This window comes from Oryzias latipes, chromosome 23 (genome assembly GCF_053564925.1).
Source record: "Oryzias latipes strain Hd-rR chromosome 23, Olatipes_Hd-rR_3.1".
NCBI lineage: Eukaryota > Metazoa > Chordata > Actinopteri > Beloniformes > Adrianichthyidae > Oryzias > Oryzias latipes.
The window spans coordinates 1991599-2063687 of NC_136259.1; the positions used below are offsets into that span (position 1 = coordinate 1991599).

General features: G+C 42.5%; 1 protein-coding gene across 1 annotated transcript; it reads left to right on the top strand.

The window, feature by feature from the left end:
• The first annotated feature begins 12416 nt into the window (after positions 1–12416).
• On the top strand, positions 12417–51160 carry LOC101155977 (monocarboxylate transporter 2). The gene is made up of 5 exons (XM_004082850.5): positions 12417–12585; positions 30371–30616; positions 41410–41553; positions 42549–43352; positions 44905–51160. Exons 2-5 carry the CDS (start codon positions 30400–30402, stop codon positions 45183–45185), a joined length of 1446 nt encoding a protein of 481 aa, XP_004082898.1. The 5' UTR covers positions 12417–12585; positions 30371–30399; the 3' UTR covers positions 45186–51160.
• The last annotated feature ends 20929 nt before the right edge of the window (positions 51161–72089 follow it).

Here is a 72089-nt window from a genome sequence, read left to right on the forward strand (position 1 = left end):
GACATGCGTGTAAAGCTACACACAGAGGATGTGTGGCTGTCCAAGAATGTGTTTAATTGGCGTTCTTGAAGGAGCTTTTAGCATACGGTGTTCACACTGGACTGACGCTAGCCGATACTAGCCCATGCTGGAAGAGGCTTGTCGGAGCGGTGCAACTTTGATGAATCTTCCACCAGTCTTTTGCTTTTCCAGCTCCATTTAGAAAAATAAAAGACTTGGTGTCATATCATTTAAGCAGAGCACAAACTGCAATATCATTTTTACTTCATGATCAATATTTACTTTTGTGTTTTGAAAAGGACGCCACCAATAAGTCACTACCAAATCTGATTGGTCAAAGGTCAAGTGGTGTCACTTTCCACGGGCGTTCATTGGCCGTGCGTTTTGTATGTAGAGCCCCAAAAACAGCCTTAAAAACACATGTGAACACGATAGTTTCAAATGTGAAAGCCTACACGTATGTGGCATATTGTCAATTCTTTTGATTAAAGAACCTATGTTCGTTATAGATAGATGGATAGATAGATGGATGGATGGATGGATGGAAGCTGCTTCAACATAAATATGCCCGAGTTATTGGTACAGCAGCTAAATTTCCTCTGTTGTCCTAAGGTGGGATAAAAGGTATTTCATTATTTTTGTAATCATTTTATCAAATCATATTGCCCTGACATTGACACAGTAATAAATTTAGAGAAATATGAACAAATAAATGCTGTCTCAGTATAAAATGTATGTGAATTACGATTGCAATTTAAAGGTCTTCTGTTTTCTTTATTCATATTTGGGATTGTTGGCTATTTTTTACCTGTCTTGGATCTTTTCTTTCCATAAATGATAAAATAATAAAAGTTTTTGCCCTCTGAAAATGATTTTTGTTTTCCAATCAGATAGATTTCCACCACATATTCAGAATGTGTTCCTTTGGGTTGAGGATCACAGCAGTGTAGTTTCTGCTCTTGTGCAGATGTTTATCTGAGGAGATTTCCTGGAGTACAGATGATAAAATCTTTATATGCTGGAGGATATTTTCCGTCTCAGAGTCCCAGAGAGCTAGCACTTCTCATTTTCTTAGTGACTAAACATCTCAGGCTGCTTCAGTGAATTCAAATTGCAAGTCATGCTGATGAGTCGGAAGCTGTTATCTGCATAGTCGTCTCAATGGGCTTCATATCAGTAATTGTATAATAAACATTACATCATTAAGAACATGAAGTCATAGAAATCAATAGGTAATGACTAAACTAAACAGACTGCCGCATTTTCACGAACATAGGGCGCACCGGGTTATAGGGCGCGGTCTCAGTTACGGGGGATTTTTCAGTCTTTGACACATACTAAAGGCGCACCGGGTGTTAAGGCGCGGGCATGTTAATGCACCGTTCGGACCCTCAGAGCCTCCAGAGTGGGTTAATAAAAAAAACAATCTCTGTTCTTTTAGATCAGGGGTGTCAAACATTTTCACTGAGGGCCACATCAGCATAGTGTCTGTCCTCAAAGGGCCAGATATAACTCATACATGTAACTAAATGTAATGAAAAATAAATCTAACTACTCCTTAATGTTAAATAAATCATTATTTATTCTAACTTTTTAAAGTGAAAATTACAGTTGCATAGAACACACGTTTGCTTGTTACTCTAGCATGAATCCTTTTAAATTTGATTCTGTCAGGTTAGGTAATATGGACAGTGTTTAAGTCATAATGTATAGTTGCCCAATTCGATATCTCAAGTCCGATTCCCCCTAGATATGAATAAATACACAACAATTTTTATCTTAAGAAATTAAAAACTTTGCTCTCGCGGGCCCCATGAAATGTCATGGAGGGCCACATTTGGCCCTCGGGCCTTGAGTTTGACACATGTGTTTTAGAGGAAACCTTTTTTTTTTTTACTGTTCTCTCTAAATGGGCAGCATAAACTGAAAGCTTGCTCACAGACTCACCTGCGCTCAGCGCCTGACCCCCCTCTTTGTTCCTCACGCGCCGGAGCGTCTCCTTCCTACGCTAGCGAAGAGACGGCTTAAGCACACACACAAACACTCAGTGTGTGTTTCATAAATGCAGCAGGAGCAAATCTGAGTAAGTTTTTTTTTTATTTTTTCAGTCACAAAACAGCATCTAAAAATCCATCAATCCACGAAGCTGATATCTGCAGTTTCACCCTTGGGCTATCCTAGGGACTTTACCATTGGAAGTTGGGTCATCTAGACCCACTAGACAGTGCTCTGAACCTTTTTTCTTCAATGATTTGTGATCTTCACTGGTGTCCATGGGTTACATGAAATCTTTCCACCTTTATCCACCTTTGTCATGGTAGGGAGAACACATAAATGGAAGGGGGGGGGGGGTCATCTAAGATAGCACAAGGGTTAAACAGGGCTTCAGCCATTTTGTAAACAATATTGTGGGGACCCGGGCCTTAGCCCCACCCATGGCCACTAAGAATCATGGGAAGTGTTGATTCCCACACCATGAGTTATGGAGCTGTGAAAAGAAGTGGCCCTCATGTTGTCACAGTTTTTGAGTGTGTTCAAACCAAGTGGACAGCAATGCAACAATCAAGTGTGAGCAGACCCCCCCCCCCCCCCCCCCGCCTTACTGAACCTATTAGGAGTTGTGACATGTGCGGGACACAAACAGCTTTCTATTACAGTCAGTTAAATTGCAGCTTTACTCTCACCACCACGCTCAAGCCACCTAAATTACGCCGTACAACTACACATTAGCAACGGTTGGATGTGAGTAAGCTGACAGAAGCTCAAAGATGTACAATGAAAAAGCAAGTACCTAAGAGACACAGCCAGACGCCCATACCTGAAGCACTGGAAACTGCCAAATAAAAGGCCCCTAGCCTTGAGCAGCCGCCTAAAGAGGTACACAAGAGATAATGAAGCCAGACAGATGAACAGGCTGATGGCAACTCTGCCTGCAAAAGTGTACACTCAGTGGCAGGGTCAAAACAGCCAAGCAGACCCACCAAGGCTAGAAACTGGACAGTACTGGAAAAGTATATGGGAGAAAGAGACAGCACATAATAGCAAATAGCCCAGTGGCTGGTCTCTCCATAAAAATAACCCAGAAGCGAGGTTCAAGAAGAGTCAAGCACCAACTCTTGGACGACAGAACAGGAGCCTGACATTGACTCCCTGATCCACACCACCAGGATCTACAGTACTGACATTGGGATGTCATTCGGGCTCGAGAAATGCAGCCGGATGGTGACAAAGAGAGGCAAGGTAGTCCACACAGGAGGGGTCTCACTCCCAGAAGGAACAATAACAGACATCGAGGACAGTTACAAGTACCTTGGAATTCCACAGGCAAATGGCAACCTGGAGCAGGCAACAAGGAAAGCTGCAACAGCTAAATACCTCCAACGAGTAAGGCAAGTCCTGAGAAGCCAGCTCAATGGCAACAAGACCCGGGCAATAAACAGCTATGCACTGCCATTTATCAGATACTCTGCAGGAATAATAAGATGGCCAAAGGAAGAGATACAGACCACGGATGTTAAAACACGAAAGATTCTCACCATGCATGGAGGGTTCCATCCCAAATCCAGCACCCTGAGACTGTATGCTAGCCGCAAGGAAGGAGGCCGAGGACTAGTGAGCGTGGAAGCCACTGTCCAGGATGAAACATCCAAGATGCATGAGTACATCAAGCTCAAGGCCCCAACTGACAGTGTGCTCAGTGAATGTCTCAGGCAATGGAGAGCAGAGGATACAGTGCTGGAGGACAGATCCTCATGGGAGGACAAACCCCTGCATGGGATGTACCACCGGACTATAACTGAAGTGGCTGATATCAAGAAGTCCTACCAATGGCTAGAAAGGGCTGGCCTACAGGACAGCACTGAGCACCAGAGCGATAGAGGCTCAGATCTACCACACCAGACAAGACCCAAGGTGTAGATCTACCACACCAGACAAGACCCAAGGTGTAGGTTGTGCAAAGAGGCGTCTGAAACAATCCAGCACATAACTGCAGGGTGTAAGATGCTGGCAGGTAAAGCATACATGGAGCGCCACAATCAAGTGGCTGATATAATATACAGGAACATGTGTGCAGAATATGGACTTGAAACCCCAAAATCAAAATGGGAAACACCTCCGAAGGTGGTAGAAAATGAGAGGGCAAAGATCCTGTGGGACTTCCAGATCCAGACTGGTAGGATGGTGATGGAGAACCAACCAGACATTGTAGTGGTGGAAAAAGAACAGAGGAAAGCCGTTGTGGTGGATGTGGCAGTGCGAGGTGACAGTGTTACCTGTGGTAATTGGAGCACTCGGGGCAGTGACCCCCAAGCTGGAGGAGTGGCTACAAGAGATACCCGTAAAGGCCTCAGACCTCTCAGTCCAGAAGAGCGCAGTGCAAGGAACAGCTAAGATACTGCAGGACCCTCAAGCTCCCAGGCCTCTGGTAGAGGACCCAGCTTGGAGGAGAAACCACCCTTGGAAGGGTGAAAGGGGCATTTTTTTAAAATATAATAATATAAAATGTTTGTTTGATTTTAATGTTTTTTTTTCTTGTGATTGCTAGACAGAAACAATTTCCAAAATTTTAATGTGTTTTGGAGTTCATATGTTTTAACTACTCTTTTAGGCGGGCGTTGTCACTGTGGTATATCACTTTGTAATGCACACCCAGCAGCCAATCAGAATCAAGTATTTATCCAGACCATGGTATAAGTGGGAAAACTGACATACATGTGAAGACATGTACATTAATATTATCATCACTCTATTATCATCACTAAAAGCTGCTACAAATTCAGGTAATACTTTTTAACATTTTGCCTACATTTTTTGGATCTTTAGTTTAAAAAACGGTGCATTGATTTGTGTGGAGACTACAAATTAATATAATGCCACATTTAATATTTGTATCTGGGTAACAAAGCAGATAATGTTTCTACCCTAAAAGTTGTAGTTTTTTTTATATCACTGAGATCAACATTTTGCGTTTCAACAGATTGTGTGGGAAAAGGTCATAATATTTTTTTAAATTATTATTCCTCCTGACTTCTCATGTGAACTGCGCTGAACTCATGCTGCCTTAACAGTACGAGTCCAGCTCCGCTGTCTGTTTAGACGTTCTGAGAACCATGCTGTCAAAATGTGAGATCCCTGGTTTGTGTTTATGGCTGTGAACAAAAGAATGTATTCATATGTTTTATGAAAATAATCAAAAAGATGTGAATTTCCATGTGGCTCTGGTGAATGTAAAGACATCTTTTTAGAGTCAACACCTTTTTGAATGACTATCCACGGTTGTTTTCGCCAACCTCCTTGGAAATGAGGTGGTCTGGTTTTGTCATGTTTTTTTTTCATGGAACACATTCCCAACCTGATTTTAACCCTTGTTATCCAAAGTACTTTAACATTGGGAGTGGGGTCATCTGGACCCCACTAGACAGCACAAGGGATTTATGGTGATGACAGTTTCTTATCACATAATATTAATAAATATAGAAAAACTTTATATATCCAATGATTTAGTACCTTGATAATAAACAATTACATAAACCTTTTAATACTTGAGATCCTGCCGACAACAAAACAATCTATAAACTACAGTAACTGTATGGTTAATACAGACACCATGAACTTTATTGAAGTAATTAAATCCACTTATGATGTCGTGATCAAGAAGAGAAAAAGCAAAAAATCTAGAAAAATCCAAAAGCGGTCAACATAAAATGCGGTGACCCAGCTCCCCTCCCCCTTCCATCTTAGACGGGGAAAAAACCACAGGTGAGTCAAAATCCTTAATGTCTCCGCCCACAAACATGTGACCCACCAGCTGGTTACTGACAAATGGCCGAAAATAATACTACAACCAAAACACTCAAAAAAACATATTCATTCAAAATAAAAGCCACAGTTAAATCGTGGCACCTAAAGGGTTAACCAACCAGAAACTGATATTCTTAAGGCCTGAAATGACAAAACAGCAGAGAATTTCCTCCAACAAAATAGAAAAAAGGTTCAGCGCACTGTCTAGTGGGGTCCAGATGACCCCACTCCCAAGGCTAATATGCCTTAGAGGTACGTTAACATTGGGAGTTGGGTCATCTAGACCCACTAGACAGTGCGCTGAACCTTTTTTCTTCAACGATTTGTGAAATCTTACCACCTTTGTCACGGTCTGTCTGATATTTAAGGGTTAATCAATGAGCTACCTAAAAAAAATGTAGTCGAAACAAGACTTTGAAAACGTTTCTTTTAATGTTTTTTCTAATGAATTATAACTTTAGTAAAGTTGAAGTACTTTTACTGAGTGTTCTAGGTTTTCTGTTTATTCGTTATTTTGTGCCGTGTACAGCGTGTTGCAGCGTTCAGACATCTGGAACAGTTTTTGATGTATTTTTGGTGTTTACCATGTTTTAGTCTACCCCTGTGCCGGTTCCAAGCCCGGTTTGAGAAGGTTGCGTCAGGAAGGGCATCCGGCGTAAAACATTGCCAAGTTTACCATGCGACTCGTTACGCTGTGGCGACCCCTGATGGGAGAAGCCGAAAGAGGAAGAAGACCATGTTCTAGTCTTTGTTCAGATGATGTAGGACCTTTATAAAGAAAATTAAGCTCAAAATTGAATTTCCGCGTATTTATTTAAATCATGGTGAATCTTGACCAGACAAAAGAAAGCCGTTTGAAAAAGATTTGTGTTTTTTTATTTTTGCCCCAGAACTTTCTCTTCTCCTTCCTCATGTAATCCCCCCCCCCCCCCCCCCCCTGGCCTCCTTGCTGTGACTATTGCGTTGTTCTTTTATCTTCCCACACCGCAGTTGTTCATCTTTGATCTAAAAAAGACAAGGGGGTTGAAAGAGTAACTGGTTTGTTATTTTAGTTACTAGAAACTATTGTTCACAAGTCAGATAGACGAGCACCTGTCTGTTCACATCTATGACATAGTATAGAATCTGTTCAAGACTGTCTCTGCTGTGAAACATGCGGACGCCAAAAAAGTCAACCAACGACAGAGGGGGGAACCGGGAGGCCAAATTAAGGGGGTAACAGAGTCCATGGAGGCCGGGCCAGGGGTCGGGCACACCAGCGAGTCAGAGACCAGGGGCCTCATTTATAAAACTTTGCGTAGGATTTGCGTCAGAAGTGGCGTACGGATGAAACATAGGACGTGCGTACGCACAGAAATATTCGGATTTATAAAACCGTGCGCACGCACATCCTACGCATCTTTCCCTTCATAAATCACAATCAGTTCTAAATGCTGCGCAGCTTTTGCGGCTTCATGACACGCCCATAGTTGCCCATAAATAGTCCGTGAAACGCCCACAAATGAATATTCATGGATGGCGAAACCATGCCAAACACGGAGAGAAAATCAAAAAAACGGAACTTCACTCAATGTGAAGTAGAAGTCATCGTTGGCGAGGTGGAAAAGAGGAGACAAATGTTGTTTGGCGGGCACAGTGTGGGCATTACTAATGCCAAAAAGCCACGTGAGTGGCAGACTGTAACAGACGCCGTGAATGCCGTAGCCTCACAGCCTCGGACCGTGGCCGAAGTAAAAAAGAAATGGTCGGACATCAAAGTCGAGGCAAAAAAACGTCTGGCGCTGCATCGCCAGAGTGTGTCTGCCACGGGTGGGGGACAGGGGACACCGGAGCTGACCCCTCTTGATGAGAGACTGGCGGCAATAATTGGGGAATCCCTATTAAGTGGAGTGGTGGCTGAGGCGGAGGGGGACACCGACGCGCCAGATGCAGCGGGTGACACAGGTAAGAGAAATAATTAAAATGAATGGAGTCAAGTCACATTTATGCAGGCTTCACAATTCCAGTTTATTAATATAGAAATATTTTATTTTAGTTGCTGGGTGTTCCAGCGGGGCCAGTGGTTACGATGCTGCAGCTGAGCAGCCGTCTGGACCCAGCGTCTCCACGGCACGCGGCTCTCAACCCTCCAGCAGTGGACGCGTCCTCACCGATGCAGTCCTTGAAATGCAGAGGGAAGTCAGTAGTTCAATCAGAGAGGTGGCCAAGGAGTTGGGCGAAATCAAGACCGTCCTGACTGAACTAAACTGCACTATGAGGGAATGTTTGAATAAATAATATTTTCCGCACCTTTTGTTGTTCTTCACAAGCGACGCATCACTTCCAAACGCTGGCGCACAGCAGCAGCATTTGGCTCAAATGCGTGGGGATGGGGTTCAGGGTCTGGGCCAACACAGCAATCGGCGCCAGGGGGTAGAGGCACGTTTTTAAGCTGTGCCACATTGTGTAGCACAGCACATGCCAGCACGATTTGGCACACCTTTCCAGGCGTGTACAATAACCTCCCTCCAGTGCAGTCGAGGCAGCGCCATCTGCCCTTAAACAGGCCGATGGTGCGCTCCACTACAGTGCGAGCTCGGCTGTGGCACATGTTGTAGTGCTGTTCCTCTGCACTATGTGGGTTGAGGAAAGGCGTAAGCAGCCACTGTTTGACGGGATATCCACTGTCCCCTGCAAGGATAGTGAAATGGTTAAGACATTGAAGTACACAAATGTGAATTTCTACAATCAAACTTACCTAGAAGCCAGCCATCACGTATGGCACCCGCCTCGAGTCGGCGTCCAACACTGCTGTGCCTCAAAATAAATGAGTCATGTGTTGACCCAGGCCACCGAGCTACGACGTTAGTGAGCAACATGTCTGCATCACAAATAATTTGGACATTTATGGAATGAAAATGCTTTCTATTGATGAAAGCATTTTCATTAGCGTTCGGCGCCCTTATGGCAACATGAGTGCAGTCAATAGCTCCGATGACATTTGGGAAACCAGACATAACTGCAAATTGAGCTTTCTTGTATGCCTGTTCACCCGCCGTGTATGGAAACTTGATGGACTCACGGGACAAAGTTCTTATGCCTTTTAACACGTCTGGCATTACCCGGCTAAGGGTGGGCTGTGATATCCCTGACCTGTCAGCCAATTCCCTCTGAAAAGTGCCTGTCGCCAGGAATCCTAGTGTTGTTAGGACTTGAAGTGGGACTGGCACGGCGTGGTTCCTCCGAGTGCTCCTCTGTAACGCCGGGCCCAAAAGCCCGCAGAGGTCCAACAGGACGGCTCGAGGAAGTCGGAACCGGCTCATAAGCCACTCGTCCTCATTTGCCAGCAAGTCGTCTTGCTGTCTAAAGATGCGTTCTCTCCGAATTCTTGCATTTGCCACATCCTCTAAGAGCGCAAGATCAGCCATTGTGCGTCATTACGCTTTGTGATGGGGCATTTTATTTCCCTCCGTCTAATTGCATCTGACAAGCTGCAGATGTCGGTAATAATCGACGTGGAAATGGGATATTGATCAGCGCAAATGTAAATTCTTGTTGCTTTCTGAATGGTTGAGACATACGCCATACATGGTTTTATCAAAAATAAAACAAACTAAAAGCTTATGCATGAATACCATAATTCATTTGCTTATGAAGAAATGTTTTACTATGAAAACAGCTTTCCCCACTGGACAATTAATACGTTTGGCCGTCTATCCACACCTATATCTGCTCCGCCAGACGGACACATTGACGAGAATATCAGTTTTGTACATTATTTCGTTCTGTTAACTATATTATTGATGAGGATGAATTGCACAACATGCCAATATTGTAGAACATATTTCAACTTTCTTTTTGCAAATATTTGTTCATTTGAATTTCTGTTGTAATTTTCGTTTGATCTTTTTTGTTTGTTTAACTGCTGATCGATCAAACGGGTGTTCTTGTAGGCTGTTGAGACTTGCTTTGTGAAGTCTTCATGTTATTTATAAGAGGCAGTATTGTCATTTTCACGTGTTTCTTCCATCTGCCGACGGTGTCGCCGTTTCTCATTTCACCCGTTTTTGTGCGTACGCCTGGGTCAGAGCTTGCGTGGAGGACCGCACATTTTCCCGTCAAGTTTGCTTTTTATAAATCTCAACTATTGCGTAGAGAGTGGCGTACGCCTTCTTTTGTGCGTACGCAACGTTTATAAATGAGGCCCCATGAGTCTGGAGGACGGCCGGGAGGCCGCGCTGTCCAGCGAGGCGGCTCCGGAGGCCGGGTGGGAAGCCGAGCAGTCCGGCAAAGCATACAGTCTGGCCAGCAATTGGCTGGCGGGTTGGGCCAGGGTGCGTCCGGCACCCCCCTGGAAGCAGGGGAGAGTTGGGGTGCGTCCAGAACAAAAAGAGAACCAAAACACAAAAGCAATGAAACGAAACCTGTAACACTTTCTTCTCTAAGAGTTCTGGAACATCGCCTGTCCGTCCTGGGGGAGGGTCTCTCCTTCCTGTGGACACCCCTGAGGTTTCTTCGTTTTTTCCAGAATCCATTTTTTTTTAGGAGTCTTTCCATAACGCAAAGGAGAGTCTAAGGGCAGGGATGCCAGTTCAGGTTAGTTTAGTAATTACCACTTGAATTCTATGACTTCTTGTTCTTTATGATTCATGTTTATTACACCGTAACCGGCATGAGGCCCATTGAGACGACTATTGTTGCAAATATTGGGCCAAAGAAATAAACTTGAACTGTCTAATTTCTTCATTTCTAACAGGATGCGTACTCATCACAGGAACGGAAGTCGCCGGGGTTGGAAAGAAACGCTAAAACCATCGGACACGCTTGCGTCTCACTTACTTCACCCTTGTGTTTGCTACGACCTGTGCATGAACATTTTCACTCAATGGGCTCACCAAGCGGCCCACCACCTTGATATGTCGTGGGCCACCTGCGTGCCCCGTACAGGTTTGCCCATTTTTCGCAGACAGCCCCCACCCACCCGTAAAGGCAGTTCTGACTAATGAACAACAATCTGACGGTCTCTGTTGATGGGATTTTATAGCTATATAAAGTGGCCTTCAGCGACCAGATTTCCTTTTTTCTAGCAAATTCCACAAATAGTTGGCAGCAAATCCAGATATTGCTAAGGCGAGTTTGACTTTTTGAACTGTTTTTCCATTTCATTTGATATTCTTTAAAAAAAGAATTGGATGACCTTTGCACTAAAGGTCAAGGAAAACTAAAAGAAGCAATTCTGCCCCAGTATTGGAAGACGGTAGTCATGGTTTTTAACATCCAGTTTCCATTTCAGCCTAAAATAAATGACCAAATTATTCACAACCATCGTTATGCGGTAATAAAACTCAGCCTGTAATTGTCTCTTATTGTCAAACCTAAATATGAGTTGAAGTAAAAAAGGATCTTTAAAAGAGACGTTTTGTCAGGCGACGTGTTTGATAGACTTCCTCAGACCATTAAGTTTGACATCTAGATGAAAAAATCAATTTCATCTAAACAAAACAAGATCAGTCTAGAAGACAATGTTCCATTAAAATACGTAGTTATATTCCGTCTTTATCTATAGGCATCTATACACGCATCTTGTTAAAGTATGTAAGTACGTGCTAATGGGCATTTTATGCAACGTGCTAACAGATGTATGAATGGTTGGCATAAATAAAGTTTCTCTGCCTTTAATTTTTTACTTTTCTTAAAGTTTAGAAAGTTTAGTCTAGACGACAAAGAAGACGTGTTTTAAATTAATTCAAACATATTTCAGAAAACTGTAGGACAAAACCATCATTTTGTTGGGCACAAGACCTAAAGGACGCCAACAGATGAACAACTGAACAACGGTGGGATGGGAAAAATGGGCAGACCTGTACGGGGCACACAGGTGGCCCAGGATAGGCTCCAGCAGCCCCGAGACCCCAAATGGGACACGACGGGTTCAGAAGATGAATGAATGAAAGACCTAAATGATGTCTTAAGTAGTTCGTGGAGGACAAATGACAAAGGAAAGTTCATTTTTGCTGAGTGAGACATAAAATATCACTACTATTATTATTATACAGTAGCTACTAAAAAAGCCTTTTGCCACTGTTTAAGAACTGACAGGACTTACATTATTCTTTTCTTTGGGTGGCTGTGGTTCGGAGGTAGAACGGTCAACCTCTGATCACAATGTCGCAGGTTCAATTCCCGTTTTTTCCACTCATGTGTCAAAGTTTCCTTGGTAAAGACATTGCTCCTGGTGGTCTTGCTGACACACTTGTGCGCATGTGTAAAGGGGACTTGTGACTGTGAAGGATTTGGGGCCTTTAGGATCCACTCTGATGAAAATGGAGTTTATGGGATTTTTAATTTTATTTAATTTTGTTAATTTTAAATGACGGAGGACTTAGATAAATAAAATTAAGCTTAAAACTGCAATCATCATTTCTTGATTCAAATCATAGAGAATGAGGAGCGGATAAAATATGTCATACATGTATGAAGCTGTATGACTCACAGCCTCCTTAATGTGTCTCAAAGCAAACCTATACATATATTTATATCGGATACCTTTAATCTTTCTTCATGAGGAAACAAGGTTTTTTTAACGTCTGGAACATTTTTTGTTGTGTTTGTAAAACGCCGCGCGCGGATCTGCGGGCAGCGGGCAGCACCGCCCTCCGCCGCGCGCAACAGCAGCAGCAGCAGGCTCGCGCGCGAGCGGCTCCGCACTCAGGAAACGCTCAGCCGCGCGGACACACACATCTCTCAACTCCAAGGTCACCGAGCCGGCAGCCCGCGCGGGACCACACGGGCATCTCCACAAAGGTAACACCAAGTAGATACATGACACGTAAGAGGAGGCACTTCCGTCTCCGACTTACTGAAGGATTAGCCGGAGCTGTTGGTGTCCGCGCGCGCTTTCACTGTAAACGAGCTCGCGCCGGGTTGCATGGAGAACTACCGCGAAACAACGGGATAAACTAAAGTCTCGCCGTGAGAGGGGGTGACTACATTTTATGATGCGTTCAGAGGCCTGGCGGGAGAGGAGGAATTTTAACTGCATGGCTACATTCGTGTCAATAGACGGACTGTAGCGCATGTAGGCCGCGGGAATTAGGACTGGCTTCAGCCGGTCCCCGTCCTTACATCAGCAGCATCATATGATTCTGCTGCAGTGGTCACGAATCTCCCCTTCACCGTTGCATCAGCTTCATGTGGACTAGTTTAAAGCCTCTTGGGGTGTTTCTTTATTGTCTCAAAGCAGCAAATTGAACATAAATGCATATCTGCTGAATAGAGGAGCTTGAATACTGCGGATTAACAGCTTAAATGGGCTGTTTATTGAGTTCCTTGCCTTACTGACATCCGTCAAGGTTGTTTAGCATCACTTATCCTTAACGGGGGAAACAGCGCCCTCTCTGGTCAAGAGCGAAAGTAAACAGATCAAGTCAACGAGGCCAACTGAGCTAACATGTTATGTCTGCTTTGTTTAACAAGCACACAAACTGGAGTGAATTTAAACAATTCTCTGCTCCTGAAGGGGTTTAGGATGTGCAGCTACTTTCTGGAAACTAGCCAGAGAAAATGATACACATTTTTGGCGTTTGTAACCAGTTCTTTATTGGAAATCAAATGGTATAAAATGTATGCAGAAGTATTTTACTATATACTGAGTGACTTGTAGGATTTATCAAACTTCCCATGAATGACTGTAAAGTGGCACTTACTTTCTGAAGAGTATCTAGATCAGCTATTATTACTGACTTTTGGTTGTGGGGAAAATATTTTTTTTAATAAAAAAAAAAGAAGAAATATTTCAACATGTTTTATTCAGTTACTGTGAGGCAAAATACAACTTTCCTTTGGAAGAACTCCATTGTGGGTACAGTTACAGTGGGGCAAAAAGGTATTCAGTCAGCCACCAATTGCGGAAGTTCTCTCACTTAAAAACATGAGACAGGCCTGTAATTTTCCTCATAGGTAAACCTCAACTATGAAAGACAAGACGACAAAAAAAATAAATCCAGAAAATCCGATTGGCTGATTCTTAAAGAATTTATGGTGGAAAATTATAATTTATATAATTATAATTTGGTCAATATGTAGCCCTTGTTGGCAATGACAGCAGTCAAACGTTTTCTGTTAGTCTTCACAAGCTTTCCACAAACTGTTGCTGGTATTTTGGCCCATTCCTCCATGCAGATCTCCTCTAGAGCAGTGATGTTTTGGGGCTGTTGCTTGCCAGGCTACTAGCTCGTTAGGTTTAACTACCCTTAATAGATACTTGTTAGCTAGCTAAACAGCTAACTACAAGCCAAATTTAGTGCTAATGATACATTTTCAACTTTTAAGTATAAACCTGTATTTTAAAAATAACAAAAACATTCAAATTTGGATTATTTGTTACTACAAACATTTGTTTATTTAAAAAAAACATTTCAACATATTTAAAAACGCTTGAATAATTCTAATTTTTAATTTGATAACATTTTCTTTGCTGGTGTTTCATGCCTTTGGTTGACACCCCCCCACACTGCTTGTCTATCTGGAAAAGCTTTGACGTCTTTAGGCGTGTGACTGCAAAACGTTTGTTGATGTTCAACAGATGCAGGTACGGTGAGTTAAGGGCTGCTGGATCTACAGTATTTTACTGTCAACAATGATTTGGCTCCAATCTACAAGCTGTAGACTTGTAAACAGGCTGCATTTATCATTAACCTGTAGACTGGTGATATGTGTTTATGTCTGTTTAGATCATTTTGGGAATCCCTTAAGACAAAGCTGTGTGACATGATAGATTGTTTTTAATTTTAGGGTAATAAAGTATTCAGTCAGTGACACATTCTGCAAGTTGTTCTACTTAAAAAGGCAAGAGAAGTTTGCAATGTTCATCACACTTAAAAGTGAGAGACAGAATGTTAGAAAATAATGTAAGAAATGACGTTTGATTTTTGAGGAATTTATTTGTATATTGATGCAGAAAATAAGTATTTATCTCCGACAAACCAGCAAGAATTCTGTCCTCACAGACTTGGAACTTCTTTTTTAAAATGCTCTCCTATCCTTCACTGGTTACCTGAATTAATGTCATCTGTTTGAACCGGTTGTCTGTCGAAAAGACACCTGTCCACACCCTTAGACAATCACACTCAACCTCTCCAACATGACCGAGACCAAAGAGCTGTCAAGTGACACCAGGGACAAGACTGAATATCGAAGACAACCAAGATCACTGACAACCGCCTTCCACCCGGGGAGGGTTTTCCAAAAGAACTTCTGTACGATCCAGAGGAAGGTTGGAAGAATGTCATGTGATCTGATGAGATCATAATGGAACTCTTTGGTATAAACATCACTTGTCATGTCTGGAGGAAGAAGGATGCCAAGTTGCATCTCAAGAACACCATGCCCACTGTAAAGCATGGCGGTGGAAACATCATGGATTGGGGCTGTTTTTCTGCAAAGGGGGCAGGATGACTGGAGTCATGTATGGAGAATGTTGGGCAAAAACCTCCTTTTATCAGTAAGACCATTAAGGGTTAAATGTATCTGGATCTTCCAGTGTCGATATCAAACACATCGCCCAGGCAACAGAGGAGTGGATAGATAAACAAAAACATTTCAGTAATTTAGCCAGTCTCTAGACCTCAGTCCAATAGAGAACCTGTGGAAGGAGTGGAGAGTCTGTGTTTTCCAGCAAGACCTCTAACACATTACAGCTCTTAAGAAGAGCTGCATGGAAGAATGGACCAAAGTAGCAGCTAAAGTATTTCCAAACCTCCAGGAAACATCACAGCTGAGGTTCTTTAATGAACATTACAGACCAGACTCAACTTTTCATGTGGGACAACTTGCAGAATGTGTGACTGACTATTACCTATTTGCTCCACTGAGCCAAGTCAAAAGCATATAAACAGTTGTGTTACTCTGTTCCCCAAAGTGCAGCTTTTAGTGTTTGTTAACAATACTATAATCTCTATTAATAATTAATTCACAGCACTGCATCAACGCTTTGCATTGCACTTGGTGACGTGTGGCTCTGATGCAGCTGCTCGGCCATGGAAACCCGCTCCATGAAGCTCTCTGCGTGCTGGACTTGGGCTAATCTGAAGGTCACATGACGTCTGGAGCAATTGACTGTGTCGGCAACCTCTTTGTGCTTCAGCATCCGCTGACCCCACTCCATCAGTTTACGTGGTCTACCACTTGGTGGCTGAGTTGCTGTTGTTCCCAAACTCTTCCATGTTGTTCTGATAGAGCTGACAGTTGACTGTGGAAGATTTAGGAGGACATTTCACCAATGGATCGGTTGCACAGGTGGCGTCCTGTGACAGAGCTCAGTGAGCTTCTGATAACGGCCAATGCTTTCACAAATGTTTGTGAAAACAGTCTGCATGTCTAAGTGATGATTTTATACACCTGTGGGCAGGCCCAATGATCAGGACACCTGATTCTGATCATTGGGATGGGTGAACCAATACTTTTGGTACTATAGTGTGAATCTTTGATCTCAATCAGATCTTTGTTTTCATAATCTAACTGGAATAATCCATTGATTTTTAAGAAGTTTTTTTCCCAATGCCTGATGTTTAATGGTAGAGTAGTTTGCCATCATAACGCAGTATACTGAAGAGACGGTCAGTAGATCCTAAACCCGTTTGTGTTTATGTTGTGACCTTACTGTTGCAGAACTGTAGCATGTGGCTTTTTGTGGCATTTGATGCCTTTCTGTGGTTCAATGAGGGCGGTCAGGACCAAGACGGTCTGACCTTCATGGTACGATGAGAGGTGTGTGGCAGGAAGGAGCTCTGGATTGGCTGAGGAGTGTGGGTGTTGGCAGCCCACATGGAAAACCAAAGTGAACTTTTGAAGTGATGGCTTTCCCAGGAATTAGCCTGAAGGGCTTTTGAGCCCACAGCCAAGACACAAATGTGTTAAAGAAATAAGGAATGTATGGGAATACCTTCTACCCTATCAGGGTTCTTTTGTACTTTTGGGAGAAAAGTCTATATATATATAATTAATATGGTATCAAATCTACATAATGCTAGTAAAACGTTGGAGTTAAATGTTAGTGTTTCTGTTTGTGTTAATAATGAACTGCCCTCTAAACGGCGTTACTCTCAGGTTACCTTAGAGCTAATCATGCGTTGCCATAACTGTAAAGTCTCAGCATGGGACTCAGACGGAGTGGGTGGGGAAGGAATGGTAATGCTGATAAGCCGTCACCATGGAGACCAAGTTTCCCTGATAGATTTGGACAGAACTCATTTATCTGTAAAGGAGCAAGGTGTTAATCAGATTGACCTAAAACAAACCAAAACAACATTTTCTCTTCCATCGTGTTCTTATTTATTTCCTAATGTGGAAATGTAGGCATATGTGTTTATGAACACGATGGACTAAACTGCCTTATCCTTTGTGCTATCTTAGGCACTTTAACATTGGGAGTTGGGTCATCTAGACCAGTGTTTTTCAACCTTTTCTGAGCCACGGCACACTTTAACCTTAAAAAAAATCCCGCGGCACACCAGCATCCAAAAATTTAAAAAAAGGAGAAACTCATAGTCTGTATTGATCTACAGCCCCTCCGCAATCTCACATGCATTTTTGAGATAATTGTTGCAGAAAAAGCTGGAAACTGCAGCTGTTTTTTTCTAAAAGATTCAATAAAAGTTAAGTTAGAAGATTTAAAAGCAGTTTGATGTGTGTTCGTTGGTGTCAAGACGTTTAACAACAGATCTCCTTGTGCGCTGTCACTCTCACAACCCAATGCATCATGGGAGATGTAGTGCATAAAACAGCCGGAGATCGGTTTTCGGAGCTTCATTGTTTTGTTCACTTGTTCCACGGTCTGATACCGGATTCTGCGGAAAGCTACACCGCTAAAGACGAGCTTTAGCTGGTATTTTTGTTGGAACTGAGAGACTTTAGAAGCAGAATCAGAACAAGGAAGTGAAGACTTTAACCACTTCTGATTGGTCAGACTGATGACATGTGATTAAGCCCCCCAAGAATGATTGGTGGAGACAGTTAAAGGGACGGGACTTTTCCAAAATACAGCCGAAGGTGCAGCTGAATCGTGGTACCGTCATTCTTATCAAAATGTCTTTAATAAAATAAAATAAAATAAATGCAAAGAAAATGTATTTTACGATCTTTTATAGTCCTAACTCCTCAGTGTTCTCAGGGCCTGTTTGGATGAACAGAGAGCTGAAATCCTGGAGATGGAAAATGTTTTTAGATCAGTTATGAGGGCAATTTCCCACGGCACACGTGACCATCTCCCACGGCACACTAGTGTGCCACGGCACACTGGTTGAAAAACACTGATCTAGACCCACTAGACAGTGCTCTGAACCTTCATTCTTCAATGATTTGTGATCTTCACTGGTTTCCATGGATTAATCCTTCCATGGATCCACCTTTGTCATGGTAGGGAGAACACGTCACTGTGAGGGTGGGGTCATCTAAGATAGCACAAGGGTTAAATACAAAAATACCCTGAACAGATATTTAGCACCAATGTATTCTGTTAGAGGGAAGAATGCTTGGCTAACCCCAGTTTGGAAAGCCTTTCCGGTGCATAAGGTGAAAAATGGGTAGAAGTGAACGAGCCACGAAGATGGCCCAGACCTAAACAAAGTAGGAATGTAGCAGCAGATGAGCCGCGGACAAACATAAAGCAACGGTTGTCGTGTTATCAAACAGAAAAAAGGGTCCAACTGTTTATTTGTTAGAACGTTTATTTTAACACCACTAAAACACTTCTGACATGCTTTTCTGTGTCTGGTTACGCGGCATGCGCTGCTGTGACGTCATCCTAAAAGCCACCATGTAGTTCATGAACAGAATTCTCTTAAACCAAAGCCATAAAACCACAACGATGAGACCCAGCAACTCACTGGGATGTGATCGGATGAATTCAGGCTGATCAAAGCAACTTTTAACGTGATACAGATAGCTTCTCACTGTTTTCCCCACAATCTATATGCCATAGACACTTATCAGTGAACTTTCTTTGCTGTCTTCTTTGACAGTAACCGCCCTGCAGCACGACTCCACTGGACCAAAAAATCAGTAAAAAGTGTTGAACCTGACGTTACAGACGTCCAAAATTTATGAACAAAATGGTTTAAAAGAACCAAAAGTGCAGGACTTGCATCATTTCTGCCTCTAGTTGCTTTGCCCCACTCTTGTAACTCCTGACCAATGAGTGAAGAGATTTTCGGTCACATGGTTTTGTTTACTAGCTTTGGTCCGGAACAGGAAAGTCCCCTTGATGTCAGTCTGAATACAGACCAAACACAAGGCTCAGGACTTGAGTCAGACAAAATTAAGCGGACGGGGTCCGGACCAACGGACTTCTCCAGTCTGAATACACCCTAACTTGATTTCTGTCTTCATGGCACACATATTTTGTTTGTTATTCCCGAAAATGGTTTTAAAATCATGCGTAGCTACGTGTGACACGGAAAGCGGAAGCTTGTACCCCGCATTTTCCTATGTTCAGATAGAATTTTCATTGGAAGTTGTTGCTTGAACGTGTGTTGCCGAGGGCGACATGAAAGTTGCTTCAAAGACACTTTATGAAAAAAGACACCAGCGGTCCGTTTGGTTTGAACCAATCATTAAATCAATCAAACTAAAGCACTGCGTTCATTCAGTGCAGATCATTATTTAATGAAATTACTCTTGATACTAAAAAAAGTAACAGGGTTACTAACCCCGTTACTTTAAACCGACTTTTTCCAAAGACTTGTAAGGACTATGCCATGTCTTACAGTTTACCATTTCATACTTGGGTTAAAGGTCACTCTAATTGGGATTCCTTCATTGTTTCAGTTTTTCCAAATTGGATGTTGGAAAAAACAGGCATCTTGACCTTTTGGTCTGTCTTAGTAGAAAATGATGATTCTTGCCAGCATTGAATTGTATAAATACTTGACAGGATTTCTATTTTTTTGGATGAGCTCTCTAACAGAGAAGGTTTTCTGCAATGTTTTTTTAGATGACATTTTTAAGCGTCCCCTGACAATCCCACTTTACTCTGTGATTACAGCAGTAAGTAAGGTGAAGGACACGGCAGCAGGATCAGAAGAAAGTGTCGACAATACTGCGACTAGACGGTGACTTTGCTACACTTCTTCTGTACTTTTATGGTCCTCATAAAGCGGCTCCATAAAGCTGAACTTTTCCAACCCAGTTTAGCGTCTTTTATGGTCAATCTGTCTTCTGCTTCATGTTCCAATCCATCAATTTAAGCTGCTTACGAGTTTTGAGGATCCATCGTTGTCGTGTTCAGTCAATCAGAACCGGCATCTTCACAGAACGCTGCTGTGGACGGCCTGTAATCTGATTAGCATAGATTAGATCCACTCTGAAAAAAAAAAGACTTAATCTCTAACTTTTATTAAAGAGACTACACACGGTGTAGTTTTATACTTTCACTCAGCAGGACTTTACAGTCCAGCCAATTACTTTATGAAATGTTTGTTTTTCAGATATGGTCTTTAAATTAATTACTTAACCATTTAGGCGTAGTTTTACATAAACAGATAGATGTTTTGTTTGTTGGATTGTGTAACTTTACTGCGTTGTTAAAGCTGATGCTCCCGCGAGTCCCTGATGTGTCCATCTTTAGACATACACTATGTACCAAAAAGAGTTGCTCTTCCATCCCTGAACAGACGTGTTAACCTAACCGACATACCATCTATAATATGTAGAGTATGATATTGTGTCAGTCCGTCCTTTGGGGCTGTTACAGAGATACAGAATGTTAATTTCAACCCTTTTTAATTGAAAAACTCATTGTGAGGTAGGACACTAGTATTGGACAAGAGGGCCTGTCTTTACAGTCATTTGCTAAAGTGGCTCATCCGTGCCTTTTATGAAGCATTCTTAGTGCACTGATGTGCGTTCATGCGGAAACAGGACAAAACCAAACTGTCTAAAAAGGTGACTGCATGGAATTGTCTAAACTGTCCTGGTTCTACTTCTCTTCTCTACTCTTCTCCCAGCAACTGCCATATTTAGGGATGGGTACCGTTTGGATTTATCCAGTGCTGCTGCAGAACCGGTACTTTTGACATGGTTCTGGTGCTTAAACAGACCTTGAACTGATGCCACCAAACTAAAAATAAAAATTCTACAAACATTTAAGTGTGACTAAGCAACGTCAAAGGATAAAGGAGAGCGGTTCAAAATGCCTAAGATGTTTGATTTCATTCGTTCTGACAGTTTTGAAACACATATTTCATTGCTTATCGCCACGACGACAGACTTTTTTCAGAGCATTGTACACGTCGCTCCTATCCATCAGGCCACTGAACCAGAATCTTTTTCTGTGAAGTACAGACAAACATTTGCTTTCTTCACCTTCAGCATTTTGAATGGAGCTTCGTGCACCCTCACAACCACACCCATTCTTACATGAGCCCACCCGGAATTGTTGAAAGTGATTGGTTAGAACTGTGCTGCAAAACTGAACGGATTGCAATTGATTGGCATGTCCGAACGAAAGCACCGACAGTTGTGTTTTTATGTGGTACCTGTTGTAATGCATGTCAGTACTGTTACCAACTTGGCATTGAGTTTTGGTATTCATCAAGTGACCAGATGATCTCCACTACTCTGGATTCCAGTGGCAGCGTGTAACACCTGTGTTTACAGTTGGAGATCAATGGCTTAAATGGTTGAGGATCTCTATGCTCTTCTTGAATTCATTTGATGGGTTCAGTATGGTTGGAGGTCTGAAGTGGACTCAGCCAGGCATCAACAATGACGGAGGTGAGAGTTTAAATGTGAAAGCTGTACATCATTTAGGAGGCTTAGAAGATGGTTGGATGCGTCTTTTAACTGAAAGCCGCAAATCACAAGCGACTTCATAGTTTTGCTGTAAACCCTTCTGCTATTATAGATGACCCCCCCCCTTCCATTGACGTGTTCTCCCTACCATGACAAAGGTGGATAAAGGTGGAAAGTAGGGTTGGGCGATGTCCCGTAAATTGGCCGTTGACGATGTTTGCTGTCAACCATCGGGATGGACGATGATATCGTGGTGGGGGGGTATTTTTACATTTTTCGTTCTTATATAACTGCTATTCGTTTTTTTGCTTTTTTCATTTTATTTCCCAACTAATGACTAATCCTCGATGATCCAGTATAAACTGAGGGAAGTGACTTTAACAAAAAAAGTAACAAACAAAATAGAAAAGAAGTAGTCCGCTCCCGCACTTAACTAGTCAAGTGGACCGGCGGAGCGCGGACTTCCAGCTTTGTGTTTGAGGGGAAGGGGGGGGGGTGCTTTGTTACATGAGCGCTATGTGTGTGAGATTTAAGACTGCGATCCGTCCCGCAGCTCTAGGGGTACAAGCAACTGAACTCAGAACCGGGTCTAAAAGTGTGTGTCTGAGCACAGCTCGGATCGTCAGCACACACACAGTGGTTTGAGTTTCAAAGCAGAAATGTCGCTCAGTCCTTAGAAAACATTCAAACAATCACGCAGATTTGTGTTTCCAGTCGTGTCCCGACTAAATAAAGGCTGAAGTTATTCTTACATGTTTACGTGCAGCCAGCAAGCAGCACCACCCAAAGCTAATGTTGTTAGCCCGTGTTAGCATACTGCTAATCCTGGTTTCGTTCAGAAAAAGCACTGACCACACGGATTAAAATTCAAATGATGAGCGAACAGGTGTTTCATAATAACCGTAACATTATTAAAGGCACGTTTAGAAGATCGTCTCGTATTTTACCGAGCTGACATGTCAATGTATATAGCCGCTCGGCGCTGTTTAACATTGTTTTGTATTGAATTGTTACATTCAATAAAGTTTGAAAAAAAAAGCCGCTCGGCGGAATTCATATCCTTCCGGTTTTCAAACCCTACTGCGCATGTGCGAATGATTTATTCCGATCAACCGGTTGGATTCGAATCCAACCATTGATCCGATCAAGATATTTTGTACATGTAACCGCGGCTTATGGTGTCGACGCGCAACGTGGCAGGGGCGTGGCATCACGATGGTGGTCTCTCCATCGGGATGTCAGTCACCCATCACGATGGACGATGATATCGTCAATCGGCACAACCCTAGTGGAAAGATTTCATGTAATCCATGGACACCAGTGAAGATCACAAATCATTGAAGAAAAAAGGTTCAGAGCACTGTCTAGTGGGTCTAGATGACCCAACTCCCAATGGTAAAGTGCCTAGGATAGAACAAGGGTTACAGGCAAACATTTTATTTTGGAGCGTTGCTTTATAATTATTTCATGAAACACGGGAACAGCTTAGACTGCACACATGGGCCTTTCTGGCCATGCAGTTTATGAGTGTGTCGGTGCTGGAAGCCTTGCTTGATCTCTGTGGAATGCAGATGCACAATATTTCTTTTAGGCCGTTCTTCCAGGTCAAGAGCTCGAACAACAGGCTGAACAGAAATCAAACAGAGTTGTTGAGTTTTTCTGCATTTTTCTCCTCAGGATACTAAACTCATTCAAGAAAATCCAATGCACAGGTACAATATGTTTGAACTTTTGAGTCACGATGTGAAAGACATTTTCATTTTTCTTCTTTTTTCTTTCTTTAATAGAGGGCATTTAGGCTCACAAAACACACAGATTAAGATGAGAAATCTTGACAAAATGTCAAAATCTTTATTCTATGAAAAAGTCTAGAGTCTACTTTGAAGTAAAGACATTTGAAAGAAACAAAAACAGGTAGAAATGTAAAAACATCACATTCAAATAGCAGAACATTGTCGTTGCGTTCCACACCTTACAGCTGACATAACCACATAAGATACTTTACTTATTTATCCCACGATGGGGAAATTCTTTCTCCGCATTTGACCCATCCCCTGGGGGGAGCGGTGAGCTGCAGGCTAGCCGCGCTCGGGGGGCGACAGCTGGCTGGGGAGTGTGGGGATCGATCCGCCAAGCCTTCGGTTGTTGGACGACCTGCTCTGACGCCTGAGCTAAACTGCCTGTGACACGAGAGATAATGAGTGCTCTGAATGTGTGTCGCTTCTGAAAGTAGGGCAGTTTTGCGTGGCAGCAGGGAAAGCTTTCAGGTGGTTCAGCAGGAAGACGTTGGCAGCTGCAGACTTTGTTCCTGTTCCAACTGAAAGCGCTGCGCTCCCTCAAGACTTTCACATGAAATGACACACTGAAAGGAACTTTATGCTGTACTCCTTTTAATGTCTGCGCTCAGCTTCTTGTGAAGACAAAAGCATGTTCAAGTGAACTAAAAGCTCAGTTGGCAAGAAAGGAATAAAACAGTGTTTGTTGGCCCCTTGAGAAAACAGATCAAAATGGTCTGTAAGGCAGAGGAACACTGGACCCGCTGTAATCTGACCAGTGTTTGCTCGGCTCTTGTAAGCAGGAATGATAAAGGGAAAAGGGGCATGCACATATACAACCCTGGGAAGGGAAGGAGCTCTCGGTTAAGTTTCAATGAACACAAAGTCTTTACACACAGAGAAAATACTCTACAAAGTAAACTCTGCGTTTCTATTTTTCTCCTATTTAAGTCTATGTCAAATCCAAAGTCTTTGGTGGTTAATTCTAGTCAAGTCTTAAAATTTTAATTTAAAAGTCACAAACTATTGATAGATTGCTTGTTGGGAAAGATAATGTGATGTTTCTGTATTTCTAATGTAAAAGCTTTATAAAGAGAGCTTTCATTTTTAAACCTCGTCAAGAACTGGAACCAATATGCAGGAAAATGCGTTTGTTTGCACAAACTTAAACATTTAATAGTTAAACTTAGACATGACAAAACCGAGGAAGAAACAAAAAGCAGATAACCTGGCAATGAAGAAATGAAAACCAGACACTTACAGACACTTAGGGTAGTTATCTAAATGAAGACAACTGTGGATGATCAACATGGACCTGGTAAGACTGACAAAGAAGACAGAACATGACAAAAACCTGAAACATCACAAATGTCCAACAGCAGAATCCTCACAAACCGGACAGTGGTTTCCTGCAGAATGAAAATACGAATAAACGAATGAACTCTGTACACAAGTCCCAGTTCTCAGGTCATTGAGGCTGAGTCTCAAGTCAAGTCTCATGGTACGTACACACTTGGTATGTGATGCGTGTTCAAGAACATGCTGAACGTGGTCTGCCCTATGCTATTAGCATACGGTGTTCACACTGAAACGGTCCCAACCGATACTTGTGCATGTACTCACAGTTGGAAGAGGCTTGGTGCAAATCTGGTGAATCTCGCTCCAGACTTTTTCTTTCACTGCTCTGTTCTGATAAATGAAAGACTTGGTGTGATTTAATTCCAGCCGGACACAAACCACAATTATTAATTTCTCCTTCATAATCAATTTTCAAATAATTGGCATAACCGTGTTTTGAAAAGACCTATGTACCCCTTAGCACAGGAAGAGGTTCCAGTTACCCCAACAAAATAATATACAGTATGTAGACAGATTTGTGTTTTTCTGTAATGTTGGCATCCATCTAATACATTTTTGTCAATGATATGAAAAATGTGGGACTGCTTGGAGGCACCAAATTATGATGAAATAGCTAAACTTTTCACTGATCAAACTTTATGTATGTGTCACTTTTCATACAGATTCTACAGCCCATTTTTTTATAGAACGCATGTCCAACCACAGCACTCATGGGCCCCTCGCACACTCTGCAGGGTTTGGGAGGGTTGAAAAAATGACACTACTTTCGCACACTTACCCTTGCTTGTTGTATAAGTGTTCACAGTAGTGTGGGCTAGAGGTCATGACTTGGGGAAGCTAAAAAGACTACTACCCTGAAAGGGGATAATACAACTATTAATGCTCAATTAGTGATTACTTCGTCCATTGGAAAATAATGCACAGATCAAATCACTTTATGCATGAAAGCTTGCTTATTATTACTAACATTTATAATACTTGTCGATAAGGATTCTCGTTCATTGGGGTGACGTTGTCTTCAGATGGAGTCATGGCGTCTGGACTTTTAGCCTTCTCTTCTTAAAACATTTCTCTTCTCATCCCTGTAGGTTAATCATGAAGCTGTCACAACCTGTGGCCGATGTCATGATTCAATGTCAAGACATCCATAAGACTTGATCATAGAGTTGTGTTTGAGCCTTTCTTTCTGGGGCCTCCTTCATACATGCAACATCAACTAAACTTAACTAAACATTGCACAGCTACAAGGCACTTTATCCCTTGTGTTATCTTAGATGACCCCCCCCCTTCCATTGACGTGTTCTCCCTACCATGACAAAGGTGGACAAAGGTGGAAAGATTTCATGTAATCCATGGACACCAGTGAAGATCACAAATCATTGAAGAAAAAAGGTTCAGACCACTGTCTAGTGGGTCTAGATGACCCAACTCCCTATGTTAAAGTGCTTAGGATAGCACAAGGGTTAAAAAATGCTGTTTTTAGCCACTAGGACCACTCACAATGAATGAGGCGGGCCACTAAAATGACCTAGTTGTTTTACATTTACATTTTTGCGGTCCACCTGATAGTTTGCATTTATGCAAAGTCATTCTCAAACTGTTGAGCATAAATAAACACAGTGTTCTGGTGGTGTTTGTACGGTAATTTCTGTGCGCGTCCGCAGTCACTTGATCAACCGGCCGTGTTTGTGGGCAAAACAAGGAGAGAGTCTGAGCCCATGGAAACTAAAGCTGTCAATATAGTCCATCTTTTGATTTCACGGTGTTTGTCCTTGACATTGGACAGGTATGAACCGTTTGGACTTCACTGATCAAATTGAGCCTAGGTTCAGAGAAAATCAGATTGCTGTTATGCAGCTTGATGGCAACAGTTAAAGAGGGCTGTGGTGCAGAGGCAGAGAGGTCAACTCGTTGTCAGAGAATTGCAGGTCCGGTTCCCGCCTTGTGTCAAATCAGGCAGTGAACCCCACATTGCTTCTGGAGGTTAGTGGTTGGCGCCAGTGTTTGGCAGTGGAGTGAATTGGTGGACGGGACTGTGACTGTAAAGAGCTTTAGGCCTTAAAGCAAGGCAGGAAAGTGCTACACCATTTACCATTTTATTGTTTGAATTGTTTAAACACCATATTCTAGTCCAAAAGATTAAACTGTTAGTAACATTTGGAAAAATTCACCACTTTTAACTGATTTCGATGATCAAATGTTGGATTGTTGTCCTTTTTTTGAAGAGTTTACAACCAACAGCACCAAAAGATTATTTTAACGATAGCTTATTTATAACAAAACAAAAAACATGATAACCCAGTTTAAAACTGTACAGCGGTCCCTTGCGACACTGTGGTTGACTTTTCTCAGTCTCACTGTTTCATAGATTTTTTTCTTTTCTTTTTTTACATCACTTTGTGTTCTGGATCATGATTGGCTTCTGTCAGTCAATATCTGTGTTGTGTCTCCTGCTAAGATTGCGTTTGGTTTGCGAAATTTACATTAATCCTAAATTGCGAGCAAATTTTTGTTTTCATTTTATACTGGACTTGTTTTTCTACGAAAGTTTGAACTTTAAGAGTTTAAACAACAGAGAAAAGGGTTAAAATGTGTGAAGTGAGGAGTTTAATGGCCTTCTAACATCCATAATCCTACTTTGCAGATTTCACCTGTCGCAGGTTATCTTTAGAACGAAAAAACAAGGAACTACTGCAGTGTAATTTTACTGAAGGCGCTGAAAACGTGTATTACATCCTATTACTCTGAGGGAGAATAAGAATACACTGAAATGCTGTGCTGAGGATGTGGGACGGCATTTAAAGACCAACTGATTTGAAGGCGTTACAATAAAACTTGTTGCTGGTTTTGACTAATTGTTAATAAATGGGTACGGAACTAGCTAGATTAGAAATTTAGCAGCAAAGTTTCTTAGTTGTCAAGACAAACTCTTGAGTTTTGGTTAACAATTCATCTTCATCTACTTTCTAAAGCTGTATAAGTTTATGCTAGTCTTCCTTTTTTTTACATTTATTAGCCCTCATTAGGAAACTCAAAACCCATCTGACCTTAGGCTAAATTCCAGAGACATGACTGAAGTAAAAATGTTTACCATCTGCATTGTTGGCCCTGCTAAGCTGGTTTCCAGGTTAAACCTGCTTTTATTTGCAAACCCCGTGTATGTATAAATACCTGCAAACGTTTTTTGTATGTCATGCATCGTTTCTCAACTGCAAAGTATTTTCCTTTTTCTAAATCAAGTAGCCTAATGGACGTTTTCTAGCGCCGACCTCCACTGCAGATATCATCATCAAGGTTAATTTGTCTATAACTGAAAGTCCCAAATGACCCATTTTTACAGAATTAGCTGCAGTGACTCAACTAGGCTGAAATGTTGAAAGGAGGCCTTCCTAAATGTTATTCTCATCCTGAGCTGTGCTAATCTCCAATAATTGTTTGTTTGTGCTTATGCACAAGCAAACATGTTGATTTTGTTTTTTGGCTAAATTAGTTTATGTGAAGCCAAGCTGAGCGGCATCATGATAAGTTAATTATGCAGCTTTAAATGACTTCTGGTTGATTAGAAAGGTGAAGCTAGTTAAACATTGCACAAACACATTGTTCTGTTGTCAACTGCTTTTGTGTGCTTGTGCGTGCGTGTGTGTGTGCAGGCTTGAGTCTTTAAAGCAGGTCATTTGGGTGTGTAACTTTGTTCCCGCAGTGGCACCTGATCATAAACTGTCGCAACATTTTTGTCAGTTGGCTTCCTGTTTCCTCCTGAGCGCTCAAGGTGAACTGTGGGCGGGGCCACTTTGATCTAGCAGGTGAAGCGTTTGGAGTGATGTCATCGTGTGGCAGTTGGTTTCTGTACACGTTTTCCAGGATGTGGAACGCTGCTGTGTGTTTTTTTTTGTGTTGCTTTGCTGCTGGAAGGGGCCAGTGTGAATGACAAAGAGGACAAAACATGACAATGACACGGCTGTCTTTGTACTGTCAATACGAGCTGTAGCTTAAAACACGTGTTGCCTAAAACAATCAGACACTTTCCTGTATGGATTCAAACATTCAACAGAAATATTAAAAAAGGGATCATTAAAATAAAGAAAGTTTAAAGAAAGTTGAAAAGAACTGAATTAAAGTAGCTTAAAGATGTAAACCTTTGAATAAAATCTAATCAAATGCAGCTGAGAACAGGTGGATCTGTAACCTGTTCTTCAATAGACTGTTTCAGCTGATCTGAGGCTTTCTGGAAGTCTCTTCCAGATTTATGGAGCATAGAAGCTAAATGCAGCTTCTCCATGATTGGTTTGAATCTAGAAACTGACAAAAGACCAGAACCAGATGATCAGAAAGCCTGGTTCGTACTCTGGGCCAAGAGGTCATTTATGTAACTTTGGTGCTAAACCATTCAAAACTTCATAAACCAGAACCAGAGCGTTAAAGCTACGCACACGCTGGGCATGTGATGTTGGTTCTTGAACGCACGTTTCGCTTATGGTTTTCACACAGGTCTGTCGCTACCTGATGCTAGTGCCTGTACTCACAGTTGGAAGAGGCTCGATGCGACTTGTCAAAGAAGTGCAAACCTCTCAAATCTTTTCCTTTGCCAGCTCTATTCCGATACATCAAAGACTTGATGTCATAGACAGTAATTCTGGCTGGGCACAAACTGCAATTATTCATTTCTCCTCCATGATCAATTTTCACTTCAGCTTATAAATCAATGGTATCCATACGCTACTACCAAACCCGGGTCCCTGATTGGTCAAAGTTCAACCAGGTTTAACTTTCAACATGGGTTCAACGACCACGCTTTTAAAATGCAGAGCCCGAAAAATGGACCTTAAGACTTGCAGTTTGTAAACGTGAGAATTTTGAACTCAGAAGCCCGAAACACACATGCTTACATCGAGTTTTCGTTGAACACACGTTTCTGAGGCCGGTGTGAGCGCAGCATTAAGTCTACGCTTTGGTAAAGAGGCAGCCAGTGTAAAGACCTCAGAACTGGACTGATGTGGTCTACTGAGAACCTGAGCAGCAGAGTTCTGAATAAGCTGAAGTTTCTTGATCGATTCTGTTGTTAGTCCTGTAAAAACTGTTACAGTAGTCAAGTCGACTAAAGATGAACACATGATCTAGTTTTTCCAGGTCTTACTTGGACGTCAGATCTTATATCCCTGTAATATTTTTAAGATGATTGTCGGCAGGTTTTCTGTGACTGCCTAAACGTGTTTGTCAAAATTTAGGTCAGTGTCCATCACTGCAACCAAGATTCTGACCTGGTTGGTGGTTTTTAGATGAAGAGATTAAAGCACTTCAGCAACTTCCAGCAGTTTCTCTTAGGCCCAAAAGACAAAAACCTCAGTTTTATTTTTTTTTAACTGAAGTAACCTGCGGCACATTCAGTGTTAAATACCCTCAATGCATTTACCAAGAGCCTATGCAGAGCCTCTGGCTCCTTGTGCCATTGTAATACATGTCTGTGTGTCATCTGCGTAGCTATGGTAACTACTGTTGTTGTTCTTTATAACCTGGGCCAGATAAAAAGTTAAAATAGAAATGCCCCAGCCTTTGAAATTATTCAAAAAACGATGTTGGGATTATTAAGATCCAAATGTCATTAAAACTTGAATTCTGTTGTTTGGTTGCATTTTTTTAATAACTACTCTTGTTTTCTGTCTCTGCAGTGAGAACTCCAGGTGGAGGTGGGCTAAAAATGCCTCCCCCAGCCACAGGTTCTCCCGCCGTGGCCCCACCGGATGGCGGGTGGGGGTGGGCTGTGGTCTTGGCATCTTTCATCTCCATTGGCTTCTCATACGCCTTCCCCAAAGCAATCACAGTCTTCTTCAAAGAAATCCAGATCATCTTTGATGCCTCCTACAGTCAGATCGCATGGATTTCCTCCATCATGCTGGCAGTCATGTACGCTGCAGGTATCCAATTTCAGGTTGATTTTCCTTCTCACCTGTGTTCATACTTTAATTTAGGACTTGATGTTAGGCACCCTGTGTTGCTCCATCTGATATCTTTATTAAAACCACTAACAGACATTTTTCAGACTATAAAGTTATAAATAAAGTATTTTAAGCTCCTTAAAATTAGGCAGTCAGTGCTCGGATTGAGTTTTACCCAACTCTGGACCTAGGGGAACACTGTCCTGCATTTGTTTTCAATCCAACCCTGCTCAAACTCACCTGCCTTTGACGTCTGTCATTGTCAGCAGAGCCTGATGATGACCTGAATCAGGTGTGCATAAGCAGGCTAACATGGAAACCATGCAGGACAGTGTGGTCCAAGGACAAGCGTTGGGAAAAACTACATTAGATACTTTTGGATTCCATCCACAGGAAAATTCTGAAAAATACCAAATGACTTTAATGTAGAAAACAAATGTGACAGATATGAACAAGACATGAAGATCATCTCATGTCATTTGAGTCCGAGTTTAATGAAGAAAGGGGTGTAGATGTTTACTTTATGACTTTTTTTAATTTTCCCAGTGGGACACTTACATGGCACCAGGAGACATTGGAACAATGTAAAACTGTATCATGAGGCCCCCACTAAAGCAGTAGCAGACTCAATGAGGCCTTTTGACAGCAGGGATCAATCTGAAACCTTTTTAAATTTACGTGTGTGTTTCCACACTCTACTGGCATGTGGTATTGATTATGTGAGCAGAGGATGTTGTGATCCTGTTATTTAATGCAGTGAGGAGAGGTTGAGCTGCTTTCGGTTGTTTAACCCCCCAATTCAACCTCCTATTGTCTTTTAACATTTCCAATGTTTTACATAAGGGTCATCTGATTTAAATGTGCTCAAACAAATTTAGAGTAGGATTAGTAAGATTTTTGCAATTTTAAGTGTCAAGAACACTATCGAAAAAATATTTTTGGGCCAAACAATTGTCTAATATCTTTCAATAATAACCTCAGCGTTTATTCAAAAAGTTACTTGAACGGCGCGGTTCTTAAGAAAGACCAGCGGTTGCTAGAAACCAATTTTTATTTGGGTGTGATGGTGACAGGTAAACAGGGTCCATTTGGCATTGAAATATGGTACGCTACGTCAAGCTGTGTGGTGTCAAATAGTAGGTAGGTACTATTGGCATTAACAGAAGCAATACCAGATAAACATTTCAGTATTTGATTAAAGCAATCAGTGTAGCAGTACAGTATTATTAAAGCAGTGTATGGTAGAGTAGGGAAAAATGGCCATTGGTCATCGGAGATTGTCGTTTATTACACACCGACGCTTCATGTCTACTTTACTATGTCAGTACTTATGCAAAAGCATATCTTGGAGATGCAATAGCCTTAATAATCGTCCCAGCGAGCTTTGCTCTTGGCATTCTATAGTATTTACATGAACAGTAAAGATACACTGTCTTTTAGTCTCTTTTGTTCTATCATTGTCTCTGACTTGCATTACTGAACTCCTCAGGTAAAGCCCAGACATGCTAGAATGGTCGGAGATCACAATGTCTTTGAGACGGACTTGGTCCATAAATCGACCTGCAGTCGATGTTCCTTCCAAATCCAGGTGTTTGTAAAATTACAGGTAGACTTGAAAGACATCATACAAAATCTGAGACAATAATATTTACTCTAATAAAAAGCCTGGTTAGAATGTCCATCAAGCTAGAACTACACTTTAGCTAAAAAGTTCTGCTGTCAGTTGGCTTTTCTTTAACTTAATAAACATTTTAATGTGTTTTGACAGATCTTTAGCTTTACAATGCTCTTGTTTCCTGCTGTGGCTTCTGCGCAGCAGCCCTACATGGCTGCCATCTGTCCTCAGTGCAATCCTCCTCTTACCATGTATGTTCTTTTCACCATCTGCGCTGGTTCACACCAAGCTGGGAGAGCTGAGGGCTGAGCGAACAGCCTTCGACCGTCAATAAAGCCTTAATAGGTCGAGATGAGAGACTTGAAGATGGAGGTCATTTTGGAGGTGTTGCTGACGAGTTTTTCCTCGGATGGCACAATTTCCAGACTAAATATCCCGTCTGGGTTGGACTAATGCAGGGCTCCAGACTGCGACCAATTGGTCGCATTTTGCGACCAAAATTTGAGAGTGTGCGAATAAATTTTACATCCAGTCTAGGGCTGAAACGATTCCTCGAGTTACTCGAATTACTCGATTACAAAAATTCCTCGAGGCAAAAACTCTGCCTCGAAGCCTCGTCAAATTCCTATGACGCGCACTATACGCGCGGCGCAGGGATTTGATTGTGTCACACGGACCGTTTATTCACACGGACCTTTTGAATTTAGTTGGCGCGATGGCGGAGAATAGATCTATAAATAAACGGCAGAAATTGTCTAAAGTGTGGGATCATTACACACTTAATAAAGAAGAGAACAAGGTGCAGTGTCTCTACTGCAAAATACAGCTGGCATACACAACAGCACATCTTCCATGATTCAGCATCTGAACAGAAGACGTCTGCGCGACCGCTGGAACCCCGACGCCTTAGGCGCGGGACCCGCGCGTGCCACCGGCAGCGAGCGAGTGGCGGTGTCAGCCGCTCCGCGCCCCCCTCCACGGCGACCAGCGCGGGCCGCCTCGGCGGGCGGCGAGAGCCCGTAGCTGCGGTATTCAGGCGACCGGGCCTGCTTTGAACACTTTTCAAAGTAAACGCTTCGGACCCCGCGGGACACTCAGCTAAGAGCATCGAGGGGGCGCCGAGAGGCAGGGGCTGGGACAGGTGGTAGCTCGCCTTTCGGCGGACTGCGAGGCTTCTTTAAGCATTGCAAAAATAACAAAAGCATTATTTTCACACGAAATATAAACAATGATAATGATCAAATATGTTTTTCTGATTCTTTTATTTTTAATGGCCTTCCATTTTGGTGTTGTGCCACCCTTTCAAAGTCTTCTGTCCCCCCCCCCCCCCATACAAAATGTTCTAGCTCCGCTATTTCTCAAGACCAACTTAAAAACACCAAAGTAACATTTGCATCAGAGCGGATCTTTAAAATCAAATGCTTGTTCATTTTACAACCACATCATTTTTGTTATGCAAGATTTGTTTTGGTTGTTCAAAAACACACACAAATCGTTTCAACCGATTACTCGATTAATCGATCGATTAAGTGCCAGATTAATCGATTACAAAAAGAATCGATAGCTGCAGCCCTAATCCAGTCGCACATGTGCTACCAGTAAATTTGCCTGACCCACCCTCCGTATTTTTTTATACATTAAACGTGGAAGGGGCACGTCAATGATCAATGATATAATCAATGAGACGTAAGCGCACACGCACGCAGGCAGACACACACACTCGCGCACATACTCATGAAACGCGAGCACACACTCGCGTGATGCCCGTCTGTGAGGCGGCCACTGCGTGTGAGAAGAATAGGGAAAGCCACTGTGAGTGGCTAAAATGCTTGGAGGGGGCGGGGCCTAGAGATAATCGAGTGCGCGTAAACATCTGTGGGAAGGAAACGGAGAAAAATATCATCACAACCTGATATGTGCGTCTGAGCTATGAGGAAGCGAACTATTGATAAGTTCTTCCGACCTGCGGCTAGTGTACCAGGGCCAGAGTGTACAGCAGGGGTCTCAAACTTGCGGCCCGCAGGCTATTTGCGGCCCCCAAGATGATATTTTGCGGTCCCTGCCTTAATATGAAGGTTTAATGTTACTGCAGCCCGCCAGTTTGTATGAATGACACTTTTTCATTGTCGTGCGCGGAGCTGACAAAGCAACCAATCACAGTGGGGTAAATGACTCTTGGGGGCGTGACAATGACAGGGCTTGAAAGCAGGAAACCTGACAGCCCCCTCCCTCCCCGGACCACATCAAAGAGTTCCTTACTTTCCTTTAGAACGTATTTATTCGCACGTAATTTTCTAAATACATGCAGTCCGTGCTGAACTTTTCTCTGGGCCGCACAGACCCGGAGGAAGGTTTAGGTTTTGGTTACGGTTACGGCGGCGCATCAAACGGTTTATGCACGGCCGTTACGGCAGCTCACCGCTCCCGCGGGAGTCGGGTCAGCTGAGGAGAATAAATGTCCCACACCTACATGCGTGACAGCTAACGGGGCTTGAACTTTAAACATGTGCGAACAACAACAATATTAGTTTTAGACACACTGAAAATACGTGTGGAAAATGCAACGATAGACGTGTTTGACATGAACCAGCACCTCGCCTGGATCGTTAGGGACACCAGGCGGGGGGGGGGCTGTGAGATGAAGGCGAATCTGCAGCAAGACTGGAGGGGAACAGGAAATTGGAATTGTCCTTAACATTCAATTTAGTTTTAATATTCTTCTCCCCCTTAGTATGATCTGTGTTATTATATATTTTATCATTATTTTAATGTTTTGTGATGTATGTAGCCTTTTTTAATGAATTGGTATTTTAAATTATTTTAATTAATCACTCCACTACAAAAACCATCAGGACACATGTCCCATAATGCATTGTTTTGTAGTCTCTAGTTTCCAGCTGTGTCCGGGTAGGTTTGCCCCTTGCTCCCACCCCTTTCTCGCGATATTTTTGTGATGATTGACAGTTGATGTTGGAGCAAAAACAAAAATATATGTCTCACACCAGGTGATCTGCGCAGCGTTAAGTTCACCTGGGTGATCTCAAACACGCTTATTGTGCATCTTGGCTGCACCTATTTGGTGTCACAAAGATAAATTTCCATCCGTTTTCTTTACTTATTTGTACTGTCATGACAGCGATGGTGCTGTCAGTTTACCTTCTTGTTGCATCTTCAAAAGTGAAGAATAAAATGTGACACTGAATTTGAAACAGCACATTGTAATTTTTGCATCTATTATTAAAGTATTTATTAGTAATACAGTGGAAATTAGTAGATTTGGTTTGCATGTTGATTTATGGTATGCGCCCCTAAATTTTCTGGTTGTGCCCCTAAAATTTTCAGTTAGTGCTTCTACTGAAAAAAGTTAGTCTGGAGCCCTGTAATGTGACAGGTGGACCAAAAAGATGAATTAAAGTCGCAAATGGCGTTGTATGTTCCACAGGTGCTACCCCCCCCAATCCTCGCTGCCCCCCCCCTGACCAAGCCTCACTAGCGAGCTCTCCCCTTTTGCCCCCGCCACCCTGGTCATAGCTGCACACGAGATTCATGATAAAATTATGAAAGAAATAATATTTTCAAAGCGGCGGCCTTTCTGTTGATTTCAGATGGTGGCCCAGAATGTTCACAACACAACACTTAAGATTTAGCAACACAACACAGAATAACACTACAATTCGTCACAACCCTAAAAACATTAAGTCAAAACACGAAACAATTAACTCAAAGCACAAACCAATTAACTCACAACACGAAACAATTAACTCACAACACGAAACAATTAACTCACAACACGAAACAATTAACTCACAACAGGAAACAATTAACTCACAACACGAAACAATTAACACACAAGACGAAACAATTAACTCACAACACCAAACAATTAACTCACAACACCAAACAATTAACTCACAACACCAAACAATTAACTCACAACACCAAACAATTAACTCACAACACCAAACAATTAACTCACAACACCAAACAATTAACTCACAACACGAAACAATTAACTCACAACACGAAACAATTAACTCACAACACGAAACAATTAACTCACAACACGAAACAATTAACTCACAACACAAAACAATTAACTTACAACACAAAACAATTAACTCACAACACGAAATAATTAACTCACAACACGAAAGAATTAACTCACAACACGAAACAATTAACTCACAACACGAAACAATTAACTCACAACACCAAACAATTAACTCACAACACCAAACAATTAACTCACAACACCAAACAATTAACTCACAACACGAAAAAATTAACTCACAACACCAAACAATTACCTCACAACACGAAACAATGAACTCACAACACAAAACAATTAACTCACAACACGAAACAATTAACTCACAACACCAAACAATTAACTCACAACACCAAACAATTAACTCACAACACAAAACAATTAACTCACAACACCAAACAATTAACTCACAACACGAAACAATTGACTCACAACACCAAACAATTAACTCACAACACCAAATAATTAACTCACAACAGGAAACAATTAACTCACAACAGGAAACAATTAACTTACAACACAAAACAATGAACTCACAACAGGAAACAATTAACTCACAACAGGAAACAATTAACTCACAACACGAAACAATTAACTCACAACACGAAATAATTAACTCACAACACGAAATAATTAACTCACAACACGAAACAATTAACTCACAACACCAAACAATTAACTCACAACACCAAACAATTAACTCACAACACCAAACAATTAACTCACAACACGAAACAATTGACTCACAACACCAAACAATTAACTCCTAACACCAAACAATTAACTCACAACACCAAACAATTAACTCACAACACGAAACAATTAACTCACAACACGAAACAATTAACTCACAACACAAAACAATTAACTCACAAAACGTAACAATGAACTCACAACACGAAACAATTAACTCACAACACGAAACAATTAACTCACAACAGGAAACAATTAACTTACTACACAAAACAATTAACTCACAACACGAAACAATTAACTCACAACACGAAACAGTTAACTCACAACAGGAAACAATTAACTCACAACACGAAACAATTAACTCACAACACGAAACAATTAACTCACAACACGAAATAATTAACTCACAACACGAAACAATTAACTCACAACACGAAACAATTAACTCACAACACGAAACAATTAACTCACAACACCAAACAATTGACTCACAACACGAAACAATTGACTCACAACACGAAACAATTAACTCACAACACCAAACAATTAACTCACAAAACCAAACAATTAACTCACAACACCAAACAATTAACTCACAACACCAAACAATTAACTCACAACACGAAACAATTAACTCACAACACAAAACAATTAACTCACAAAACGTAACAATTAACTCACAACACGAAACAATTAACTCAACACAAATATCTCAGTTTTGCTTTGAGTAGAGGTGTTGTGTGTTATTGTGTTGTGAGTTAATTTTTTTAGTGTTGTTATGAATTGTATCGTGTTATTTTGTGTTGTGAAATCTAAAGCGTTGCGACCCTCCTGGGCCACCGTATCATTGCGCGATACTTAAATTTCCACATTGCCCAGCCGTAGTTCCGAATGACGTATATGACTTAAATCTTCACTGTCACGTTCTTTCTAAAGACAGATGCCGTCATCATGCATTCACGGAGTCAGAATGCAAAGTTAGCGAGCGAGCGGCTCTTGTTACTCGCCCACTCATATTGATTGCACCCATCAGCTATTCATTAAACAGCTGCTCTCCTGTTGTGTCTCTTACACGGATGATTCCATCACTCTGAATGTTTAACACCTGTCTAATTCCCCACAGCCATTTATGTGGGCTGTTTACACGTCTCCATCATTACGCCGGGGCTGTGTGGTAATGAGCCAACGCCAGCAGACCAGACAAAGTAATAAAGCAATTGATCCAAGTGATTGAAAAGACCTTCCACTTATTACCACTGCCACATGCTAACCCTGTTTCTACAACCTATAGACCTTCTTTTATGAGGTAAACATGCCAATGCAGCTTGTTTTAAGTGTGCTGCTGCCCATTTCTCAACTGAAGTTTGTTTTCTTCAGACTGAAATAGACACATTTAAGTACCAACCCTTAGGAGGTGTTATTTATTCTTTTTTACTTTTGTGTTTTTGGTCTGGCGAGTAATAAAACTGTATTGATCTGCCAAAAAACTAACTTGATCATGCCTGAAATGCTACGTTTTCCGCCTTTGAGTGAGATAGCTGTCACGCCCCTCCTCAGTGCAGCAGGCATGGCGTTGTGTTGATGTGTTTAAGCTGCAGGTCGAGTGTCTTCTGGATCAAAGTGACTGATCCACAGAGATGCAGGCTGACCTTGAGCGGGTTATAATCACTGTTAGTCATGTAGACCCCTCCCCCCCTGAAAAAAGCTAAGCGCTTTGTAACAATGCGGGTTTCAATCAGTGACTGTAAATTAGAACTGGAATGAGTGACTCCTCCCCCTGGACTTCCAAACAGGAAGTACCTGCTGGTTATAAGAAGCCAAAATCCTATAGACTTCTATAAAGAAATAAACGATCATTCTATTGGTCAGTCTGATACATTTTTTTAACCATATATCTTCCAATATATGCACAATGGCCCAGTGGTTAGCGCTCTAGCCTCACAGCAAGATGGCCCCTGGTTCAAGTCCCGGCTGGGGGAACTGAACTAGAACATCAAAGGGGGACCTTTCTGTGTGGAGTTTGCATGTTCTCCCCATGCATGGATGGGTTCTCTCTGGGGTCTCCGGCTTCCTCCCACCGTCCAAAAACATTCTTCATAGGTTCATTGGTCAACTTAAATTGTCCCTAGGTGTGAGTGTGAGAATGTGTTGGTGTGTGATTGCGGACACACTACCCTGCGACAGACTGGCGACCCGTCCAGGGTGTCCCCGGGATAGGCTCCAGCAACCCCGTGACCCCGAAAGGAAGTAAACAGTAGAAGATGAATAAATGATTCACCTTCCAATAGTAGCCTCTGTGTTACTTCCAGATATTTAGCAGTGGTTTATTAGAGACAGGCATCTATCTATTGGTGTCTCACTAAAACCTCACCTTTCTCAGTCGAGGTCTTTGTTTCCAATAAATGGAATGCCAGGATTTCATGACGTGTAGCTGCTCAGTCACCAGCAGCCAAACCAAAAACCCGTCCGTTTGTGGAGCAGCTCTTTGCTTTCCCGTCTGGTCGTTCTTTAACCGTGATGGAAGGCTGGAGTCCCAACATTTCAGGCTTTATAATGTTAAAAGACAACTATAATTGCCTTCCCTTTTTTGGCGTATTATATTTAGCTCTGGGTCTCGTGGCTGTATAATGGGCTGGAGGATGATGTAAAGTCCAGGCGCACGGGCTTCTTCATCTTGATTTGGGTCCCGCTGAGTCCCCTGAGAGTAACTGCCGTGGATGCAAATGAAGGGAACTTTGCTCAAGGTCAAAAAATAAAAGTTATGCAGAGAAAAGGAAGTGTCATGTCTTCTCCTCTTCCTCTGCTGTAGCCTTTAACCAGAAATATGATGTGAAAAGAGAGGAAATAAAACCTTTATTACTCTATGATGCCCTCTCTTTTCTGAATTCAGCTTAATTATGTCAGAATGTAAAGGTTCCTATTAACTTTAACTGGAAAAAATAAGTAGAAAATACTCTTCTCTGCCCTTTTTCATTTTATTTTAACAACAAAACAGTATTTTATCCACAAAAACATACAATTTCTTAATGTTTTGAATCACAATTCAGCGTTCACAGTATTGATTTTATTTTCTTCTATTGATCTAAGTTGGTAAGACTGTATATTGTGTTTTTTTTTAAATTAAAGATAAAATATTGTAGAATATCAAAATTTTAGTTAGAGCAGTTGTCACAAAATGGCAAAAATGTTTTAGATTTGTTGGAAAATTCCAACAATTATCCTGACCTTTATTGCAGTTAAATATTATTAGACCCATATGCCGCTTAATATCATAGATCGTTGAGAATGTAGTGTATTCATTAATAACATTGTTTTAACCGTTTTTGACTGTATTGCCTAATATTTACATTAAATGTTTGTCTTTTTTAATTCATAAGACACATTTGGCCTTATATCTTGTAAAATTTGCATCATACAGTTGCATAACTTAAAAAAAAATGTTTTTACATATTTTATAAAATTCTTAGGTTTTAGCAAAAGTAAATTACATTAAAAAAAGGCAAGTTCTGCCTCTAAAAACACAACATATTTTGTGTCACTTTCTTATCACCAGCATATACTTGGACCATTTAATATTGTCTTACAATATCAGAAAATGATTTATCTTCACAAAAAATATTTAAAATCAAGTTAAAGTAAAACCTTCAGGATTTTGTTATTTATTACTCAGCATTTTCTACTGCCACCTTCTCTGTAAAAACAGAAGCTATATGAATTCTAAAATAGCTTTTCTTCAGTTTAATTGACAATATTTCTCATTTATATTCATCAACTTTGTAGAATATAAATAGGCTCCATAACCCATTTTTTCTTCCCACACTCTTCAACCAGCATGCAAATAACTGCTAGAAACATTTAACCCTTGTGCTATCCAATGGGGTCCAGATGACCCCCCACCCTTCCATTGAGGTGTTCTCCCTACCATGACAAAGGTGGATAAAGGTGGAAAGATTTCATGTAATCCATGGACACCAGTGAAGATCACAAATCATTGAAGAAAAAAGGTTCAGAGCACTGTCTAGTGGGTCTAGATGACCCAACTCCCAACGTTAAAGTGCCTAGGAAAGCACCAGGGTTACATATGGACACAATCTTTTTGTTTATCTCTTTTATTGTTTTCCATGATACATTTCACTTTTTAATGCTTTTTAATGCTTTTATTTCTCCTGAAACTTAGATTCCTTTTATTTATATCGATGATAAAATATTTAGTTTACTATCTACATGAGGTGTGAATGTTTTTCAATCTGAACTCACCAGACATTGCTTTAGTCTTTACCAAACCGTGTCTTTGGTTTCCCTTTGGAGATAGCACAAGTGTTATTTCATGACTTGGAGGTAAAACCTTAAAACAGCAAACTGTAGCTTTCCTGAAACCTGCAACCGTTGTGGTTTGTTTTCTGATCCCTGCAGGTCCCATCAGCAGCATATTGGTGAACACGTATGGCTGCAGGCCCATCGTCATGATGGGGGGCTGTCTCTGCGCCGTCGGCATGATCTCGGCGTCCTTTTGCACAAACGTCCTGCAGTTGTACATGTGCATCGGCGTTATCGGTGGTAAGTCCATCAGAGGCCACGTCATTCCACCTTAAGTAGATGGGATGAGTCATCTTGGCACGAGTTAAAACTGAGGCAGGAGTCAAAAAAACAAGCTGACTTCTACATTAACTCTGCTTACTACAGTTTCAGATTCTTGTTGATTTCTTGTACCGTCTAATATCCTAATAAATCAATAAAGTCTTACTCCGATCATTTGTTGATCTATTTTGGCGTTTTAAGACCAAAACCAAAAAACTTGGACGTAGTTCCTGCAGAGCAGCAGGAGTTCATTAGAAATTGTGGGCGTGGCAGTTGGCGGAGAGCGACCCCTCTTTACCCTCCCCAATGCTGAGAGCTCTCTGTTTACCTGCCAGACACCAGCTCCAGGAGAAAAAACGAAGGCGTGCATAGATCTAGTTGTCTACCATTGAATGCATCAGAATGGGGCGGAGCAGGGTGCTTATGGCCCCGCCCAGCGTCATTTCTACGTCACAAATAGGATCTTTTTCAAACAGCATTTATTTTTGTCTGCCTCTGATTCTCAACAATTTGATGACAGAAATACTCAGATCATTCAGAGAAATGCCACAAGGACGTGTTAAAACACCAAAGACACCGTTTTCAGCAAAGTGAGTCTTTAAATTCCTCCGGAGTTCCAGGTTGAATTAGCTTCTGTAGCAAACAACTTGCAGATGAAAGACTCTGATCGTTTTCTCCGACTGTTTAAGTGGGATTATGATTACCAGCAGCCTGCAATTCTCCAGAGGAACATTGGACCAATTCCCCTCTAACTCAACGTAATTGGAAGTCTTCTATTTAAATATAATCTTTGGAGTCAGAGTCACCAACTGTAATAAACCGCTTCATTTACTTCATAAAGCTCAGTAAATGAACTACAGAGGAAATTACCTTCCCAGTGCTTTTATTTTGAATGAGTTTGTATTAATGTCACTACCAATAATTAATGTGCTGCTTTAACTTTCTTTTAACTTTTAAATGTTTCCATGTTGCAGGACTTGGACTGGCCTTTAACCTGCAGCCAGCACTGACTATGATAGGCAGATATTTCTTCAAGAAGCGCCCCATTGCCAATGGGTTGGCCATGGCGGGCAGCCCAGTGTTCCTGAGCACTCTGGCGCCTCTCAACCAGTACCTCTTCAATCGCTTTGGGTGGAGAGGCAGCTTCCTCATCCTGGGCGGCCTCCTGCTCAACTGCTGTGTGGCCGGTTCCCTCATGAGACCGTTGGGGCCGCCCCCCGGCAAGGCCAAGAAGGACGAGGCGTTGACGCCCATTGCAACCACGACGAAAGAAAAGCGCAGCTTATGGAAAACCGTCAACAAATACCTGGATCTGACGCTCTTCAAACATCGCGGCTTCCTCATTTACCTGTCAGGCAACGTCATCATGTTTCTTGGTTTCTTCGCTCCCATCGTCTTCCTTACTGCCTACGCCAAGGACATGGGCGTAGACGAGTACTCTGCTGCCTTTCTGCTCTCAATTTTAGCTTTTGTAGACATGTTTGCTAGACCGTCCATGGGGCTACTGGCTAACTCACGATGGGTCCGACCCAGAATCCAGTACTTTTTTAGCTTTGCAGTTCTGTACAATGGTGTGTGCCACATCCTCTGCCCACTGGTTGAAAGCTACACTGGCTTGGTGGTGTATTCAGTATTCTTTGGCTTTGCTTTTGGCATGGTCAGCTCGGTATTGTTTGAGACCCTGATGGACCTGGTTGGAGCGCAGAGGTTCTCCAGTGCTGTTGGACTTACCACCATTGTGGAGTGCTGCCCAGTTCTCATTGGTCCTCCATTAGCAGGTACTGTCCTCTCTTGTTATTTTTCTATGGTTGAATTGGTTTATGATCACTAGAAAAGACAAATTAAGTCAAGTTTTATATTTTTAGGCTAAAGTATATCTAGAAGCTGCTAAACCTTGGCGGCGCCTTAAAACCAGGACACTCTTTGACAGACTGTAACTCTTCAGCCGCTGACGCGATCAACGCAAATCTGCTGATTCTGATGTGGAGAAAAACAAACACATCAGAGCTGAAGGCCTCTTGTGTTGGACAGATTTTACTGATACAACAGGGGTGTATAGATTTTCAGACACACAAGGTGTATATTTGTATAAACCCTTTTTGCAATTGAGGTTAAACTTTATTTATATTAATTATGTTTATAAACATTTCTTGTTGGACCCGACAAATAAAAAAAGAAGAGAGAAAGAGGTAATGGGATAAAATGGGGGATAAAGAAGAAAGGGATAACGGCTTTGAACTACTCAAACTGGATGATTTTGTCAAAAGCACTTTCCTACTGGAAATGTATTGCATTTCAACACACGGCTGCTTTCCTCCATCAGATCTTTATGAAAACAAAACCAAGATATTTATAAGTATCAGTATACATCAGAGTAATTTTACCAAAATAAAACAGAACATTACTTTGAGGTACAAAAGGCTTTCTCAAATTAATTGTTTTTGTTTTATCATCATTGATAGTGAGTCTCCATTTATTACACCAGTAATTCATTGTATTTAACATTCCATGTAATTTTATTTCCTCGTCAGTTATTAAAACAATATCATCAGCATAAAGTAATATGCTCAAGTTCCAATTATTATTATAAATACCTCAGTTAGTTTTCTTAATTTCTTGAGCTAAATCATTGACATAGATAACAAAAAGAGTTGGTGAAAGAACATCTCATCAACATCATTGTTTAACTCCAAATGGTGTAGGAAACCAGCCTGTTTTCAGGTCATTCACCTGTACACAGGCTATTAGAGCCTTGTACAGAGCTTTAATTGCTTTATAAAACTTACCATTAATACCATACATGAGTAATTTATATTCCAGAAGATCTCTATTTATCCAGTCAATTGCTTTTTTTTTTAAATCCACAAAACAAATAAATGTACTTTTGTCACCACCGAGGACAAAACCTAAATATGGTCAATACACGCTCTATTTTTCCTGAATCCATTCTGCTCCTCTACAAGGACTTGGTTTGTTTCTGGATATTCAGATAACCGGTTATTTAGAAGACTGGAGAACACCTTCTACACCGCACTCAGAGTAATGCCTCTATCATTCAGAGGGACTCTTGGGTCTGCTTTAGGTGATTTGATTTGAATAGAAGCAGAATTCCCCCAGCCTTCTGCCCCCTCTCCACACCCAGAGCGTTCAAGATAAGACTTGAAAATAAATGAACAAAAATCTAAATAAAGGAAAAATTGTTTCAAAAATCATAAAAGCTGAACCCTAAACTGAGGAACCTTAATGCTTATGGTAAAAAGAGGCCTTTAATAGTTTAACTGAATTTTTGTCTTTGATTGAAAATCTCTGCTGAACTTTTCTGTCTTTCAGGGAAGTTGGTGGATGTAACCAAAAACTACAAATACATGTACTTCTGCTGCGGCGCCATCGTCATTCTGGCCAGCATTTGGCTCTTCATCGGAAACTTCATCAACTACAGACTGTTGGAGCGCGAGCGCAAACACGCAGAGATGTACAAACGGACTGAGACGGACGATCCGGACCGGGCTCAGGAGGAGAAAGAGGCCGACCATGAAGCTCAGGCCTCCGTGGAACTGGTCGACAAAAGCCAGAAAGACGATCAACCTATGCAGCGGGAGACCAACATCTAAACTCAACTGCCAAAAATACTTTGAGGGAAGCTGTGAGACGCATTTGCCAGCGAGCCATAGCTGCAAAATTGACTTCCATTTAGCGACGACATCCTGATGGTTGTGGACCACAAACCTACTGTAGATTCTTTGCTGCCACAGACTCACTCTGGGGATCAGTTCTCCAGGCATTCCCTTCACCCCAGGTAGAAACACCTTATTTCACTAACAGAATAATTAAGAAACGACAACGTCTCTGTTGAACAGGATGTAATATTTGATCAGATCGAGCTTTGCTGAAAGGCAGTTTTCCTCGTAGACTTGAACATTTATTTTCAGAGACCACCACTAGAAATCCCAGTGACTAAGACAGAGACCCTCCACGAGGAGTCCTGTTGGTTTCATTTCATCCGATTGTTGTTGACCCCTGTTTTCTGGTGCCATGTTCAGCTCCGGCTGAGTTTACGACTCTCCCACGATTCCAGATGAAAGCAGCTCGGTCAACATCAAAGACGTTTTGGTATTCCGTTATTGGTATTTGGTATTCCTTGAAAAAAAAGCAGTTTTCTATTGTGTTTATTGACCAAACACCAACTCCATTCCGGTTGGAATTCTTCCAATTCTGATCAAAAATACTTAAAAACAAGACGAGCTCCAACATAAACAAAGTAAGGCAGGTCAGACGGCCATCGACTTGGCAGAACTGTTACCAAAAACGCACGGTCCCTCGTTTGTCACGGGAGTTACGCTCTAAAGATAACTCACAATTGGCAAAATCCGTGAAGTAGTCAGTAGCCGTCTTGGTTAAACACTTAAAGTGCAGACCTTTGTAGGAAGATAAGGGGGGGTGCACGGTGATGTTGCGGTTAGCACATCACGGAGTGGAGTTTCCATGTTCTCCTTGTGCATGCGTGGGCACTCAGTCCAAAAACATGCCTCATAGGTTCATGGATGATTCTGAAGTGTCTAGATGTGCGTTTGGGATTGCATGGCCCTGCAACAGACTGGCAACCTGTTCAGGGTGTCCGCCGCCGCTCTCACCCAACCGTGGGATGGGCTCCAGCAACCCTGTGACCCCAAACAGGATTCAGCGTGTTCTGAAGAGGAATGAACTGACTTAAAGATCTGCTCACGATTTGTTCATATCAGTTAAGCTCAGCATATTCTAGACAGAAGTGACAATAGTCTACACCCAATCAGGATGCAGAACACAATGATGCACTCTAAAAAAAGGTTAGCAAATTAGCATTTAGAGGTTTTGGAATTCTGAGACTGTGATACAGCGAGGGATCTAAGTGAATTCTCTGTATTTTGTTGAAGACCTTCAGCCTGTGGACCATAGTCTCAGGAGTGAAAGCTGTGCAGCAAATGAGACTTTCACTCCACATCTGACGTATTTAGTAGCCTGTTTGGCCACAGTGAGGTGAAAGAAACCCAAAGCTGCTTTGGTGTGTCTCTGTTCTGATCTAGTATCACAATTGAAAGGTATTACTCTTCAGTTTGAGTCGTCTTCAGCGGACATACAGTATGCTTGGTGGAACACCTCGTCTCTCTAATTCTGTTTTCGTTAAAGGGAAACGGTTGTTATGGTTATCGCTGTAAAACTGTCAAATACTATTCCTCATGAACACCAAAAATATGTACAGAAAATACGTAAAACATGTATTAACATGGTATAAAACATGGCTTATGCTCTTTTCTACGTGACGTCCGTTAGGATAGGTTACTCTCAACACCCTAAAAAAACAACATTTTATTTATTTTTTGGTAAATTATTAAAAAAAAAGTTAAGTTGCCAAAACAAACCCATAGAGGACGGGGACAAATGCTTCATAAAAGCCATAAAGCTCTGTGTTCTCTTGATGATTCAGGTTTTATTTTCTACACATATCAGACATTTTTAAATACTAAGATAAATCTCCTAACGTCTTGTGAAATCCCGACCCTCACGGCCCGTTATCAGCCTGAAACCTCAGGGTCACACGTTCACACCCCCCCCGTACAGATGTGTTCACAGCCGGGGATGCTGGTTCCCCGCTGCCTGCCTCAACCCTCGCCCAACGCGGCGCAGCAAAACCCCGCCCCGACTTTCAGATCAGCCCATAAAACCTCTCCACCTCCATATCCTCACACTATTATACAGTATGACAGAAAAATGGCTGCACTTCACATCCAACATTGTTATAAAACTGCTGCAATTCAGAGAATTTAATTACGGTTGAATGTAATTTCCTCTGTGGGCCTTAATAAGGTATTAATGACCAAAATCCATCGGGATAATAGGGTTTTTCTACATGCAGAGCCCGGGAGCAATATGTGTACTTTCATGTTTGAATGCAAATATACAGGGACGTGTATTTTGAAGTCCATTCTACGATCCATTGCCTTAAAATGCAATGCCGTGTCACGAGAGCAGGGGGAATGTGGAGATAATACCTGATTGTGTTCTTTCAAAATGATCAAGCTTTGGGTTAAATGTGAACCACTTTCTGTTATTTGATTTGTTTGGAATATAAACTTTTAAAACTTGTGAGAAATCTGTAGAATCTGCTTCCTTTGTGACATTTCTGCACTTGAAGCTTTGGGTTGTCCTGTAAAGCAGTGGTCCTCAACTCCTCGGGCCTCCAACCGATACTTGTACTGTCCTTTGGTACCCAGACCCAGAGAAAACACGACATCCCTTACATCATTTACGTTTAATTTATTATCCGATTCTGTAGGAAGTTTTGTTCTGTTAAACTACAGGATTCTTTCCTCATCATCCGTCAATGACTCCATCTAGACCCAAGTCAAGTCAGAAAGGAATTGCTACCCACTTAACCCTTTAGCTCCAGTGTTGACGTTCTTTGAACTATCAGAAGTATTTAACCATTTACGCAATTACTGTAACTCCAATGGATCATAAAGCGGAGAAAAGCAGCTTTGGGCTGGTATGAAACGCTTTACAGTGTTTACGCAATCAGCGCAAACTGATTCTGACGCAGAGAACAGCATATTAGCTTTACGTTAGCCGTGTTGCTAACATGTGCGTACAAAGCTGTCTTACGTTCATTGTTTAAATGGTCTAATAGTTGCGGTGGTTAAAAAAGTGTCTTACTTGGTTGTTGCCAGCGACATCTTCGGCGTTGAAGGGTTAAAGCTGCTGCTCCGACCACTAAATCGAAAAGCTTTAAGCTAGCTAAGTGAACACAAACCTGCTCTGCGTAGTGTGTGAGAATTTAAATGTTACCAGTTTGCTAAGTCAAAAACACAGCAGATTATTACAATTAGAAATGGACAGTTCAAAAAATCTGTCTGTTGTATTAATTTATTGTAAATGAAAAGTCATACAAAACGGAAGTTAGCGTCCGATGTTTAGCTTCCATGACGCAAAAGGGTAAGTCGCTTTAGAATTTCCTGTTGGACTATTCTAATAGTACAAATAGATTTTCTCATAACTTTTTCCTCAAAAGTCAAGGAAAATTGGAAAACAAACAAACCAATACCTTCAAGCCAGTTGGCAAACATACCGTCTGACATGAACCCCTTGATGTCTGAATTCATTTCCAGCAATGAAAAAAACAAAATGGGCAGAATTTTGGAGCTGAAATGGTTCACGGATATTTGTGTCAATCGACATCAAGGAGTTGAACCGATCCTTAAAACGGTTGGGGACCACTGCAGTAAACGATCGTCTATATGGGCTGAACGTTGTAAAAGCAAATCCAGTTTTCATGGATTGTAGAACAAATTGGTTATTTATAAAAAAGTGTGTAAAAGAAATTCTTTTGTTAAACTCCAGTTGCTCTGATGAAGTCTACACGCAGTTTTATCTCCTTCATTTTAACCCATCAGAATGTGAATATTCCATACAGTATGCATACCGTTGTTCATCAAAAAGCTGTCTGTAATGCTCAACGTTCTTTCCGTGTGTTAAGTACTGAAACATGTATTGTTTTTAAAGGTCAACCACACAGTTTGAACTGTCATTTGTTTCAAAGCCGCCACGAACGAAGAAACTGTGTTTTTAGCCACAAATGTATGCAGGATCATGAAGTGTTGTGTAAAGTAACGCACATCGATGTGTTGTTTAGAGCCACTTCTTTAAATCCATTTGTAAATGAGTATATGAATGAAGGAGAAAGAAGATTGTAGTCTGAATTGTAACGGCGGTTTCTCGGCAGTCTTAGCCATCTGTAAAACGCACTTTGTTCATCATCGTTGAATCCCACACAAATGAAAGGCTACTTCTATCTTTGGGAGGAGCTAAAGCTAACCATACATTATGGCAGACATGAATGGTGTTGAGAGAGAAGGCTGGACTTTTTTATCTTGAAGAGCTCTACAAAAGTGTCAGCAAAGAGCTTGTCCTGCATGTTGGTTTTGGACTCCTCCCACTGATTACGTCATCAACCTGTCATTGGTTGATGCAGCGTGACTTTTCTGCCAGAGTTTAGGCATGGACTGAAATGAATAGATTTGACTCTTTAACATTTGCGCTGCACATCAAAGTTTTTGTCTCCGTGTCAGAATGTATAACGCTCTTCGCTAATAATTAGCCACTGCTAAAAATTCGCACGAGCATCTAAAGCACAAATGATGTTTGGTGCGAACGCAGCTCAACGGTTGTGGTTTCTGTGACTGAGAGCAAGCGGCTTTATTCTTTATTTATTCCACTCCAATTGGTTTGCAGATGCAGAAAGTCAAAGGAGGATAATCTTCAGAGGAGAACGCCAAAGACTTTGACGTTGTCCTTCCTCCTGTCTGTGCGTGTTGAGGGTTTTACCAACAAAAGAAACCTTTATTTATCCATCCAGTAAAATGAATGAAAAACATGCTAATTCACGCACGCAGAGATGGTTTTGTGACATTGTAGACGTCACAAGCGTGAAAAAGATGTAGATATGCATCTATGACATATATATGGAGTAGATATTTCACTGCTGTTTTAACATAGATGAAAAAGAATCCCACGTTCATTTCTAATTGAAATCCTTCATGCACTAACAGACTGTAGCTGCTTGTCATTGTGTGTACAATCCTGTTAAAGTTCACTGATGACCAAAACTAGTATAGATTGCATAGATTTAAAATCCTATGAAATGCTATTTTTATTTTAAGATTATTTTTCCAAATATAGATCAATATTTGTTCAGCTGAATGTGCTGATGAGAAGAGACCCCATTTGAATAAACTGTCTAGTTTGTTGTGAAAATGACTTTTTTTTCACATTGAAACACGATTTTGAGTTAAAAAAAAGTGAATTAAAAAAGAAACAATATGCAAATGTTCACCAGAAGCAACAGCTGGAAGAGCATCACTTCCTGTTTCTGTTGGTGGTGGCGGCGGCGGCGGCGGCGGCTGCTTGTGTTGCTACTGGCGGGCTGTAGGACTGTTCACCTGTGTCTAACGGCACAGACGTGTTTGTAACGTTGCTTTCTGCAATCCCAGAAGTCTTTGCAGTTTTTTACTTTTCATAAATAACGTCCAGGAAGGCCAAACTTCACCGTGCTCCAAAATCATATGAATAACTCCGAACACCGAATGTGATTGACACATCGGCTACTTGGACATCCGTCCGGTCTGCAGATGGAGGTGTGACGTCGTCCACAGAAATGCCTTACCTCCAGCTCTCGCAAAATGCTTCCTGATGCGGGCGCCGTTGCCGTTGATGCGACGACTCAGACCAACCGCCGTTGACTTGTTTCAACATGGCGGCGCCCGTACCAGGACGTGATGGTGCGAGAAGGGAGGGGCTGAGCCGTCCGTGGTTGTGGTCTCACAGGGAGCTCCGTCCACACGTCTCCCTCCAGTAGCAGCCCTGCAGTGGGCCGTCCCGCCGGGCCAACTTCACCCCTTTTTTGCCACATTGTTGTCAGTCTTTCACTACCTCTGCAACCGGCACGCCACGGCCAGGAAAAAAACCACACTGGTACGAAGAACTGACCGTATGTTTTGTATTTTTGTCTTCGAGTTGTGATCTTAAACTAACTGAATAAAGTAACAGCCTATTGAAACACTGACGGTCCATGGTCTTCACTACTCCCACACTCACGCCACATTCTGCAGTGATGTCACCACAACTGGTCGTATTTTTGATGGAAAATGGCGCCGGACAGGACTGTTACAGCCCATGGCAACCATAGGATTTTTTGCATATCTAAGCGGGACGTTTCATGTAGCAACACTTTCATGTCGCTTGAGGTGATGAAATTTCAGCGTTCTCCTTGTGTTCGGTTCAGAGACGATTGGATGAAGCGTGACAAAGGATTAGTTACTAAAATTAACTTTAATGGTTGGGGTCCTTTTTTAAGGCAGATAAAGACGATAGAGAATATATCCGGTAGCACAGCAAAAAAGAATGAAAAGTATTTACTGCAAATATTCAGTTATAATAGGACAGAAATACTTAAAAAAGTCATTTTTATGTTTTTTTTAAATGGAGAATTTCACGTCATAGAAAGTTGCCTTTAAAAAATCTTTTGCCCTGAGGGTTTTTATAGTCTTGTGTGTAGATAAAAAGCCTCTTGGAGTAAAATTTCAGTCACTTATAGGACATTTGTCTTCCAGTAAAGTAGTTCTTGGTATAAAATGTAACCCTTGTGCTATCCTAGGCACTTTAACATTGGGAGTTGGGTCATCTAGACCCACTAGACAGTGCTCTGAACCTTTTTTCTTCAATGATTTGTGATCTTCACTGGTGTCCATGGATTACATGAAATCTTTCCACCTTTATCCACCTTTGTCATGGTAGGGAGAACACCTCAATGGAAGGGGGGGGTCATCTAAGATAGCACAAGGGTTAAAGAATGGAACCCTCAGGAATTTCGTTTGAATGATTAAATAACTGGAGTTTATAAAGTTGCTTCGTCCTTCGGAACTGACTCGCTTCTGCCACCTGCTGGCATGTTGCTTGATGCGCTTACAGGGCTGACATCTGAGAGATCTTTTTCTTTTAAAGTTCCCCTTTTTCACGTTGTTTTTTAGTTTATACATGTTTGAACACCTGACACATTCAAAAAAAAATGCAAAAAAAACAAAACAACCCAAAAATTAGGAATGTAAAAAAAAAAAAAAGGAAAACTTGTGTTTTTGTGCTAAACAGCTGACCATCTACAGTTTGGCAGCTGAAATGTTTCCAGTTTCTGTTCTGCAAAATTATTCTATCTAGAAAAAAAAAGCAATTTCTGCATTTCTGAAGCCCCCCCCCGCGCACTTTTTTTAGTTCCCATTGCAAACGCTCAGCAGAAGAAAAACGGAACAGGAAACAAACACTTCCTGTTAAGGGATTGTTCATGCATTTAAGACCCATTCTGATAAAAATGGTGTTTTTGTTTCTTTTACATGTTCTTGTATCCTTTTTGTGAGGATTGAGGACATTTATAAAGAAAATTGAACTCAAAATAGCATTTCTGAGTATTATGTCTTTGTTCAAACTGCCACTTACTACGTTTGGATCCGTGAACGTCTTTGTATTCCTCGTCTGAGCGGGAATCTGGATCCAAACTGGATCGCTCTGATATTGCTCACCATTTTGGTTACACCGCTAATGTTAGCTTAAGGGCTGTAAGCTAGCAGGAGAGTGTGTAAACAGAGAACTCTCAGTAACAGGGAAGGGAAGGGGGGCGGGGTTGCTTGAAAAGAAAACCTTAAAAAGATGAGAGATTGCTCAATCTTGACTTATCTAGATTGCAAAGAGAAGCCTGATTCGTTTCTGGAAACTGCATGTTCAGCAACAATAAGCAATAATTTAACGTCGTTCTTTGAGTTTCACCTCAAATGCAGTTTTGAGTGAATTGCAGTTTTCCTGATGTTAAGAAAGGTTTTGGACCCCCAGCCGGTAAAAGCAGGCGGTCCCGGTGACACAAGCTGCCAAAAAGCAGCAGGACTGAATATGACTGTGGACCCTGTGTGTGTGTGTGTGTGTGGTGGGGGGGGGTTAACCGTGTTCGCGCCAACAACGCAGCTCTTCCTGCTGGTGACTATAGGAGAACCTGTTATGGATTCTGCCTGCCGTTTGTTTCCATTTGCTGCCACCACCCCCCCCCCCCCCCAACACTCTCATTGGTATGCTGGGCTGGAGACCCTCAGGCGGGGTTTGGGGCTAGATTTTAATGGGGCGGTGTGTGTGACCAGGCTGGGAGGCTACAGTGAGCCTCTGATCGGCAGGGGAGGGGCCTCTGAAGAAGCTGACCTTCAAAACCAGCATCAAACAAAAATTCTCTGTTAAGCCGCAGACTTTCAGGCTGGTTGCCTTTGAGTGCAGCGGCTTGGCAATTAGCGGACACGCCGGCGTAGAGGAACGTCACCGACAACCATGAGGGAGCAGGTTAAATGCTGAAGGGCGGTAAGTGACCCCGAGCAGATGATCCGTTTGATTTTTTTATTTTTACTGAGCCAGTAGTTGCATTACATCCACCTCGGTCAAATATCCTTATTCTCTCCTCGCTCTGTTTCCCTTGAATTGTTCATATGATCAGAGCGTTTCTCCTGGGCTTCACACTGGAAGTTTGGGACTTTCTGCTGCTGCCTTCACTGTAAATGTGCTGGAAACTTGTGCAGTAACTCAAAGTTGGTAAAAGCCTGTATAAATGATGAAATAATTCAGATAAATGCACTATTGTGACACATGTTTGTGTTTGCACTGTAGAAAAATAGTTTGAAAGTGAGAATATGCTCAAAATAAAAGACCTGAGACACCAGGAGAAAGAGAAAATTTAAAATGACAAAACAAAAATCAGAAAAATCTAATCAAAAAAAACAACTTTTGTGTTTTTTGAGCTTTTAAGTTTATTATAATGTTCATTATTAAAAAACAGTCTCAAATTATAAATACATATTTTAATCCATGAACACATCTCTGAGAATTCCTCTAAAAACACTGGCCCCTCCCAATCCACGAAAAAGGGGTCCTCACATTGTGATGTCACAAAGTGAGGACCGGCCTGACTAGTAGACATGAAGAAATTAGACAATCAGTGTGTTTGTGTGGACATCCTGTGGGCGTGTCACGTGCACACCTCGTGCGTGCAGCAGCATTTGCGTGTCTTCAGCAGGGGGATGGCACTCACACCGTACTGATAGCCAGAGCGCGGTGTAGGGGCTCCATACTATGTCTTAAGTGAGTGTAACTTACCATATCCTTACTTCTAGCCCTTGGGCTGTCTTGTGGGGTCCAGATGTGCTAACCAAGGCACGTTAACGTTGGGAGTGGGGTCATCTGGACCCCACCAGATAGCACAAGGGCTAGATACACCTAGGACACCCACAACAATGGTACGTTCCATTTTTCCTGAGGTGGCTGCATGAGCCTAAAAGACACACCTGCTCAACCATCCTGTACAACCCAAACCCCACAGAATGGTACGGGTCACCCGCTGGACGGGGGCCTGTGACAAATGCATTAGTAACAGGGCTGAGGTTTTAGTGTAAATTTGCCTGTAGCTTATGTTGTTCACACTGAACAAGCAGGGAGGGGCTTCTTCTTTTTGTCCCCCACCTACAATTGGAAGAGGCTGATGCGAAACGTCAAAGTGGTTCGAACCTCATCAATGTTGTTCCAGGCTTTTTCTCTCTCACCTCTATTATATCAAATCAAATCAAATCAAACTTTATTTATAAAGTAGCTCTTCTCATGCATCGCGTAGCTCGAAGCGCTTTAACATTAACCCTTGTGCTATCTTAGATGACCCCCCCCCTTCCATTGAGGTGTTCTCCCTACCATGACAAAGGTGGATAAAGGTGGAAAGATTTCATGTAATCCATGGACACCAGTGAAGATCACAAATCATTGAAGAAAAAAGGTTCAGAGCACTGTCTAGTGGGTCTAGATGACCCAACTCCCAATGGTAAAGTGTCTAGGATAGAACAAGGGTTAAAAATAAAAAACACACAATATTACTGTAAAAACCCTACTGTAAAAACCCAACCCACCCTTCATCCTTCCCACTCCCCTCAGTTAAAACATACGAGCCATGACCCCCAAATTCTATGAATGATGACTAAGTAACTTCGTAACCCTTGTGCTATCCTAGGCACGTTAACAGTGGGAGTTGGGTCATCTAGACCCACTAGACAGTGCTCTGAACCTTTTTTTCTTCAATGATTTGTGATCTTCACTGGTGTCCATGGATTACATGAAATCCTTCCACCTTTATCCACCTTTGTCATGGTAGGGAGAACACGTCAATGGAAGGGGGGGGGGGTCATCTAAGATACCACAAGGGTTACAATAAATAATAATAATAAAAAATGTAAGGCTTGGCTCTGCTGTGAGGAAACAGTTCTTGGGAATCTCTTCATACCAGGAGCAGCCTGAAGGGATCTTATGAAAGAATCCCTGTCGTGTTATTCCATCTGGGCACAAACCAAATGATTCATTTGTCCTTCGTGATCAATTTTCAAACGGTCAGAGCTTCCGTGAATAAAAAGGGACGCCAACCGTAGGTCAGTACCAAATGCGAGTCCCTGACGGGTCAAAGCGCGTGCTCAGCGGCCGCAGGTTTTGGACGTAAACCCTGTGGTAGAAACTGGTGTGGCTTCTCCGCGCTTCCTCAGACTTTGGATTGGAACCGGCCACCTGAACAGGTGTTGCTTATCGTCTAACATTCAATAGTCCTAAACGTCTTGTTGTCATAAATTGGCTTATTTGAACTTTATAAATTTAGACTTAGTTTCTCACAGAAAACCAATTACAACTGTGAAAGTCTGCAATTTTAAGTCATTACTGGAAGTCGTTGATTGGAGGAAATCCTCAGAGACTCTGATGTGATGCCTTCATAGTTTGTGGACTTTGTGCTTCTTTAGTTTGCCCTTTAAAAATCAATAAAAGTAATTTGTTGTTCTGAACTTGAAGCGTCTGAAATGTTTTAATAAAAATATGTCAGCGATTCGTCTCTATTGTTTAGTCGAGCGTGAACTTGACTGTGCTGCTGGTCATCCTAAGGTGAGAAGGCGTGTTGGAACTCGGCCGGACTGACGGAGTTTCTTCATACGAGGATTTCTTCTGTGACGGAGCAACAGACGTCTTTTTGTGTCCAGGATGTTTACCACAAACAACAGCAGGTTTCTCTGGATGTTAACACGCAAAAGTTCACTTCTGAAACGCCATTTATTTGATTATTTCCACTTTGACACATTTTTAAAGTAATAGAGTACATTTAAGTTCACTAAAACTAAAAAAATACAAACAGAAACTAGAAAAATGAGAAGTCTATTATGTATCTTTGTGTGATGAAGCATGTTTTGTTTTCCCATAAATGAAAATCCTGAAAAGTTTTTTAAAACCTAAAGCGCCAAATAACTTTTAGCAGAAAATACTTTTTTGTACCTAAAAATGAAAACCAGCAAACCTTTAGAAATTGTTGTGCAGAACCTTTAATGTTTGAATTTCTGTACTCTATGGTTGCTGTTAGAAAATATTTTTTTCTACAAGTTTGATCGCTTTTGCATTCAAATAAAAATGAATCCAGCTTGTGGAAAAAAATCTGTTTTTTTTCCTCCAAACCTTTGAAGTTCTGCACCACAGACTGTTTGATGCAAACCGTGTTTTCCGACATCAAAGATATTTGAGCAGGTTTTAAGTGAAGCTGGTTTTGCTGAACATCTTTCTGAGCTTTTCTCAAAAATCAGCAGAGCGGAGAATTTTCTACTTCAGAGAAATCTTAAATAATATTGAAGTGAGTGAAAGTCATTTTACTCCGTACTCTGGACAATAGAAAAACTAGATTCAAGACTCAAAAACACTTAAATGGCTTTTAACTGGAGCTTTTGGTTCAATTTGAAAGATGTTTTTTTTTCAAGTTCTTTGTCATGATTTTGAAAACAAAAATGTAGATTCATTTCCTCAGAATGACTTCTAGTTTTAGAATTTAATATGAATTATTACGATGGGTAACTTCTACTAAGATTTAATTCTGAGGGGGAAGCTGTTTGACCACCGGGGGACAGTCTACCAGCTGTCCCCAACTTACCCCCTTCCTCATATAACTCATATAACCTCATAATAGGGTGAGGGGGTGGGGGGCTTAGCCTGCGATGAGCCTTGGGGGGGGGGGGGGGGGGGGTTTACTAGGCAGTGGCCCCCCTCCTATGGTTGCCGTATGGAGTGGGCCCCCCCTCTTTCGGTTTTATTTGCACCTTAGACATGTAGGGCCCTTGGTAGGGGGGGTGCTTGGACATCACTGCCAGCAAGCAGCGGATGTCCTCCTAGCACCCTACCCGCCAATTTTAACCGCACCTTAGACATTTAGGGTCCCTTGGTGGGGAGGGTGAGGGGACGTCACTGTGAGTAATCAGGAGATGTCCCCTCAGTGCCCTGCCCGCCAATTTTAACTGCACCCCCCTTAGCACACACACCCCTCCCCCCTCAATATATACATTCCAACATAAACACACACACATGCACACACACACCCTCTCAAACACACATACACACACACACATTTTGCAAGGAAGGTGGGACCTAGGACCATCTGTCCCCTGCCTCTTCACTGGTGGGGGGTGCGGGCCCCTTTGCAACGGCGGCCGTTTCCCCGGGGTGCCGGCTTCCTGGGCCCGGCGGTGCTCTCTCCGCGTGGCGGGGGGGTTCACATTACATCTGAGCCGGGAGTGTTTGTGTCCCTGGGGGGTGGGTTCTGGTCCTTGCTCCTGAGCGCTGGGCCCCGCCAAATTTCCAACTGTGGCCGAGCCTGGTCGGGCCATATTTACAACACCCCTTGTGGGCCCTCTTTTTTCCCCGGGGTTCCCCCCTCTTGGGCGGGGGCGGCGGGCCCCTGCCTCGCTCCTCCCTGGACCAACCGTGGGCCGGGCGGATGGCTGCCTGGAGTGCGGAGTGGGTCTCCCTTGGGGGGTCCTGGCTCGTACCTGGGGTTGGGGCGGGGGGATGCCCGGAACTCCTGGGTGGTGGTGGGGTGCTCGTCTGGGGCTGTGGGCGTCCTTCTCCGGTGGGGCCCTGCGTTGGGTTCTCCCGGCGCGGCTGGGGGCTGCTCTCCTGGTTGGGCTGGGGCGGCGCTCTCTCTCCCTCCGTGCCTCCCTGCTCTCTGGCTCTGGGGGCCTTGCGGCGGTCCTGCTGGCCCTGGCCTGGGTGGCGGGCTTGGTCGCCCGGGCGGCGGTTGTTCCCTGCCGGTTCCCGTGTGGCGTTGGGGGGATTCCGGCTGCCGCTGCCGCTGCTGTGGTGGGGATGGCTGGGCACTCTCCCTCCTTCTTTCCACGTTCCACCATCCATTTTAGAAGAACATAAACACTCACCTGAGCACAGGTGTTAGCTCACCTTTGCACTAATAGTTTGCATGATTGAATGACTAGTTGTTTTAAGGCATAAGTATGCGTGTGAACACTATCTGTTTTGTGTACATGTCGACAGGTGGACATTTTTGCAGCTAGCAGGTGTGTTGATAATATTTGAGTGTGTGTGTGGACAGGCTCCGCCCTTATTGTACTACATTTGAACCTTACCATAATGATTAACAACCAGTAAACTTGTTGCTTTATGCTGCTTCATGGTCTTACCCCCCTTCCCCTCCTATTATCACCCTATTACCCCCCCCTCTCTCTAGCGTCCCTCTCTCTTCTTCCCCTCTTTCCTTTTCCGTCCGGTCCAACACCTAAGATTTTCAGACATGATTGAAATTAATAAAGTTTGGCCTCAATTCCAAAAGGGGTTTATTCAGACATACCTTTGGTTTGTCTGAAGATTAATAACCCCTCTTGTTAAAGTAAAATCTGTCCAACACAAGAGGCCCTCAGCTCTCATCTGTCTGCCCAGCTGTTGGACAGGACAAGTTAAAAAAAAAAAGCTCACAAGCTGTCGCTTGTGAGCGCGTGCACAGCACCGTGTCCCAGCTGCAGACACAACACCCACAGGCCCTGATCCTGATTTCTGGGGACTTTAACCATGCATGCACCCCCCTCTCCGCCACCCTGTCCAACTTCACCCAGTATGTGAACTGTCATACAAGGGACAGAAAACTCTGGACCTTTTCTATGCAAACGTCAAGAATGCATATGCTTCTGCCCCCCTCCCCCCCTTTAGGACGCTCTGATCACAACCTGGTCCATCTCTCCTCTGCGTACACTCCAGTGGTGAAACAGCAGAAACCACAGATTAAAACGGTGAAGATCTGGACTGAAGAAGTAACAGAGCGACTGAGGGACTGTTTTAGCACCACAGACTGGGACGTTCTCTGCAGTCCACACGGGGGGGGCATTGACAGTCTTACTGACTGCATCACGGACTATGTCAATGTTTGTGTGGAAAACACAGTGCAAACAAAATCAGTGCAGTGTTTTTCCAACAACAAGCCCTGGGTCACTCCTGAGCTGAAGACCCTCCTAAATGAAAAGAAGAGGGCTTTTCTCTCTGGGGACAAGGAGGAGCTACGCAGAGTACAGAGGGACCTGAAATATAAGATCAGGAAGTGCAAGGACTGCTACAGGAAGAAGCTGGAGCAGCGCCTGGAACAGAACAACATCCGTGATGTGTGGAGGGGTCTAAAACACATCTCAGGACATGCTGAGGCTGGAAATGGTCGCCAGGTCACAGGTGACCAAGCCTGGGCAAATGAACTGAATCTGTTCTTTAACAGATTTGATTCTGCCCAGCCCCCAGTCTCCACCCACTCGGCCCCCTCTTCACACCTTTCCAGCTCAGGCGTCTCCTCCCAGCTGCAGCTGTTACCACCTCAGCACCAAACAGTCCACTCTCCCCTTCTTCCAACAGAAGCAAAGGGACCCCCCCAACGACTCACAGCACCAGACCAGCCACCGCCCCCCCACCCTCCAACCCCCCTCTGCCTCACCCTGAGTCAGGTTAGGATGGAGTTAAGGAGAACAAAGGCCAGGAAGGCAACAGGCCCTGACAGCATCACCTCCCGGCTCCTCAGGGAGTGTGCAGACCAGCTCTGTGTGGTGATGCTGTTCATATTTAATATGAGCCTCAGACTGGAGAAGGTACCAGTCCTCTGGAGGACTTCCTGCCTGGTTCCGGTTCCAAAGGTACCTCGTCCTACGGAACCGAACCACTTCAGACCTGTCGCCTTGACTTCCCACCTGATGAAGGCTATGGAGAGGATCATCCTCAGCCATCTCCACACTCAGGTGAGCTCAGCACCGGACCCGCTGCAGTTTGCATATCGACCAGGCATCGGGGTGGATGACGCCATCATCTACCTGCAGCATCGGGCCCTGTCTCACCTGGAGGCCCCTGGGGGCCCTGTGAGAGTCATGTTTTTTGATTTCTCCAGTGCTTTCAACACAATTCAGCCATCACTGCTGAGGAGGAAGCTGGAGGTTGCAGGTGTGGACCAACATCTGGTTGCTTGGACCATCAACTACCTCACAGACAGGCCACAGTTTGTGAGGCTGCATGACTGTGTGTCTGATGTGGTGGTCTGCAGCACGGGGGCACCTCAAGGGACTGTGCTCTCCCCATTCCTGTTTACCCTGTACACATCAGACTTCATCTACGACTCCCACCACTGTCATCTGCAGAAGTTCTCAGATGACAGTGCCATTGTGGGCTGTGTATCAGGGGGGGATGAGCAGGAGTACAGGGGGGTCATCACCGACTTTGTTAGCTGGTGTGAAGTTAACCACCTGCTGCTTAACACCAGCAAGACAAAGGAGCTGATACTGGACTTCAAGAGGTCCTCACCATCACAGTCACCGGTGAACATCCAGGGTTCAGACATTGAGGTCGTGGACACATTTAAATATCTGGGTGTTCACCTGAACAACAGACTGGACTGGTCCAACAACACGGATGCTCTGTACAGGAGGGGCCAGAGTCGCCTTCACCTGCTGAGGAGACTGAGGTCCTTTGGCGTGTGCAGACAGCTGCTGAGGACCTTTTACGACACTGTGGTGGCCTCAGTGGTCCTTTATGGAGTTGTGTGCTGGGCGGGGGGCAGTGCAGGCAGAGACTTGAAGAGGCTTAACAAACTGGTTAGGAGGGCCGGCTCTGTCCTGGGCTGCACACTTGAGTCCATGGAGGAGGTGGCGGACAGGAGGATGTTAGCTAAGCTGACATCCATCATGGATAACCCCTCCCACCCCCTGCACCAAACTGTAGAGGCGCTGACCAGCTCCTTCAGCACAAGACTGTTGCACCCTCAGTGTAAGAAGGAGCGCTACCGCAGGTCATTCCTCCCCACAGCCATCAGACTGTACAACACTGTGTCAAAGTGACACTCCACGGTCCCAGGGGTGTTTTTCTGTTTAGTCATTGATTCATTTACTTTTTGTTGTAGTTGTTGTTTTTCAATTTTAAATTGTTTTTTGTTCCTGAACAGTTGTTTGTTTTTGTTCTTGGTGTGAACTTCATTAGTTATTTCTGTATTTTGAAAAAATTTGTAATGTTTTTTTTACAGTTTACATGTTTTGCAGACAGCATGTTTTTTACACTTTTGCAGCTGTATTTATTTAATATTTATTATTTATTTCTTTATTTAATAAGAATCTCATTTTTGATAATAATTTTTCATAATAATTTTAGTAATATTTTTAATTATCTAATATAAATGTCATTTGTGATGTCCTTTATTGATGTTATATTATATAGATTATTTCTGAATGTCGTGTTGCTGCCACAGAAATGAAATTTCCCCATTGTGGGATTAATAAAGTCATCTATCTATCTATCTATTTATCTCTCTAATTAAAATAAAGTACATTTAGGTTCCTTAAAACTAAAAAAATATAAACAGAAATGAGGAAAGTATTTATTATTAAAACCAATTCTTGGTAAGATCATTTCTCTTTGCCCATTTAAATAAAATTGTTTAAAATTTGAGAATTTTACTTTAACAGGGTCTGTTTTTTCAGTGTACATAACCCTTGTGCTATCTTAGATGACCCCCCCCCTTCCATTGAGGTGTTCCCCCTACCATGACAAAGGTGGATAAAGGTGGAAAGATTTCATGTAATCCATGGACACCAGTGAAGATCACAAATCATTGAAAAAAAAAGGTTCAGAGCACTGTCTAGTGGGTCTAGATGACCCAACTCCCAATGTTAAAGTGCCTGGGATAGCACAAGGGTTAAGCGGGTTAATGACCTTCGAAGTATGTATTGTCACTTTTTAAGGCGCTTCGCGGCGGACGGCTCAGTCTTCCACGGCGTGCGTTAACAAGTGATAATGCATACTTTGTTGGCCATTAACCCTTACTTAGAGGAGCTTTTCTTTTTCTTTTTCTACACTAATTTATGAACAATGATCAAAGCTTTTGCATCTTGTCTTTTTTACCGTTTACCTGCCTCTGGTATCACGTGATTCCTATCAGACTAGTAACAGAGTAAAACCCAACCCAGAAGAGAACATCCCTTCAAAAGCTTGTTATCACACTGTGCGAACCAAACCAATAAACGACGGCCCGGAGGCTTTCTGACCCCAACCGGACCTCAAAACCATACAGCCAGCAGCTACAGGCTGTTCCGGTGGCTCGACAAGACACACATTAACCTCTCCAGCGTTATTTTCTGTGGAGTTCTCCCACTTTGAAGTGCTTCCATTTAACCTTCATTTAACTTTTGTGTCATGCTCTCCGCGGCGCCCCATTTTGACAGCGGAAGCCTTTAGAAGTCAGAAAAGGCCCGCGGCTATATATGGCATATCAGCACATCTGTCTGCTCTGTTCCAGCAGCCGGGTGTGGAGCCAACAGACTACTGCTTCCCGCCTAAGCGTTTCTACATTTACTGTCAAGACTCCACAGCATGAGTCAGAATCGGACTTCATCCACGAACATCAACAATCAGGAGGATTTACCAGCAGGACGGGTATCGGGTCACAGACACCAGGATCTCCATCTGTTCCTGTCAAGCTTTCAGGGAGAATCACATGTTTTCATTCACACCTATTTACTTTTATCACCAAAAGTTATTTTTTGGCACTCCTGATTGTTTTTCAATCCCCTAAGTTGAACAGGGGTTAAACAATATTTGTAACCCTTGTGCTATCCTAGGCACTTTACCATTGGGAGTTGGGTCATCTAGACCCACTAGACAGTGCTCTGAACCTTTTTTCTTCAATGATTTGTGATCTTCACTGGTGTCCATGGATTACATGAAATCTTTCCACCTTTATCCACCTTTGTCATGGTAGGGAGAACACATCAATGGAAGGGGGGGGGGGTCATAGGAAAGCACATGGGTTAAAAACACTGAAGCTACATTCCCAACACCCTCAGCAACGCACGTTCAAGCGTCTTCCAGCGAAAACTCTACAAAAACGCCAGTATGTGTGCATTTTGGGCTTCCGTGTTCAAAATTCTCATGTTTTTATGCATAGCTACAATCATTTTTAAGGGCCTAGGCCCTTTCTAGTAAATAGAAAAAAAAACTTTTAATTGTAATTGACATATACAGGACATAAGAGCAAAATCCACTAAAATTTGTAACTGTATTATAATGTCAAAGACTCACAAGAAACAACCCCAACAGTCTTTTGATCCAATCTCTGAGTAGTCCTCTAAAAACATACCAATCCATGAAAAAAAGAGTGGGTCCTCACATTGTGACACGGATAAGTGAAGAACAGCCCCTTCCAGGAAGAGTTTGAGCTGCCAGCTCCGCCTTCAGGCTAACAGACACACCCACCTCCTCTACGGAGCTAGCCAGCGGTGACAAAATGTCCACAATATGGACATGGACATGGATACATCTTTGCAGAAGTTCGGATGCCGTTTGCTTTCGTGGGCCAAACCCAAATACACTGCCAAGGCCGACTCTAGGTTGACGTCTCGAAATGGCGCCGCCCACAAGGAGCCAAAGGCGGAGCCTCAGAGATTGAGTCGTCTTACTTCCAGGTAGGAAAATGAGCTGCAAAAAGAACTGACTAAAAATGTCTTCTTTAGTGTGCCAATATTATCATATATATAGATATAGTTGGTGGTCTGAATGTGAGTGTGCATGGCTGTGTGATTGTGGCCCTGTGACAGACTGGTGACCCGTCCAGGATGACCCCTGCCTTCACCCACAAATGGCTGGGATAGGCTCCAGCAGCCCCGTGACCCCAAAAGGGAATAGACGGCTTTAGAAGATAAATAAATTTAGTTTAGTCCGAAAGGCTTAGAAAGTATTGTATACGCCCTTTAAAACCATTTTCACGCTCTAACAAGTAATTAATTATTGGTTTTGGTTCCCTGTCTCAACCATTGACTGTAAATGAGACCTGGACTGAGTGACACCCCCCCCCCCCCTTAATCCAAATGTGAAGTACTCGCTGGTTCCAAGAAGCCAAAATCCCACTGACTTCTATAGAGAAATAAACAGCTTTGTATTTGTCAGAAGAACCGTTCTGGATCCGATACCTTTTTTTTTAACATGTTCATTCGAATCCTTATTTTTTTTTTTTTTATTGCAAGTTATTGAAGTTGTAAACTGACCAATCAGATGCCTCAATGAAAGCATGTGGTGCCTGCTGGCCCCCACGCCAAACGCTTAAAATGATTGACAGATTGGTTGCCATAGAAATGGTTATCCAGACACACCTGGACTAAACATTGCGTGCTGATGTTGACTGGCTCCAACATGGCGGCGACCATATCGTTAAACTGAATTGAGTTGATTTCGTTGGAGCCGGAAATAAAGCATTTTTTATGAATGACGTTTTGAGTCGACCAAAAACTACAATTCCCAGAGCCCCACCCCTTCACAGGTGGGATCATTGGAAAGCCCCTAATGTCCTCTGTAGATACCACAAGGAGTTCATTCAGTGGGATGCAGAGGCTGGAAGATTATGGAACATTATGTAATAAACTTTTGACAATCCCGCCATTTTACATGAATATGTTTTTGTCCTGGACTGAATTCATTTAGCTTTAATTTGATATTGAACAGGTTTTAACCTTTAGAAGAGACGATGGAGCTTTAAGATGAAATAGCATGAGGGGTGAGTGACCTTGTAAACACGCCCACATCCACATCTGTTCAGGTCGGACGTCTTTTCTTTAAGTGCATTTCATGGAACAGAAAGAAAGGGAAGCTTTTAAACACAAGTAAACATTTTCAATGGGAGATTTTTGTTGTTTCAAGTGTGGAAACCTCTTAGAACGACAAAATGAATATTTATTCACTTCCCAGAATGCCGTTCTAGAATGTTCTCTGTACCAGACATTAGGACAACGCAGTTGTGTTTGTGCTGCATTTTTTCAGTGGTCTATTCAGTGACAGACAATGCTTTTTACAATCACTAAAGGATGAGCGTGGAAGGTGGAGGGACACAGAATCCAGGCGTGTGGAGCCAGAAGAGACAAACACATTCCTTGAACTGAAGCGCTGGAGCGTTAGCGCTCTAACCTCACTGCAAGAAGGCCCAGCTAGAGCCGGGTATCACCAATCATTTCCAGAATGGATTCCATTTGATTAATCTGAGCCTGGATTGATTGGATTTAAGATCCACTCGATTCCATTCAATTTGAAATTTAGACATATTTTGTGTGGAAAGATAACAATAATGATCCTCTCCTGTCTCCTGGCTGGGCGTTTCCCACTTGGCTGAGAAACTTTCCAAATACGTTTATTTTATTCATTTTGCTAGCTCCTGGGCTTTTTTTTAACCTAAAACCTAAAACCAAGAAGAGCGCCTTGGCCTGCGTCAAGAGTGACATAGACGGATGGAACAGAGAATCGGGCAATTTTTCAAAATAAAACATCTTTCAGATTCCGAAATAAATAAAACTGAAGTAATGCAAGTTATTTGTTCTTTCTGTGCGGACCGGTACCAAATGACCCGTCCGCGACCCGGGGGTCAACCCGCACATGGTTACTTAATAAGATGTATGGAAAATTCCTGCCTGTGAGTTTATATAGCTGTTCATTTAGTCGGCAATGCATGTTTGGGTCAACTGATCGGAAATTCCATCAAACATTAGCATCAAGCTGGTGAACTTTGGCTTCTGCTGCTGTTTTAAATTAGGTCACCGGAAAAGGAAAGGTATGAAAGATTGATTTCTACTTCAATGGATATATTATTGATTCATTATCAACCCATTCCTTGTATCAACCACTACTGGATAATTAATTTGCGCATCATTTAATCGGAAAAGGATGAGGTTGGATCAGGTAAAAGGATTTCTGCATATTTTTTAAAACTTGCAGATCGTAAAATGATTTCATCAAGGAAAGACTTGTCAGACCTCAGTAAGAAAGTCAATTCAACATCCTTTTTTAAACAAAAGACCACAAAAGACCCCTATGTAACCCGTGTGCTATCCAAGGCACGCTAACGTTGGGAGTGGGGTCATCTGGACCCCACAAGACAGCACAGGGGTTAAAGGTGAGAACCACTGAATATTATAGACGTTCTCTGACTCTCACTTTGCTGTTTTTAGCCATTTTAGTCTTGTTTCTGGGACATAGTTTCTGCAGAGCGGCAGGAATTTATCAGAAAGTCACCTCTGAATTGTGGGCGGGACTGTTGGTGCTGGGTAAGCCCACCCCCCTCCAATCATTCGTAGCTTCTATATCACAACCTCAAACTTTTTCAAGCAGCATTTTTTCCTCTGATTCACAACAATTGGAATAAACAAATACTTAGAAAAAATTTTTGTTTGTTTTTTGAACTTTTTATTTTTGTTCTCTCATCACAACAAATAAACAACAATTCCCTGAGATACATTTGACCATAAGTCCACATCCAATGAGGTGTACAATAATTATTTTCAAGTTAAAACAAAAAATTGCATTGAGGCAATATGAGATAAGTAGTTCAGTTACACAGATACTTATACAACCATGAATAAAGGAACATATTACAGTTACAACCTCAAATAAAGTTTAACAGTGAGCCGTCTACGTTCAAAGACATCAGTGTTTAGTTGTAGAAACGCTGTCATTTTTTCCACCAAATAAATCTATCTGTTTCTTCGTTTCCATTCTGTTAAAGATGGTGATGTGACCTTTTTCCAATTTCCTGTTACAGTTTTTCTTGCTACCAATAATAAAATGCGATCAGAACCAAAGTCCCCTGGGAAAACACGCAGCAAACACGACATGGCATTTAAAGGAATGTTTTGTTCCAACACTGTTTCAATCTCCCTCTTAATATTTTTCCAAAATTCACTAATAACGGGGCAGTCAAAGAAAATATGTGTATGACCCCCAATTTTTCTGCATCAACATATGGCTGTAGTTGAAGCCCTAATAAACTTAGAGATCGACACAGGAAGGAGAAAGAATCGCATTTTGATTTTCCAGTCAAATTCTTTCCATAGTTAACTTTCAGTTCCTTTATGGCTGTCCTCACACAATTTGTCCCATTGTTCGTCTTCTATTATACAGTTGGATTCTAATTCCCATTTTTCTTTGATATTAAACGTATTCTGTCTAGCAGCAGTTGAGAATCTCTAATACAAGTTGGAAATGTGTTTATGAGTTGGAACAGTTTTGGCTGCAATTGCAGTAAAATATTGTTTCTCTCTTTGAGGTTCATGATGTAATTCCTGATTTGTAGATATTTATAAAAATCATTCAGCAAGAGACCAAACTGTCCTTGAAGCTGTGAAAAAGTCTTAAATTCTGCTCCATTGAACAGATGGTTGAGAGTAATAAGGCCTTTAGTGGCCCATGTCCTGAAACCGGAGTCCCGTGTTGAAGGCAGGAAGTCTATATTACCGACAATAGGCATCGCTCTGGAAACTAACCCTGTGTCAAGTAACATTTTTATAACTACATTCCAGGTCTTTAGAGTATGTTTGATCCACTCATTTCCAATTCTAACTTTGTTGACAGATTTTAGGTCAATAAATGGAAGAAATGCAATTTGAGCTTATTTTCTCCATTATACATTTATACATGTCCTCCATCATCAGAGTTTAAATAAGATGAATCACAAATTGTTTGTTAAAGATTGTTCATTAAAAACAAAGAGCTTTCGTCCAAATGTTTTGATTTAGAATTTGTTTTGTGAAAAAAAAAAGATGACAGACTTTTCAGAGAATTCAAACAAGCAAAGAAGAAAATAAAACCGTTTTAATAGACAGACTTAAATCTGTGTCATTGTAAATCTTTTGTTTCTGAAAGATTTCTTAGACAGAAAATATGAACAATTATGTTTTACACCAATCTTGAGAAGACAATTTAATACAATATCTTTCTACTGAACATGTTTTATCTGGACAAATGTAACATTATGGATTCTGACGGAAAAGAAGGGAAGCCTGAAGAGAAACGGCACGTTAACCAGAGTTTGCCTCCCCCAGCACCACGACGATCCGCCTCCCTGAAGGGGCGGGGCTTCGCTTTTGCTTATTGTTCCAAGCAAAAAGTTATTTTTGAGTCAATATTTGCATTGTTATTGAAAAGGATTAACAAATCATCAATAATAGCTTCTCTAAGCATTGCAAAAACAATATTTTGAAATTACACCAAAACAATATTCAAACTGAAACAGAAATATGTATTTTTGATCCTTTCTTTCATAAAGGCCTTTCACTCTGGTGCTTGACCGCCCTTACAAAGGCCCCTCCTGCCATATAATATGTTCTAGCTCCGCCCCCGCCCACCTGGCATTTAAAAAGACACGCCCCTCATAGTGTAAAAATTTGAGCTATTATAAATCACCTTGATATGGATATGAAATAAACCAGGAAACAGGCTTTACTTGTTTGTATTTCTGGCTGACATCACAAAATAGTCAGTAAGCAGTGATTGGTCGGAGTTGATCTGAGTCTACGTTTCTATGGCAACCACTCTTGCCAATTGGGAGTAAGCTTGTTGGAAGGCCCCACCCCCTACCAGTGAAACCAGGCTATTAGGAGCCGGTCAGTCAAACATTTCAAACTTTTGATGTGGCCTCTGATTGGTCAGTTGAATGACTTCAGAATAACAGACCAGACTGCAGAAAAAATATGATTAGCAAGAAATATTTGTTTCTCAATAGAGGTCTGTGGGATTTTGGCTTCTTGGAGCCAGCGGCTACTTCCTGTTTGGAACGCCCGGGGGAGGGGTGCCTCAGTCCAGTTCTCGTATACAGTCAATGATTTGGCTCAAAGTTTAGCAGAAAAACTGAAATAAAGCTCTCTTGAAGAGATGCTTCCTGTCAGATGAAATGAATCCCTTGAGGCTGAAATGTTCATCTTTCACAGGCTCTCCAGGTATTTTAACAAGATCATTCCAGTCTGGAGGCTTTGAAAGCGTTTGACCTTCATCAGCCGCTCGCTGCGCTTTGTTGTTTCTTTTGGCAGATTCTTTGCAGCACCTTCTGTGGATGCAGCACTTGAGGCATTTGTTTTCTTCGCCTGAAAGACTGATTGAATCGTCGTCTGAAATGCAAAGGCGTAACGGCAAAACTTGGCTTTTAATACGTATAGATTTTTGTTTTATCGTGGAGCCGCTAAGACTCAATGAGACTCTCCAGGTGACGGACCTGTCTTTGCATAATCAGGCTGCTGAGGCTCAGCAGGGATTTGGACTGTGAATCCTGCATGTAATTGCAGTTTTTATGCCTCTGTAATAGACTTATTAACCAAAAGAGTCTTCAAACAGAGCCCTTTGATTCGGGTTACACAAGCGTGACAGAGTGTGTACCGTCATCCGGCGCTTGGGGGGAATAATGAGTCCAGAAGGAAAATGGGTTTTGAGCGTCGGCGGATGTGACGGGGCTTCTGGGGCTGAGGCACAGATAAAGTCGGACAGTGAAGATCTGCCTCGCCGCTTTGATCTGGGCCCTCTCCCTGTTTAACTTCTGATGACACGGCACTTGACAGGGTTGGCGTGGCGCCGGGCGTGAGGTTTGGCGCTCTGGCTTCACCTGAGGTGCTCGCACGCTCTGAGCTCCTCGGGTCTCTGCTGCTGAGGGAAGCAAAGAAACGGGGAAACCTTCTAACTGCTTCAACGGTCATGCATGCAAATGCAGCTGCATGTGTCTTTGCTCTGCACATAGAGGGCACTCTTAGCCTGAGTTTCCTGCATCTAACAGGAAGTTATTTATAGAGGCTGTCTTCACAGGAGGAGTGGAAGTTTTAGCGAGGTTATTCTGCTGTTGAAAGACAGCTTGTGGTCTTCTTCTCTTCAGACTTTCTAGGTCATTTTTATCATTTAAAAGAAAAAAAACCTGTTCAGGAGATTTCTATATGAGTTCTGTAGGTTGCTGCAGCTTTATTGGTAGCCAGTTGAAGGAATTTGGGTTTTTGTCCCCCCCAAAATGACACAAACCAACAAATGAAACACAAATCTTTGCTGGATTGTCTGCAGCATTTTCTGTGATCTCTGCTCTGCAGAAACATTTAACATCCGTCACAATAAAACTTTAAAAAAGGCGCACGTGCAGGCAGGGTGGGAACCAAACCTCATGCTGTACCACGACCAAAGAAACCCACAAAAACCAGGGAGGGGGGGGCAGGGTACATTTAAATGCAGCCCTGTAGGTCTTCGTCCAATCAGATGAGAACTATTTAAAAGCAAATAGACCATGTAAAACTGCTGAGATCTGCCCCAGCGTTCATGCTGGGGAAAAAAGGGCGCCCTGGTGCAACCGGGGCAAAAATTTAAACTGGAGCCCTGCTGCTTGTGACCCTCGAGCCTGAGCCAAGAACTGGACCACGGATCTCAAATCAGGCCGAAACTTTTTTCTGGGCCGTCCATCACTAACCACCACCGTTTGAACAGCAATTATTTCCATTCATCCCTTGTGCTATCCTATGGGGTCCAGATGACCCCCCCTTCCATTGAGGTGTTCTCCCTACCATGACAAAGGTGGATAAAGGTGGAAAGATTTCATGTAATCCATGGACACCAGTGAAGATCACAAATCATTGAAGAAAAAAGGTTCAGAGCACTGTTTAGTGGGTCTAGATGACCCCACTCCCAACGTTAATGTGTCTAGGATAGCACAAGGGTTACAGGTGGTTTTTTGGGGATATAATTACTTGGCAGCAGCGTTTCCTCTGGAGCTCATCTTTATCTGACTCAAACTTTTCTCCAGAAACGGCTCAGAAATCCTTTTTGTGCAGCAGTTTGTCCCAAAGCCAAAAATCACCACGATCCAGCGAGACCCCCCCCCCCCCCGGTTTGCCTCCATTTCTCCTTCTGACCTCTCAGCTTTCTAAAACTCCTCCAGACTCACTTAACGTCACTTCACATCATCATAGGTGCCAGCCCCCGCTCCTCTTTTTTCCTCCTCCGTGCTTTTTATTTATTTTTTAGGTCGTTCTTCAGAAATCTATTCAGGAGGAGGCCAGCTCTTCACAGATCACACAGCACGCCACCGCCGCACTCGTCCTGTCCACAGGGCGAGGTCACCAAGAATTCATGGAGCAGCAGGCTGCATCCCGCACGCCTTTGGGTGAGGTAAAAAGGTCGTCTGCCCCGACAACCTGGATGAACTAACTCCAGCATCCCGGGAGACGCAGAGCTCTGCTGCTGCAATCCGTCGCCTGAAAAGCCCCGTTTTCCCTCCGCTGTCAGAGGAGATGAAGCTCTCTGAACTTCATCGAATCAAACTTTATTTAAAGAGCACTTTCCCTTTAAAACGATAACACAAAGTGCTTTACGTTAAGACAAAATAAACGAGCACGAAAATTAAAGTAGAGCCCCCTCCCCGGACCTACACACCCCTTTCCCACCTCCCACCCCCTAGCTGATGGGAATAGATGATGGGAAATAGGAAAACAGGTTTGTGTCTTTAGTCGGCTGGAGGACACGTCACGTATCCAGAAGTCTTGGTTTCCAAATGAGGGAGGGCCGGTGGGAGGGCCTTCCATCTGCTAATTGGAACCCATTAAATGCTCCGGAGGAGCTGAGAGGTCTGTGACCGGCAACCAGCAAGTCTGCAGTTCTGACAGTTCTGATGATGTTTGTGCGCCAGTCTGGGGATGTGGGGGCCCCATGTGTGTGGTTTTATTGTGTTTTCAAGCTGTTCGTGTTCTTAGGGGGTGGAAACATTGGCGGTTAGCACCATGTGGGCGGAGCCAGTTCCTCTTCTCCAGTGGATTGGGAGGCTTGAATGTTGG

Coding starts and splice junctions, on each gene's coding strand:
- LOC101155977 (XM_004082850.5), top strand. CDS start 30,400: ATGCCTCCCCCAGCCACAGGTTCTCCCGCCGTGGCCCCACCGGATGGC. Junction 30,617..41,409: donor GGCAGTCATGTACGCTGCAG/GTATCCAATTTC, acceptor TGATCCCTGCAG/GTCCCATCAGCAGCATATTG. Junction 41,554..42,548: donor GTGCATCGGCGTTATCGGTG/GTAAGTCCATCA, acceptor TCCATGTTGCAG/GACTTGGACTGGCCTTTAAC.